Source organism: Nelumbo lutea, chromosome 1 (genome assembly GCF_056320005.1).
Source record: "Nelumbo lutea isolate HS-2025 chromosome 1, American lotus-T2T, whole genome shotgun sequence".
Lineage (NCBI taxonomy): Eukaryota > Viridiplantae > Streptophyta > Magnoliopsida > Proteales > Nelumbonaceae > Nelumbo > Nelumbo lutea.
The window spans coordinates 183,634,690-183,699,618 of record NC_142684.1 but is presented as its reverse complement, the minus strand read 5'-3'; the positions used below and the strand labels follow the sequence as shown (position 1 = coordinate 183,699,618).

The window sequence follows — 64,929 nt, the reverse complement described above, 5'->3', positions numbered from 1 at the left end:
TATATAAATAATATAATATTTATTGAAATATATATTTATAATTTAATATGTACATTTTTTTATTTTTTTCTTTATAATTTCTCTCTATCTCTATTCAACCGCTTCAGCAGTAGTAACAACATGGACTAAATTTGGGCTTTTTATGAGGGTCGGGCTTGGGCCCAAGTTGTAGGCCCGATGGTTGGGTCGGGCTCGGGCCTTAGAAAAATCTGTTAATACAGAGTGAAAGCCCAGTTCGAGCTTTCCACTCCACCAATTCATAGTCGAGATTGTCAAATTTTTTGACATCACCATAGACCAGCTCCACCCGAACTCCATTCATAATATTGTAGGTACCATCTCCCTTTTTCATGACTATAATCGACCCTTGACCTCAACATTTTTTCCTCAATCCTTTCCATAAAAAAGAATTTTGCCTGTGTTCTACCTAAGCACAGGCGTAGTTACTACATGTCTCCACGCCCCAAGTACAAGTTGGTATACGAGCTCCCCAACAAAGTCCCGACCTGGAAAAGGCGTTACTTCATAGTTCGTAATGCAGAAGGGTGGCCTTTTCCAACTCACTGGAGACCTGCCATCTAGGACCCTGGCGTTAGGCTGGATAAAAAAGTGTGGGAGGAAGTTTGGGCTTGGGTGAAGTTAGGCTTGAAGTTCGAGAACTTCGTGACCGAAGAGAAGCTCGCGCAGGCCGACCTAAGTCCTCCCGGTAGGTCGCTAACTATTGTACTCTTTCTCTTATTTTGTTTTACTTCGATGATATTGCATCTGACTCTATTCGTTGCTTTGTTGCAGTTATCATGGCTGACTTCTCTACCAACGAGCTCTTCAAAGGCATGCAGAAAAGCAAGAAGAAAAAGAGGGCCTCCAAGAAAGACCGTATTCAAGAGGAGGTTCCCACTTCGAGCGTTGGTGCCACCTCCTTCGAACCTCCAGCTGACACCGAACAACCCCCGGTAATTGACTTGGTCGAGGAGGACCAGGAAAGGGCTTCCCCATGCCAATTTCCCAAGGAAACTACATCCTCCAAAGCCCAATAAGCTCAGGAGGTCATCCCATCGAGCAGCGATGTCCTAGGTCGAAGCTTGGTCTCCTCAAGAGAAAAGATGCGGTCTTCCCTAAAGAGGTTACTCGGTGGGCTAAGCTATCGGCTTCTAAGCTCGGAGGAAGAGCGACGACACACTGCATGGTGGTATGTAACCAACCTTCAACCCTTCTATACTTAGATTTTTCCTAGTACTTATGTTTCATTTCTCTTCTTGTCAGGTGAACTCTTTGACTTACGCTTGGTCTACTAGTCCGACATGAACTTGAAGTGGGCTCTCAAAGCCAAGGAATCATCTTGCAAGGCTCACTCCAATCTAAACCTGGCTCACAGCGAGAACAACAAATTATTGAGGGATGCGCGATCTCAGAATTATTGACCATTCTGATGGCGGAGAAGGAAGAGGTGAAGGAGTGTGGGGCAACCCTTAAGAGAGAGGTCCAGAACCTCAAGGAGATGGTGAAGGAGCGGACTGACATCCTGCTTCGCTCGATGGAGGAGGCAAAGATTAAGGTCGTCGAGGAGTATAAGTTTTCGGCAGAACAATGTGAGCTGCTTTTCGAGACCGGGATGGTGGGCTACCACAAAGGTTTCAAACTCAGCAAATGGTTGACCCGACGTGAGTTTCCTCACCTTGACCTCAATGCCATTACCACATCAAAGATCATCAAGGAGATGGCCCTCGAGGCAGCTAAGGACCCTGACTCCGAGGAGGAGGAGAGCGACAACCTCTTTGGCAAGGAGACTGTGGAAGGGGATGAGGGAGGTCATGCCACCGACATCGCCAACGATCTCATGGAGACTGATTAGCCAACCGACGATGCTACTGGGGACGAAGAGCCCCGAGATGATTGATGCCTCTTGCCTCTTTTCTTGGACCCCCATACAAAGTGCATGTCTCGAGCCTCCGAGCTCGGTTGTAGTTGTTCCTCTCTCTTTTTTATTTCCATGTACTTAGAACTTTTTGTTAATGAAACATAATGATCCACAAAACCTTTTGTGTGTAAAAAAATTTTCAAATTTTTCTAAGTGTTAGTTATCCCAAAATTTTTCTAATTGTTGGTTATCCCGAAGTGTCAAGCTAACGAGATGGACTCCAAGAAGGAATGACCCATTATTGCTATACGCCAAGGTGGATGGACACTATAGGGTATGTACCCGACCTGTCCACTTATGTCGAGGAGGCATTTAGGGCTTATCTGCCCATGCCGAAGAGGCGATTGGGACTTGTTTGCCTATGCTGAGGAGGCGATTAGGACTTGCCTACCCATGCCAAAGAGGCGATTGGGAGTTGTCTACCTATGCCAAAGAGGTGACTAGGACTTATTATAGTGCCGAGATCTTCTGTCAGCTCGGCAGCATGGCCCTTAGGCTTCTAGGAGTGACTCAAAGTCCTCTCTCCAACTCATTATCTTTTTTTCCAGTTCAGTGTTCCCATGGTCTTATAGGTATTTTACCTTCGAGTCGTGGACTCATAAGTAGTACCTTCTTAGGTTGTCAATGTTCCATGCTCGAGGTACCCGCTTCCCTTCCAAAGTCTCGAGGTGTCAGCTCGGCACCATGGCCCTTAGGCTTCTGGGAGTAACTCAAAGTCCTCTCTCCAGCTCGTCATCTTTATGTCCAGTTCAGTGGTCCCATGATCTTATAGGTATTTTACCTTCGAGTCGTGGACTCATAAGTAGTACCTTCTTAGGTTGTCAATGTTCCATGCTTGAGGTATCCGCTTCCCTTCCAAAGTCTTGAGCTCGTATGTGCCTTCCCCGAATACCCGCCTTACTCGGTACAGACCTTCCCAGTTTGGTTCGAGCTTACCTGCACCGGGCTCGGATACCATAACTTTCCAGAGAACCAGGTTGCCGACACAGAACTATAGCTTCTTGACCCAGACGTTATAGTACCGAGCTACTCTCTACTGGTAGCTCGCGATCCGAATGTAGGCCAGGTCTGCACCTCCTCTACCAGGTCCAAGTTGGTATGGAGCTCGTCGTCGTTTATTTTCTCATCATAGACCTCAAATCGCAATGTGGGTACCTCGATCTTTGCCGGGATAACCGCCTCTATGCCATACGTGAGGTTGAAGGGGGTCTCACCCGTCGCGGTCTTGATAGTAGTTCGGTAGGCTCAAAGGACATTGGAAAATTTGTCCACCCACAATCCCTTTGCTCGAGCTAGGCGAGCTTTCAGTCCACGAAGTATCACCCTGTTAGTTACTTCTACTTGTCCGTTCGCTTGGGGGTGTGCCACCGAGGTGAAGTTTTGTTGAATCCCCATCTCCGCACACCAATTTTGAAACTTAACATCTTCAAACTGCTTCCATTGTTGGATATCAGCACCCAGGGTAGTTCGAAGCGGCATGCTACGCTTTTCTAGAAGAAACTCTGTATGTTACAGGCCGTGATGGTTATCAGGGGTTCGGCTTCCACCCACTTCGTAAATAATCTACTGCTACAACCAAGAACCCCTTTGCCCTGTTGCTGGCGGGAAAGGACCAAGGATGTTGATTCCCCACTATGCGAAGTGCCATGGGCTGGTGAGGTATTTTAAATTAGCATCAGGTTGATGGTGGATATTGGCATGCCTCTGACATTTGTCACACTTCTTGACGAGCTCAAGTGTATCTACCCTCATTGTGGGCCAATAATAGCCTTGCCTTAACACTTCCCGTGTGAGGGCTCTGCCCCCAAGTGTCCACCGCACAAGCCTTCATGGGTGTCATGAAGTACGTGCTCAGCTTTTGAGGGTCGCAGGCAGCGTAGGTAGGAGAGCATGAAGAATCTTCTATATAGTTGTCCGCCTATGAGGACGTACTTGGCTGATTGCCGCTCTACCCTCCAAGCCACATTGCATTCTACAGGTAGGGTCCCATGGAGTAGATAACCAGTGAGTTGGTCGATCTAGCTCAGTTTCGCTTGCAACACGGGAGCGACCTCTTCTGTCCCCTCGAGAATGCTGGGTCAAGGTAAGTCCTCTATGTACACCATTCGCATAGTATTGTCGCTCGTGCTCGCTAGACGTGATAAGGCATCAGCCTCAGCGTTCTCAGACCTCAGAATTTGCGCAATAAAGCAGGAGATGAAGCTATGCAGGATCTCTTTGATTTTGGCCAGGTAAGCTGCCATAGTTGGGTTGCAGGCTTTGTATTCGCCACTGACTTGGTTGACCACTAGTTGTGAATCACTGCATACGATGAGGTACTTTGCTTTCATTTCCCTTGCTAAGGTCAACTTGGCGATCAATGCTTCATACCTTGCCTCATTGTTTGATGCTTCGAATCCAAACCGAAGAGCATACTCTAGCTTCACCTCGCTTGAGCCGTACAATATCAGTCCTGCACTGCTTCCCCGCTGGTTGGATGAGCCGTCAATGTAGAGGATCCAGGGCTCTTCATCGTAGGTCGGTACCACTCTGACTAGGCCCGGTGCCACACTGGTTGACACTTCCATCGTGTGAGCAAGGTCGGTCAATTCGAGGGTCGCTAACGTGCACTCTGCTACGAAGTTTGCCAAGACCTGGGCTTTGACTGCTGGTCATGGCTCATACCGGATATTGTATTTGCTTAGCTCGATGGACCACTTCGTTAACCTTTTAGATACCTCGGGTTTAAACAGAATCTGCCTCAGGGGTTTGTTGGTGAAAACAACGATAGTGTGGGCCTAGAAGTATGGGCAAAGTTTCCAAGCTGCTATGACCAGCACATACGCTAGTTTCTCGATCTCCGGATACCTAGTCTCTACATCCTGCAAAACTTTACTAACGTAGTAGATGGGTCATTGGATCCGATCTACTTCTTTGCTCAGTACCAAACTAACAACTTCATCGCTTGCGGAGAGGTATAGTTTTTACACGTCCCCTTCTTCAAGCTGAGATAAAACTGGAGTGGTACTTAAGTACCTTTTTAGCTTGTTAAAAGCGAGCTGGCATTATTTGGTCCATTTGAAGTTCTTGCTCTTTTTTATAGCTTTAAAAAAAAGGTAGGCATCGGTTTGCCGATTTAGACATGAAGCGGCTTAGGGCAGCTATCCGGCCAGTCAGCCTCTAGACTTCTTTTATTTTTTAGGGTGGTTTCATATCTAGGATTGCCTTTATTTTTTCTAGGTTGGCCTCGATGCCACGTCGGTTGACTATATAGCCTAGGAATTTACCCGAAGTGACTCCGAAGACGCATTTATTCGGATTTAATTTCATATTATATCTTCTTAAAATTTGAAAAATATCATTTAAATCATTCAACAAAGAGTTTGAAAACTGGGTATTCATGACCATGTCATCAACATAACATTCTACTTTATTGTCGATCAACGGTTTAAAAACCCGAGCTCAGTTATGAAAGCGGTCTTGTCTTTGTCAGTAGAATCCATCCTAATCTGGTTGTAACCAGAATAGGAGTTCAGAAAACTCAGCAAATCGTGCCCTGAGGTCATGTCCACTAGGCAGTCGATCTTGGGCAGCGAAAAGCAGTCTTTCAGGCAGGCTCTATTCAGGTTGATGTAGTCAATGCACATGCGCCACTTGCCATTGGCCTTCTTCACCAGAACTGGGTTGGCCACCCAGCTCAGGTAATGGACTTCCCTGATGAAGTTTGTCGCGAGGAGCTTCCCGACCTCCTCATCGACTACCCTCCAACGTTCTAGGATGAGGTTGTGTTTCTTTTGTCTTACTGGCCTGACTAAAGGGTCGGCATTAAGCTTGTGAGTTATAACTTTTGGATCAATCTCGGGCATCTCTATTGCGGACCAAGCAAAAATATCTTAATTTTCAAGTAAAAAACTTACTAGCTGGGTTAGAAGTGGTTCATTGATCGAGGCACCGATCTGAAGAGTTTTGGTTGGTTTGATGACAGAGACTAGTGTGTGGACCGTTTCTTCTTTCAGGGTAGCTCGCTCGCTGGTATACTCCACTGGTTGCTCGAGTTTGATGTCCTCTACTAGCTTTGATTTTCCTTTCAAAGTGGCCACGTAGCACTTGCGGGATTCGAGCTAATCACCTCGCACGACTCACACCCTGTAGTCAGTTGGGAATTTCATCACTAAGTAGTAAGTGGACACTATCGCACGCAAAACGTGCATGATAGACCAACCTACTATCGCATTGTAGGGGGAGGGAGTCGTGACTACTAAGAACGTGTGCTCAAATCGTACAATGTTTGGCCACGTGCTTGCTTCCATGTGTAATGTGACTCAACCAAGAGGTCTGACCTCTTCGCCGCTGAACCCTATCAAGGGTGTATCTATCGATTTCTGGTTGCTCTGCTATAACTGTAATTTGTTGAAGGTCTCCTTGAAGAGTATGTCTGCTGAACTGCCTGAGTCTAGTAAGATGCGTTTCACCTTGAAGTCGTTGATCCTTACCTTCACCACTAAAGCATCATCGTGCGGGTACGGGATCCCGCGTGCGTCGTCCTCTGTGAAGTAGATCGGTTCTTCGAGCCGAGGTCACTTTGCCGGGTTTTTGCCTTTGTTCTTCAATTCCCGGACTGAGGTCCTTCCAACTGCTGATGTAAATCTGATAATGGTGGACCCGCTGGTGATCATATTGATCACTTCGCGAACTGGTCTTTCCTCTGGCAGCTATCGAGGTGGCTGCTCATTCTGCCTGCTAGTCTCAGGGGCATTCCTCCTCTGGTCCCCCTGTCGGTCTGCTTGTCCCCTCTCTTCTTGCAGGGTGTAATTCTTCAGGTACCCGCGATGAATAAGTTCCTCGATCTCATCGCGGAGATTTTTGCAATTTTTCGTGTTGTGTCCATGATCTCGGTGGAAATGGCAGTAGACATTTGGGTTTTTGTTGTTGGGTCTCCCCTTAGCCTGGTAGGCCATTTGACGAAGGAGGAATCCTTAATAGCTATTAAGATCTTTCCTCGCTTAGCATTCAAAGGTGTATAGTTTGTTCGCTCCACGGGTGGGGTCCTGGAGCTCCGATCTAACTTATGCTCGCATGAAAGGGATTGACTTCTTGACTTGCTTCTTCCCCTGCTTGGAGACTTGCTCTTCATTCTTTTTTGTCCATCGTTGTTCGTCCCTTCATTCTCTCTCTTCCTCTTTTCCGCCGGTGGATTGTCAATCTTTTGGTTGATCTCTTCCTCGGTACCGATGAACTGGTCTGCCAACTTAAAGAACTCGGTGATATCTTTTGGTTTGTTGGCTACCACGTGCCAACACCAAACTGCTCTTGTGAAATCTTTTGGTTGATCTCCTCCTCTTTTTCCACCACTTTATGATGGAAATAAAAGCTTCCTCTTCCTCTTTGATGTCATTTGGGTTCAGCCCTACCTGAGCCTCACACCAAACTGCTCTTGTGAAAGGGAAGTATATGTGAGGTTGTTTCCCTTTTGTGTCTACAAAAACACAAAAAGGACAATATGCTTCAGATGGGGGGAGACATTTTGTACATTTACTTTGGGTAAGAAGGCCATTCCACACCACTTTCCAAATGGATATTATACACCTATAGGGGATATTCAGTTTCCATAGATCTTTCCATGGGAAGTGTGCTTTGGAGAATGATGGTTTCTGATTTTCAAAAGCCTTGTATGCCAACTTCATTGTGTATATTCCGGAGGTGTTATGTTTCCACAAAATGTTATCATGGCTTGACTCTGTGTCAGGGGTGATTTGAAGGATATGAGAGCAGGTTTGTTCATCACAAGTTTGGGCCAGAATATGGTGGTTCCAACTCCGGTCTGGGTTCATTAATGATGAGACATGTTGATCATAGTGACACTCAAGGATTGTGTCTTTTGGATGTGGGATTCCCCATGTAATAGTTGGAACCCATGGGTCCGAGAAAACTGAGACGTTCCTGCCTGAACTGACTTGCCATATTATGTTTGTCTTCAATTCTTTTAAAAGTTTATGTGTGGAATGCCACCATAGTGATAAGTTACAGGTGATTTTGGCTTGAAATGGGCTTTGACTTGGGAAATACCTTTATTTGATGATTTGGCTCCACAATATGTTGGGAGAGGATATCATTCTCTACACCTGTTTCCCAAAGACTGCCTTGTTCATGTCTTGACTTTTTCTGAATCCTAGGCCTCCATTTTGTTTTGCTTGTTTTGCTATTCTCCATTGTATTGTGTGTTTGGATTTGTTTTCACCCGCATGCCACCAGAAATCCCTCATCAACTTGTTCAGTTTGGAGAGTGTTTCATGGGGGAGAATTGCTGCATAGAGTAGAATGGAATGACTTGGACAACTAATTGGATCAAAGTGGTGCGACTTGCTTGGGATAGAAATATGGAGTTCCAAGATGTGATTTTAGATATCACCCGGTCCACTAGAGGCTGATGTGTTAATATCCTATTATCTTATTCGCGTAGTCGGGTGCCCAAATATTTTGTGCCTTACAAAGCCTTTCTGACCTTGAGGATGTGAGAAATAAACTTTATGTGATGTGTTGCAATATTGCTACTCTAAACATGATGGAGGACTTCTCATAATTTGCTTTTTGTCTCGAAAGTTGCTCAGATATGGATAGGATTTGGCTTAGAACTTTAACCTATGACACATCCGCCTTGTAGAAAATGATGCAATCATCCGCAAATAGCAAATGGGTAACAGACACGCCGTTCATGCAAATCTTAACTCCTTCAATGAAGCCTTCACTTTTGGCACATGCTAGCAATTGTGTTAGTATCTCTGATAAATAAATATGAGGAGAGTGGATGCCCTTGTCTAACGCCACACTTCAGTTGAAAAAATTGTAGCCCATGGACATGAACTCCATTATGGAGTATGATGCAATTGGGGTAATAAAGCAAATTAATAAGTGGGACCCGAATTTGAGAACTGCAAATCGTGTAATCATATAGGACATTCTCAAAATCATGCCACAGGATCCTAGTCTTGTTTGTGAGATTCAGCATGTTCACAGATCTTTGTTTGTGAGATTGAGCATGTTCACGGATCTGCCAACACAACAACACACAAAGCTTAGTCAAACTCAATATTTATGTAACTGGCGTACTTGGCTCGTAAATGCTTCACCATCTGATGTAACATTTGATTTTCAACCTACTTGATGAGGTTCTAAGATATATGTCTTTCCTTCGATTACCGAAAAAAAAAAACGAAGCTTTAATCGCTTATAATTATTTTTTAAAGAAACTTGTGGGATGAAGATGGGACCCACGATATCCCGGTTAATGAGGAGAATTTACGAGCAGTATTTCTAATATTTGTATTTGTAAGATTCAGAACGATAAGGCCCACGTTTCTCAAAATAATAAAGGTAGAAAGCTTTTGATTTTGGACCGACCGCCTTTCTCTGCTCTTGCAGCTCTTTCTCTTCTTCTCCTGAATTCTGATTTGGAGGAAGTATCTCTACTTCTGTGACAATTCATTCATTCTCTTTCTCTCTCTCTCTGTCTTGGGTAGATACACTATTGTTTTATTTATTTAAAATAGAATAATAGAGATAAAAAGAAAATGCCCACCATTTCTGTATCTAAATTTATCAGTCCGTGTTCGCTCTCTTCTTCAGCTCCCACGGATGCCTTTAGGTTTACCACCCTTTTCCCTTCTTTACTACCTTTGACCAAGTTCCCTACGTGTACCCAATCCTTAATCCAACAAAGAAGAAAAACCCTAGTTTTCTCGAAATCATCTGAAACAGAGCTCTCCGCTGCAGAAGAAGAATGGCTTAAAAAGCTCCCAGACAAGAAGAAACCATTGTATTCTCATAGCCTTCCCTGCATAGAATCTTGGTTGAAGAAATTGGGGTTTTACCAGAGCAGAGAGGATCGAGCCATCTGGTTTATCGAGAAGTCTGATTGGCACGCTCAGCTATCGCTTGACGTCACCGATCTCTATATAAGGTCTTTCTATTTACCATAAGCTCTGTCATTGAGATTCTTAGGGTTCTCTTAACTGCTCTTCTTGTTTCAGTTTTGGGGCATTCTTGAATTGACTGCGTTATTTTTTATGGTTGAAGTTAGATGGATTGTTTTGGATTTATCTGGTTTGCTTTTAAATGGGATATGGTTCTTTTTTCAAAAAAAAAAAAAAAGGATATGGTTCATGCCCTTATTTCGGATTGTTTAACAATGGTAAGAAAGCAAGGGGGGGGGGGGGGGAGGGTAGGGTTGACGGCTAATTTAGGGATTTTGATTTTTTACTTAAATTCTTTGACTTTCTGGGGTTGAGCTTATATTATAGGTTTCTTAGTTAGATACTGAATGAAGTTTGAACCCACGTGCTATTACAATCAAGAGCATTTGCATTCTTTCCCGTGGAAGGTTGCTAGATCTATTGGCATTTTGTATTTGCCTGCTCTTTTCTTTTCTGAATCTGCATGCTGATTCTCTTTGGTTGCACATAAAATGGATGTGCAAATTGAACATTTTCTGTAAAGTGAATAGTAATGTGGGAATTTGACATTGTTTCTAATTTTGCCTTACTCGTTTGTCTAACAGACATCAGTATTCTCATTCCATGTCTTGCAATATGTCTCAGCTCTCAACCATTCAGGTTCATTTTCCAGGCTAGGCAAAATACCAAGAACATTAGGGAAGTGATTTGTTTTTCTATTGAATATAATTTTCAAGGGAATCATCTGTTTGTTTTCATTTCATATGCAAGTGCAACCAAGTGCAGCCTTTAACTCTTAATTATACAATGCGTGTGGATAGATTCTAGGACCATGACGTTTCTTACTCGACAGTTGAATATATAAAGAAAAGAGCCATTCAAACTTGAAGTTCATGCCCCATGAGGAGCCAAATTAAACTTCCAGGAATCTAAATCCCATCTCTATCATTTTTACTTTATTCTGCTTTCCTAGTATGAACTTGGGAGGAAACTATTCAGATCATGTTGAGATAAAGATCCCAATTATGTAACTTGTACTGTTTAACCAGAGTCTCATTTTAAAATGCTGCTTTCTTTAAGCATGCTAAAGTAGCATCTAGCTCAGATGGTTTTTATTTCATATTCCTGGGTTTTATACAGGGTATGGACATACAAACTCTTAGCTTCTGTTTTTTTGAAAGATGCATAGAAATTCACTAAAAGATAAAGAGAATACAAAAGGAAGGTAATAAGAAATCACCTGAGAACAGAGTGTGGATCTTCTGGTAACAAACAATGGCAACATTGCAACATCATGTTGTATCGCCACTTGTTCCTCATATGTGGTAAAGTCCTGACATGCACGAACTTGTTCTGGCATCTTAACAAAATGTTTGTTCCTTTGCAACACTGGGCATGTACTACTCCAATACTCCCCCCCCCCTTCTCTCTTTCTTTCTAAGTCACTAAGTTGCAAGTAAGCCACCATTCCCTCAGAAGCCAACATGTGTTGGGTTTGCACCAAAACTGTGAAGAAGACCATCCTTTTAGATTTTATGCTTAATAATGCAATCTCTGATGACTAGAACTGAAGGATTTTTTTGTCTACTTAATCAGAACATACATAGAAACAATATGAAAAATCCATCCTTCTTGATTTTTAAATAGTGAACCATTTACTGTGATTAAAATCATCTCTACAAGACAAAAACTAGAGATTTTGGGGGTTTTGATGGCTTACATGAAGCTTGTACTGTGAGTCTATGATAAGAATTGATCCAGATAATTCACAGATAAACTTTGAAGTTGCAATGGTGGTGGGCCTTGGAATACTACAGAAATTTGTATTAGAAAACAGAACCACCGACGAACAAAATGAAATGAAATATGGTGTTGTAACTGTTATTATGGTATTTTGAAAGGGAAACTTTTTCGGGAACTAATAGCTGCATATGCAAAGACAGCATATGAGGGACAGGTGGCAATACAATATGATGTTGCTAGCAATTTTGCTAGTGTTTTGTTACCTGTGGATCTGAACTATAAAGAACAATGTTGTTAAGCTCAGAAAATTCCTAGGATATCCAACAATGTCACAGGATGTAGCAAGGGCTTTTTACTTATCTATGTGCCATTGTCAAGAAGATGAAAACACGTAGACTACCCTCAATTTGGTCTGCTGTTCCATTTCAACTTGAGATTGATGGTACCTATAAGGTACCCTGGGGTATAGGTATGTCACCTCAAACTCAAAGGAGGTCAATCTGTAGCTTTGTTCCTAAGCCTTCTTATTAGGTCTGCAAATGAATTAGATTGAATCAGATACATCTAGATCCTTAATTAAGTCATCAATATTTTGGTTCGAATTGAATCTTATCCATTGAATTCAGATCAAACTTGGATTGAATTTGGATATTGCATACCATGTATAAATTGAAGTAAAAATTATCAGAATATATCTTTATTATGTAATGCTGATACTTGCCATGGTTTAACATCCAAATGACCATGCATGAAATTTAATTAATTCTTTTTCTGCCCCCACTCTCTCTGCCTCTCCATTTATTTTCCTCCCCCCACTCTCTCTATCTCGCCATTACCCCATTTTGATCCTGACCATTTGGGGTCTTGGGAGGGGTGGACTGGATATGGACCTAGCTTTCTATACTTTCTCACACAGTGGCAACTCTCAAGCTTGAATCCACATTCTCGCACTTGTCACCATGAGATTTTATTAATGACTTGTCAAAATTGGTTTAATTGCAAAATTGCTTTAGGTTCCAATAATGATTTAAGGTCTGTCCGTATAGAATGTGAACTAAAGATGTTTGAATTGAGATGCAGGTATCTGAAGAATGGACCTGGGAATCTTGAGAAAGATGTGGAGAGAAGATTCAGTTATGCACTAAGTAGAGAAGACATCGAGAATGCAATACTTGGAGGACCGTAAAGTTGATATCTACAATCTCTTAGTTTGGGTTAAAATTGACGACATTTTAGCAACTGCTTGCCATTGAGTGAATTATTTACTTATTTGTAAGTTGGATGTTGGTTATGCAGTTTCTCTTCACTGTTGGGGAAAGTGCAAGGTTTAATTGGGCCAATACATTGTTTGTCTTCTCTTGTCTATTGTAATGAAAGATTAATTTTTCACTTTCCAGTTATTTTATTGTAACCTGGGTGGTTTAAATTTGTAAATTTTTACATGTTCTTTGGCAAAATTGCTTCTCTGTTTACAATTAAATGGACCGCAATTGGAGGTAGAAGAAAATCTAATTGACTATAATAGTATTCTTATATGACAATGAATGTAATGGGTAACCATCCATAAAATAAGCCTATCAAAAAAAAAAAAAAAAAGAAACCATCCATAAATTAAAAGGAATAGATAACAGAGTTCTATTAGCTTTACTTTTGTCTAGTACTGAAAGTTATTATGGTTGAAAACAAAGCAAATGTGTAACCATGGGTGCCAAGTTTTAGAAATAAGTAATAATTAGGTTTTGTTGACAGATTCTAAACTTTAGTAGGAGAGTTTGGCATTTTCAACAAGGTTCAAAATATTGATAAGGCTGATATGCCCGCTGTATTGAGGCTTTTTTTTTTTCAATCTGGTTCTAAGGGGTCGGTTTAACGCCTGCCAACCCCGTGAACCATGGTCTGACCTGAAACACTCAAGGGTGTATTGGGAAGCCCCTGATACCTGTCCAAGTTGCACCCATATACTCTTAACAAGACTTACAAAATTTAATACATGACGGTAAGTCCTCTTAAGTCAATGCTGATTAATTTTGCATCTTCAAGATGGCTCTTAAATCCCACTATCAGGCCTGGTGGTAAGGCTGCAATTGAATTGAGCTCTAATCAAATAATTCAGGTTCCAGTTTGATTAAGCTTGATTCAATTTTGGACCTTGGGGTGAGCTCAATTAGTTATTCAAGCTCGATAAAATGTTTGGCTTGAAAGCTCACGAGCTTGGCTCGAATAACATGCATGCATGCATACATATATATATATATATATATATATATAATATAAAAATATGTTTTATATTATATGTAATGAAAAAATATTTTTCTGTAAATATACTTTGCTATTCTATATGTAATGTAAGAATATACTATATATTACAAAAAGTATATCATACATACATGTTCTCAAGCTTCTTTAAAGATACTCTTAAGGGAAGTCTTCTGAAGTCGATGCTAAATTATACATCTTATATTCCGTTAAAGAAACAATGAACTGTAATAATACGAGTACAACAATAAAGATACATAAAGGTAAACTACACAACCTTCCCTTTATTTGCTCTGGAACCTATCCCTAGTGACATTTTTTTCATCAGAAATGTAGCAACTCAATCTGCATACTGTAAATGAGACCAGTACTCCTTGACGAGCTGCCCAAACAATGATCCTTCTCTTTGAATTAACTTCATTGGCTTGTCATACTCCACTAGTAGTCCTGAGAGAGAGAGAGAGGATTATCTTTAGTATTTGTGCCATTTCTTGTCCTAACAAGAGCCAATGGGTTTGACATGTATAAAAAGGCAGAGCATTCCTAGTTATATGGGTTGAAACTGTAAGACTCACCATCGCTCATGGAAATCACCATTGTGCAATCCATCACTGTGGGTATTCTGTGGGCCACCGTTATAACAGTGCAGTCTGCAAATTCAGTCCTTATTGTTTTCTGGAGAATAGTGTCTGTTGCATTGTCTATTGATGCAGTGGCTTCATCAAGTACCAATATCCTGCTTCTGCTTAACAGTACACGGCCCAGACAAAACAATTGTCGCTGTCCCATGCTCCAGTTTGATCCATCTCCTACAACTGCAGTATGGATTGTAAATAACAGTTCTTGGTAAAAAGCAAAGCAGATCAGGTGGTTAAAACTTTACCTAATGAATCCAGACTGCCTTCTTTCTCTCTAACAGCTTCTCGAAGCTGACATTTTCCCAGAACCTTTCAGAAAATTGCATGAAAAATTACCAGTGAGCAACAACAGGTTAAAAAGCGATAACTAAAAGTGCACAGCAGCTTCTTAAGAAAATTGAAGTTAAATTAATTAAGCTACTGTGCACTTATGAGATGATCAAGACTTTGAATTAGGAGAAATCACTATTATTATGAACTGTTGTGACAATTCCCTAACGAATTGGTAATTACATTTATGTCAAGAAACCTAACAGGCTTGTGCAAGGGACAATTCGTGCAAATACACATTCCTGCATGGTGTAATACTGGATTTACTTTCTTACTTACTTGTCTTTTCATTTAGTTGCCTAGCAATCTCTTCCATGTAATTAAAAGGGATTGATGACATGCCTCAATATAAGGATTCTGAGGCTCCCATTTTTCCTGATCAAATAACTATCAAACAACTCTATTTAATATAATTTTTGTTCAACTTTTATTGTCTAGTGCATTTAATAAGGAACTCATCCAAGTCAAGTTTACCCTGAAACAAATCCATACTCTGTTTTATCCAAGTCAAATTTCCTGATAAAAAATAGAATTCACATGGATGATCTCTGGATCAAGTCCGAGTTTGCAGACAGTAGTTAAGGCAGGGAAGTTCAGAGCAAATTTTCCTGCAGCGTGATGGATCTCCCTTTTCCAGAAGGCATTTATTTCTATGAAAAAGGGGCGAGAAACAAAGTTTTGCCACAAAATGTTCAGACAGATAAATGGCCTGCCAATCATCAAAACTACTGCAAATGTTAACAGCAACAGCAGATTAGCAGATAAAATACCTCCCATATTTCATCATCAGTATGCTGTGATAGAGGATCCAAATTATATCTAACAGTTCCATTGAAAAGTGTAGGATCTTGAGGTATGACCCCAAAACATGATCTCAGATCATGTAGCCCAATTGTTGAGATGTCAATGTCATCAATGACAATTTTACCCCCTTCTGGTTCTACGAGACGAAATAGAGCACTGATCAAAGTTGTCTTTCCACTTCCAGTCCTACCAACAATTCCAATCTTGTCCCCACCTTCGAATGTGCAGTTGATCCCTCGAAGAACAAGTGGAGATTCAGGCCTATATCTTATCTGTTTTCATTAATTTCTTCAATGAATTAATCTTCGTCAATAACGAAATGACAATATGAGCTCTAAGTTCTCAAGAGACAAAATACCTTCAGATCATGGATCTCTACTTTACCCACAGCAGGCCAATTGGTTGAGGGCCGGCTTGCCTCTATAATTTCAGGTGCTTCACTAGGTATGTGCATGTACTGGTTTAGTCTCTCTACAGAAATCATGTGATTTGTTAGTATGCACTGGCTTTTAATGGAGTAAACGAAGGACATGTTCATTGAGAGCCCATAAGTCAGTGCCATTCCAATAAATCCTGCAGCAAGAAGTTGGTATTGAGATAGTTCAATAGACAAAATATGTGCAAGAATCTATGGTTGATAAGTGGTTTAAAGTGAGAGGTGCAAGGTGATTATATATGTTAATTTCCACAGAGATAGTACTTTCATTGAAAAAAAAATTGAATGGTTTATCCAAATACCAATGTCCATAGTTGCATATATACTAGGAAAAATTGCATATTCAAGTAAATGTTTAAGATATTTTCAGAAGAAGAAAGCAAATGCTCACCAGAGCCAAAAGTTCCTGGGGGAAGCAACACCATGGCAAGTGCAGAGGCAGTAAGAACAGTGCTACTCAGCATTTCTAAGCGTTGAATCAGCCACTCGGTGGTTGCAAAGTTGTGGAAGAACGGAGTAGAATTTGTGTCAATGAGGTCCAGATTCTTTGCAAAGAAGCGTTCTTCCTCATCAAAAGCTCTGATTGTCATGGCTCCTGCTATTGATTCTGCTAGATGATTTGCTACCAAAGATTTGGTTGTGCCATTTATCCGCATTAACTCTTTTGCAGAAGCATAGTAGTACCTCTATGGATTAAAAATAAACTTCTAAAGAGTTAGTTGTTGATGAAAAGGCTATAACAATTATATTTGTGGGAGTGAGTGAGTTTGCTAGTTGAGTCATTTAGTGAGCTTCCCTAAATGACCAAAAAGGCACCATATGTGTGTCTTGCAGGCTCTACTTATGGGACAAATTTCAGCCCCAAAGCACTTGCCACATGTACACAATAAGCCCTTATTTTGGGGAACTTTTGTATTAAAAATTAAAACTATGAATAGACGATATCTTGCCAGGGAAATTCAAAATAGGGTGGGGTATAGGACTGATGTGACATGAATATTGAACACATGGCTAATCCAGAGGATCCCCTACTTGGTGATAGGTTTGGATCTGCCAAATCATCTCTCCATGTGGCAGAAACAGGGGAGTTGCTGTTATATATATGTATTTGTGTATGTATGGGTGACCTTGGTGGGCCTTGGCGCAATGGTTGGGTTGCTCCCTTCTGACCTGGGTGACCAGGTTTCAAATGTTGGAAACAACCTCTTTGTATGAGCCAGAGGTAGGGCTGCGTACATCCGTCCCTCCCCAGACCCCACGGCGGGAGCCTTGTGCACTGCTATTGTCAGATAAACCATTGCTATAAAGTATTCCTCCTTTCACATCTTATTACCTGTAGGCGTATTGTCAGATAAACCATTGGTATAGAGACAAAAAGGACTTGCCAAGTAACAACAGCCAGTACTCCTAGATTGGCATATGAATTAATGGTAGATCCAATGGTAAACACTAAGCTGAATGGAACATCAAGATCGATGAGATTTAAATCAGAAGAGACCTATAGAAGAAGCATGAAGTTAAGTTAGACAAATCTCTAAAGCATAGATTTCAGTTTTTTTTTTTTTTTTTGATATAGATGCTTACCCGGCTCAGTATTATTCCCAGAGGTGTAGAGTCGTAGAAGGACATAGGTGCACGGAAAAGAGAGTTCTGTAGCTGAGAAAATAAGGACTTGGATGACTGGATACCTAAAGCAACTATAGCAAGAGATCTGATGAACAAAATGAAAACTGAGAAAAATCCAATTGTCAAGTATACTAGGATTAGTTTCAATCTGCTAAGATTAGGGTTTTGAACGTTTGCAGCCATCCAAGAATTCTGTGATATTAGTCCAGCCACAAAAATGAGGTGAGTGAGAATTGCAAGAGAAATGTAGAAGAATCCCTTGTTCTGACTCAGATACAAAATGTATGGCTTGAAACCCATATCTCCTGTTTCTCTCTCTTCTTGCTTAATCAACTGATCTTGTACTGATTCTTTTAACTGTTTTCCGGTATAAGTCTTCTTTATATCTCTAGAAGAGGTTTCATGTCCCTTGGAAGAAACTACCCCAGCCAACCTTTCAGGACCAGCAGTTTCCTTGTGCGCATTGACAAGGTCCAGAAATTCTTTACTAGTGGCCAATAGCTGGTGATAAGTAGCAGCACGCAGGATTTCCCCATCTGACATTAACTGTGAAAATGATAGGTTCATTTTAAAATACAGCATACAGTAGCATATCATCTAGAAAATTATAATTCGACAGAACATGACTTTTGATGGAGCAAACTTCCAGGAGAGGATTCATGTAGCTACAGCATTGTTTTGTGAATGAATCCCGAGTAGTTGAGATTAAGTCTGAAGAAAGGAAAATGATATTATTTCACAAAATGCATTCATAAATTGCTTTGACATCAGTTCATGTACAGATACAGCATCCTTCCACCACTATTACCACTTACATGTAAAGCAAAAAACAATTTATTAAACTAATCAGTCACATTAGGTCACTTCTCAGTTACAACTTACAACAGCTTGGCAATTTAGTGATTTCTGGCAATCAGTTGCATTTTTTTTTTTTTGTTTGGGGGGTGGGGAGAAGCCATGAAAAAGCAACACATGAATGATGGATTTTTGTGACAAGCAGCTCCAGGAACTACAAAATCACACCCAAAAAAAATTCTAAAAGAAATGAAACCCATCTGATAAAATAACTTCAGTGACTCTAAAGATCAGATTATACTACTTCAATGTTGCATGGACTTGGACAATTGATTGGAACCTGACTTATTTCCAACTTGGCAAAATGGGAAAACATGGACTTATAGACATATTTATAGAGAAGTATATACTATTAAAATAGTTCATATTATTTGAATTTCAACATTATTTACCTATAAAAAAAGGGGTCTAGAATGTTACCTTTGTTACTAAGTAATGTTTTATAGGAAAAAAAGGCACTCATTTTGTACATTATCTGTTCATTTATGTCAAATAAGCTAGTAGAAGAAAAGGAAATGTTACATAGAAGTGCCCTTCAGGTATATGTGAAGTGTTGGCATCCAATGCATGTTTGACAGAGACATGTTTTCCATTTACAAGAGTCTATGCAACACTGCACTACCAGTTATCAAAATCAATAAAGAAACATAAAGCATATTTTGGAGCCCCTGTCTCATAAAGTAGTTCCAGCAGATATGACCTGAACTCATTTTGATCAATACTCCCTAAAAATTCCTTCATACGTAATCATGGCAAGCCTACTGGTAGGGCTATGTCATATTGATTGGAAAGCACAAGTTGATTGCACTTTTACCAATTCAATTAATAGTAATATTTTTTTGTTCATATATAAAAATTCTTACCTTTGATAGACAAAAGAAAACAAAAGACGAGGCCAAAAACTGATTAGTCCTAAATTTGTTCTTAGGTTCACAATAAAGGGTAAGCATAATTTTTTTTTTTAGAATTTATAAAAGAAGAATACAGGAGTTGAATTGCCACTAACCAAAACAGAGTCAAATGCAGGAAGAAAATCAACTTGGTGGGTCACTAGTAAGACAGTTTTCCCCGACAGAGCTCCCATTACATATTCCTGAAACAATCCAAATCAGATATCAATACAAATGGTAGCCATAAATGTATAAATTTCATGGAAAAGAGAATATGAGATTACATTAAATAGGCTAGTAGCAGTATGTGCATCAACAGCACTGAATGGATCATCTAAAAGATAAATGTCTGCATTCTGATACAATGCACGAGCAAGTTGAATACGCTGCTTCTGACCGCCACTTAGATTAACTCCTCTTTCTCCTATTTCAGTAAGATCACCAAAGGGTAGCATCTCAAGGTCCTTTACCAATGAACACTTCTCAAGAACTTCTTGATATCTTTGCCAATCCATTTTGGACCCAAATAGGATATTTTCTTGTATACTTCCTGTCTGGATCCATGCAGTCTGAGAGACATATGCAATCTTTCCATAAACTTGAATCTGAGAATGAAACAAAAGGAGCCATATTTATTAATAGATGATTATTGACCATATCCTGTGGTTTCTTGGAAGAGCAGACAACTCTTTCCAACATGGGAAATGTAAATCGGTCTTAGAAATGCTACTAATGTTATTATGTAATTTAGTTCAACCATACGTAACTGAGGACGAAAAAGAACGACATTTATCAGCTATTATAAGTATGATTCCTTGTAAAGGCTATCAGTATATGATGAAAAAACTTTTTCTCCATTAAAAAAGGAGGAAACAATCCTTTTCACTGTGGATGACAAGGCCACGCTTCCCTGTTTTTTGAAAATATTTAAACTTTTTATGATAATATTGGGTGAAGTTACTTCAACATCCACCATGAAAAGAACTAGTTCCTTGTTTTTAAAAGGAGGGAAAATAAACTCATACAGCCTCTCTGTATGTGCAGGGGTAGGTCTCCATACATCTGTTCCTTCCCAGATCCCGTATTGGCGGGAGCCTTGTGCACTGGGCTGCCCTTTTCGCCCTTTATGGAGTCAATAGACCTTATGAAAGCACATTCTTGTCCTCAAAAGGAGTATCAATATGAGCCTCACAAGCATTTTTTTTTTCTTTTCAGAATACCAGATGGTATTTAGAACATTCCAAGAATTAAATGATATCTCTATAATATTTTGACATTTCAAAAACTATGTATTTCCTTCATTTAATTCAAAAACTAGGGAAAAAAGAGATGGAAAAATATCAAATAAGATTCTGGAAATTTTCCCACTGGTGAAATTGTTTGCGAGTCGTGATGCATATCAGAATACACTTAGAAGTGACATTTCAAGGTAAGATGTATGCAACAGAGTCCTTGTAACTGGAGACATTTCTTTCTCAACCATGTACAAGAGAACAAATTGGGGTGGCAAATAATAGCTTACCTTGCCCTCAGTACAAGGAACCTCTCCAAGAATTGCTGCTAAAAGGGTTGATTTGCCTGAGCCAACCTCTCCACATATAGCCACTTTTTCACCAGGTTTAACCTCTAAACTTGTGTTTCTTAGTGTGGGCTTCAATGGATTCTCTTCCCATGAAAGATTGGCTGACTTGATAAAAATTGAATGCTCAAGCACCTCCATGTTGCACTTGTTCCTGATGTTTCCACTTTGCAGATCAGGTGCCTCGAGAAACTTTACAATCCGTGCTAATGCAACTTTTGCTTGAATTATCACTGCAATAACATCAGGGATTGTTCTAACAGGGTCTTGAACAAGCTTTAAGGTTGCTAGAAATGTGAAAACATTACTAGCGTAGAGAGGAACTCCATGGAAGTAACACGTTCCAAAGGTAGCAGCTGAGACTAATACAGGGGATGACCAAAAGAGAACAACGTTGTATGCTTTTCTTAGTTGAACGGCTGACAACCATTTACATTCCTCCTTCCTCAAGCTTTCTACGAAATTCTTAAAATGGGTCTCCCATGCATAAAGTTTCAATACTTTCATGTTCACAAGAGACTCAGTACTGGCCTTCAACCTCTCGTCTTGTGCCACCATGAGCTTAGACTGGAACTTGTGTTGCAGTTTGGCCAGAGGAGTATTGCAGAGCACAGTTAATACTATCGTAACCATGGCTGCGATTGTTGCAAGTCCCACAGCATGAAAGAGAATCACTAATGCAATGCAAAGCTGAAGGACTGTTGTCCATGTCTGGTGGAACCAAAATGGGAATTCACCTATCCTATAAGCGTCTACAATGACATAATTTGTTATCTCTCCAGATGAATGAATCATCTTGGCTGCATTTGAGAGTCTCAGTTGCTTTCTATAAATAGCTGCCGATAGCAAAGATCTTACTTGAAGGCCTATTAATCTGGTGCGGAAGTACCACTGCCTCTGGGATACGGACTCCAAGCACTTTGCAAAGAACAATGATATTGCCAACACAAAACCTTCATATTTAAAGGATTCTTTCCCTTCGGCAACCTTAATGAATGAATTAAGAAGCAGAGGACCGGCAGACAAGGTAAGTATCTTAAGCAATGCAAAAGATCCAGAAATTAAAATCTCTCTCCAATGGCAACAAACTATCGTCCACAAAATAGAAGGTGGTACAGATGGTCTTTTTTGCTTTTGTACATTCAGTTGCTCCAGAAAGAGCAAATAGCAGGTTTCTGCTCGATCTAACTCACGCAACTGGGGTACGTCTTTATCTTCGAGTGTTTTTTCTTTACCTTTCTTCATCAAGGGGTTCAACCACCAAAATGACATCCTGCTAAAAAATCCAGCTCTGGAAAATGGAGTCACATTGCCACATGAATCGATTTTACTGTTGCATCCATCTTGACCAATCAAGGGTGCATGTAGAGAACTTCTGCCGTCCATTTGAACAGCTTCTCCATATTCACATCCTTTATAATTGTAGAGCAGCAATAGAATTGCTGCTGGAAAGGATAATACATCTATCACCGTCTTAATCGTTACTCTTCTCCCTACAAATAGAGACAGGACAGCCAGAAATCCTGCTAGCAGGAAGGCAAGTATGGACCAGAGCCTCAGAAAGGCTTTTGGAAGTTGCTTTCCCCGAAGGCTCACAGTTAAACACATCAGCAACCATGTGAAGCCCTGAAATAGCATCACTAGCCACGGATGCAGAGGTAAAGTAGTATGTCCGTTTCTCAGTGTCTCTTCTAGGATCCAGACCCCATAACTCAGGTAAACCAACCCCAGACCACCATTGAAAATGGTAGAAGATATCTGTAAAAGGTGAAAGCATTGGAAGCGGGTGGAAGGTTGAATTCTTCTTGGCAATGTCTTGCAAAAGAAGTCGAATAGGAGCAAGAACAGAAGAAGTAGATCAACAAAAATGACAAACATGTCGTTGATACATGACGAAGGATAGATGATAGAAACCAAACTGGAGCTGCATTGATTTCCGCCACTATATGAACAATCAGATTCCCCACAGAAAACAGTCCATAAGTACTCCATCTTGCTTGGTCCCACTGCTTTTCAAATCCTGCCCATCACGAAAGTACAAAAAACTAAAAAAGACGAAAGACTACCTCTGATGCAAAAAAAAAAAAAAAACAAATTAAAAAGGAAAATTGTCAGAATGTGATTATGCATGGAAGCTAGAGATGGTAAAACAAGATTTCTTTGTTCACTTTGGAAAGACTGGTTAATAGTGGGGAAGAATTTGGAAGAAAACTAGTTTAGATTCACTACCAGAAACGTAAAACCCATATATAAAACCGACGACAAAGTGACATGGCGAAGAACTGGAGTAAGAACTTTATACTTCAAAAGAATACGTTTCGTAACCTATCCCCCCGCAACCCAATAAATAAATAAATAAATAAAATATAAGTGTTTGGAGTTTGGAAAATTTTCATTCCTGAATGGAGTTATGGAGTTTATCAAAATTGTCCAAGGAACATACCTCAAAAGGAAGAGAAATATGTTGGGAGCTAAATGAGCTTTGGGTTATGGCACACCTCAATAGATCAGAAGAATAATAATTAACTTTAACTTAATTTGTTTTCCTTCTCCTGTTCCAGAAATAGTAACTTCTTACAGCTTCTGGTTTGTTATTCCTGGGGAAGAACACGATTAACATATACAAAGTACATAATATCAGAAACCCAAGATACCCATGCATGTTATTATTACTAATTAATCTAGTTAGTAGTGAGTTTTACAGTGCATAGAAATACAAAAGTAAAATAAATAAAATCTGGTAATACCGCAACCTTATCCATGTATCGTGATCGTATAAACCTGGTTTTTAAGTTAGTAGTTCAATATACTATCTCTTCTTTTTTATTTGGAAACAGTAGTTAGTAATATAATTGGAGTTCATGGAATGAAAGCGATAAAATAAACCTTAACGAGCTGGGGATAAACAAGCTTGCGAAGTTCAAGAACAACAGAAAAAAAAAAAAAAGAAACCCACTTTTACGAGATTAGCTCTGCTAGCTAGGTTTGTTTTTAACGAGCTAAGTATCAACTTCAGAGATTAAATGATACTCAAAGTCTCAAACACAGATACAGCTTCAAATAGTAGAGAGATTAAAACCTCAAGTTCCAGAACAAACAAAAGAAAAAAAAAAAAAAGAAAGTGCTTACGGGAAAAGGAAAAGATTAATATTCAAGAACTGCATAAACAGAAAAAAGACACCATTGAAACTGCTAGTACAAAAGACAAGATCAACCGAGAAACCAACAAAATTTTCACATATTCAGATAAGCAATAGAAAAAAAAAGCAACTTGTGAAACATGTTTGTAAATCCTTTGATACTTAACTAAACGATTCTTATAATCTGTAGAAGCTATCCACATTATTGCAGAATTCGATTCCAAAGGATCATAAACAAATCTAAGCAGACACTTCACGGGTCCTGGAAAGGACAGGTATCCTCTCCCCTTGTTTAAAGAGAAAACAAAATTATACTGTCGGAAGCACTGATTCTCGCTGGGTGAAACTGCGGCGAGACTCGTCGTTTGTGAAGCAGAAACGAAGTTCTTTCGTTTATGCTAATATCGTCGTGTGATCGTAACCCGATACCGTGGTCTTTCACAGAGATGTGCAGTCGTGTTTGATCGCCTCTTGTAGTCCGTTAATCCAATCGCCGATAGTGGGTCGACTGGCGAGTGGCTTCTGGTGCTCTGATACTTGTAGTCGTAGTTATCTTACAGCTACTCTTCAGGGCGGGAAGTGGACGGACTGATCACTATACTAAAAAAAATATACTCAAAAAAGGAAAAAAAACACATGAAATTTAACGTACTAGTCGAACCCAAATTTCCTACCCACTCACTACCCGCCGTTCCGTGAATTGCAACCACACATCCTCTCAATTCACAGCGGGTTGGAGTGGTTTGGAAAAGTGAATAGGAAATCCTGTCTACGTGACATGCTGGCTGCTAAAAGTATTTGTCGTTTTCTTTTGGTTCGGTGACGGAATCTGCTCCTCACAGGCACATCCACCGTACATTGAGACATCTCTAGTAAAATAATCACTGCTAAGTACGGGATATATCGTGGTGAATAATCACTAATAAGTAGGGATAAGTATATATGGGCAACTCTTAGGGTCTAATATTAATACAAATAATATTTTTAAAAAAAATTCAAAAATAGATTAACTTTTTAAAAATAATATTAATAAAGGGCAAAAATACTGTTCATCATCTTCTTCTTGCCATTTTGTTCACCAACGCCACCGCCCGCCACCACCCACCACCGTTGTCTGTTGTCGCCCGTCGCTGCCTCCACCCATCTTTGCCTCTGCCTCCGATAACGTTGTCAAAGGTGGAGGTGGCGACAGCATTGGTGGTCATTTCTCTACCCAACGCTGCCACCTATGGCAATGTTGTTGGAGGTGGGTGGAGACAGAGGTGGCGGCAGCGGCGTTGGGCAGAGGAATGACCACCAGTGCCACCGTCGCCACCTCTGCCTCTGGCCACCTCCGACAACGTTGCCAAAGGCGGAGGCAGTGGTGGGTGGCGATGAATGACGACATTGGTGAACAAATGACAAGAAGAAGATGATGAGCATTATTTTTGCCCTTTAAAAATATTATTTTAAAAAAGGTGACACATTTTTGAAATTTTTTTAAAAATATTACTTTTATTGATATTAAAAAGGTGACACATTACCAATGCATGATAGGATGTGAATATAAGGCGCCATGTGTAAGGAACAGATCCGGTGTCTGCACGATAATTCAGTGGGTAAAAGACTTCCCCTTTCTAATTGAGTCATCTAAAAGTCTGTTTTTGCCCCTATTAGTTCTTCAAATTTTCAAAATAAAGACAGAAGAAACTAGAAGCCCTATTCAGAAGAAAGGAAAACTTGCTATGCACCAAATCTCAAACTAATTATGTTCAAGAACAATAGCAGAAACCAAAAATCCAGTATTCATAGAGTTCATTGAAAATTGAACAACATTTTCGCCGCTAATTAAAAACCGTATGATTCACAATCGATTATAGAAGGGGGGAAATTGAAATTTAAATAAAGGAAACAGTGCCCTTGTGACCTTGTCCTCATGCCCATGAACCAGTGCCCCTCATCACACTTTTCATTTTCAACTAAGCACCAAATGATGTGGGCCTCTGTCTTTCTAATGTGTTACCGCCATGAATCAATGCCTTCGTCCTCAACCTCATGAATTCTTGGAAATCCATCCCTGTGAATGAATACATACAAAGAAGGAAGAAAGAAACTATTATAGTTTACAAACAGAACTGACCAGAGACCGAGAACTCGCAAACATTGAAAAAATATTAAAAACATAACACAGGAAAAATAGCAGACTCCCCATTTGGAGAGAATGCAAGATTTTTGTTTTTGTAAAGCAGATCTTTAAGTAGTGAGAGGAGCTCCAAACCACTCCTGGTTGACAATGTGCTACCTCCATTACCGTTAATTTTGACAAAGAAGAATTAGTTCATGTATCCAAAATGAACTAACTCATGTATCCAAACCTGTAGAAAAGTATTGAGCAGATGTGTTATTTTTGTTGTTGCGGAAAATTAGTTCATGTATCCAAAATAGTGTAAAATTGGGTTTTTCAAAAAAATTAATAACTCGTGACCTTCCCTCTTGATGGATTGTCAACGGAGGGGACATTTTTGTCCAATGACATCACCTAACAGGGGTGGTCTAAGTCCAATCCAAAAAGGGAGGGAGAGATTTAAGTATGCAGGAGAAAAATGAATGGAGGTTTAAGTCTTTTACCTTAATTCATTATCCAAACTTTTAAAACGTGCCAATAGGTTCAAAGTATCGATGCACCTTATGTATAGACAGAGGTGTTACGGTACTTAAAACAATGCATCATTGTATTTTTTTAGGTTTTTTTTTTTCAAAATTTGATTTTTAGTCTTGTTTTTAACCATATTTTTATTAAAAAGAAGGGGTTCTCGAAACACATGCAAATAGATGTATCGAAACCCCAATTGGATGATACGATACGCCCCGTATTAGGCATATTGTATCAAAATTTTGAATTTTGGGCGCCAATCTAGTACCTACCATTAACCAACTATTATCTAGCCGTTAAATGGAATTTGAAAATACAAAAATGTCCTTCAAGTATCATCTAATTTTCTTTATCAAATGTTGACAAAATATGAACATTTCCAAATCCATGCCTCTTCTATTCAAGAAAGTTGGGGTCACCAAAATGCTCACTTAGACGTGACCCCAACTTTCTTGAATAGAAGAGAAAATAATTTGGGGCTGTTCATTTTTTGTTAAGTTTGGATGGTTAATAAAGAAACTTAGATGACACTCAGAGGGCATTTGTGTCTTTTTAAATTCCACTTAATGGTTGATTAACGAATGGATTGGCACATTTTGAAAGTTCCGAGATCAAAGTTGTTCTAAGCCCAAAGTGCAAGGTACTAATAGGGTAATTTCCCTTAAATTAACACATTTATCTATTTTCTTTTTTGGTATTTTCTTATTTTATTTTGATTTAAAAATATAAAAAATAATCATTGTTAATTTTGATTAGATAAACAATGTTATATTGTTAACAAAGTCATATATTATTATCAAGATATTATATTATTAAATAGAAAGATGAACATTGATTTTCAAAGGTGTCTTATCTCAATGCATGTTATTATACATTTAAGAAAGATATTAAAAGAGGGAGGGAGGGAATAGCAATATAACATAATACAATAAGGATCTATTTGGTTCCTTTGAATTGATGCTTGGAATCAGAATCGAAATGGCTAATTGTTTCCATTTGTTTGACAAGAATGGTAATAATAATAATATTATGAAAGTAATAATAAGATAATAATAGTAAAATAAGATTATATTAATAATTAAATATTAATAAAATAAGAATACTATAATAATTATTTTATTAATAATTTATTATTTTGATATGTTGCACATAGAACTCATGTTCTAATGTTGTATTATATTTTGTTTATTCTTTCTATACGTTGAAAATACATAAAAAAAAACTTATATAAAATAGATGACCCATTAAAAATGATATAAAAATAAAAATTAATGAAAATTTAAGATCCACTTAGATTCCATTTGAAAAAACTTGGGTTGGACTTGGACTGACTAGGCTCAAATTGGATATCCTAAGTCTCCTTACAATTATTGTGGCCCAATTTTAAATTACCATATGAGATGAGAAGACCTGTATATGTAACATGTACAATACTATGTAGTTACAATGCAAGGGACTAGGGGTGACTAAGGGTGCAACTTGGGCAAGGCCAACCTAAACTTGAACTAGCCCAACCAACATTTTTGCATGGGTTGGGCCTCGAATTTCAGTCCTTAGGTTAGGCTTGGGCCAAAAACCTTAGGCTTTTCTATTTTTTTGCATGGTTTTGAAAACCGGACAGGACCAAACGGTTGGAGTGATTGACCTAGGAATTGGTTAAGCAACTGGTTTTATTTCACCCAAAAACCATTGATTTGGTCAGCTACCTACTGACATGAGCGGTTGAACCATTGACCCAAACAATGTTTTTTGGCCGTTATTTATTTATTTATTTTTAAATCAAAATGGGTCGTTCATTCAAAGTGGATGATTGAACCTTTTGACTTGGGAACCGGTGGCCAAAACAGTTTCATGTCCAATCTAGTTATTAAAACCTTGATTTTTGGTGCTGGACTTGGCAATAGCCTCTATGTAGCTCTAGCTTGGATTAAACTCAACTTGACCTTATACTTATTTGAGCCTAACTCAACTATACACAAGAAACTTTTTAGTGACCTTACCTAGCTTAAAACTAACATGCATGCACGATACATACACAAAATTCCTATTTAAAGCTTTAAATTAGTGATGGTAAAATAGGTTCATGCAACTTTTTAGTGCATTGAACCTAATAGGCCCACTTAAGCCTAATTAACCGATCCAAGCTCGAGCTTGGATCCAACCCGAGCATGTCAATTTTTATTTCAAGCTAGGGTTGGGTTAGAAATATCATGCTTGACCACATGCCTGATTTGGGATGAGGCCTTAAGTCCAATTTCTAGGTTTATGCCCCAAACCCTAGGCTTTTCTATTTTTTGTGTTGGGCTCAAAGCTAGCCTCTAGGTAGTTCTAGCTTCGACTTAAACTTAGCTTGACCTTAGCCTAACCCAAGCCTGACCCAACTATACACATGCAACTTTTTAGTAATAGTTCGAATTAAACTCAACATGCATATAAGCCTAACCCAAGATATACAAAACTCTCATTTAAAGCTTTAAATTAGTGATAATAAACAGCTTCATGCAACTTTTTGGTGCATTGAACCTAATAGATTCACTTGTGCCCAATTGACCAACCTAAGCTCTACTTAGGCTTGGACCCAACCTTGAGTATATCAATTTTCACTATAGGCTAGGCTTGGGTTGGAAAATTAATTTTTTTTTAATTGAAAAACACAAAGAGCCAATCTTTCGCAAAAGTAGTCAAAAGGACAGCCCAGTCGGACCAAGGTTTGCACCCACCCAGAGGAGAGAAAAATGACTTTAGTTCCTGATCTGACCCAACCGGGTTCTTAGTGGGTCAAACTAGGTTTAACGTAAAGAAAGGACCTTTGGTCTTACTTGACTCATGTGATACTTTAAAAGATCACGTGAGTCGGGTCCCTTTGGGCACGACTGGAGACCATACTGGTGGTCTGTCATCGTCTTCACAGGAACTAAATATAGATGCTTCACAAAATAGCTGAAATCGTAGAAATGAGTTGAAGCCAAACTTGTAGTGGGCTCTAGTCTCTAAATCCGAAGTATGGAACCAAGATAAGTTGGGAACAAATCGTCCAAACCCTAGGTATTCCAGAGGTTGGAGAGAGGAGTATGGGGAATACGAAGAGGTGGACATTGGTTGGATTCACTACAAATCCTTTGATGATGACTACGAACCAGATTCAGAAACAGAAAGCGACAATTTTGTGGAAGATACAAAGAAGAAAGAGGAAGTGGAGGATTTGCTTAGTGCGGTTGCTGAACTGATCGTTGTGGAACAAAATGAGAACTTCTACTTCAAAATTTTCTAATAATGGTGGAATTCTGAGAGAAGTAGAGTACACTTTGGTGGGTAAAGGGGAAAACTGTGTAATGGAAAGAGGAACACCAAGTCAGAATTTGAACAGTGGGTAGGGAACCTGTAAGATGATAATAGTTAATCTTCAAACTTCGGATAAGGGTATCACAGGAGGGGATAAACGATAGAGCGATGGGAGTGGTTGTGAGTGTGAATCAGGCTCAGGAAGCTCTTGGCCAAAATCTGTTTTGGGAGGGAGCTGTAAACCCAAATTCTTACTGAACCTACCTCAAACTTAGTTCCAGGTATGTTAGTGCTTTTGGGTTTTGGTACTAATTCTAGCTCTGGTCTTGTTTTTTGTACTCCATGTGTCATATATGCTTCCTTTTCAATTTCCCATGATAAATTTGAGACACAAAAAAGAGTAGGTAGGGGAGAAAGTGTGGAGTATTTTAGTGGAAGAGCTTAATGTTTTGACAAGGGAAGCTGTAGAGAAGGAGAAGAAAAATAAGAGTGAGGACGGAGGGAATAAAGAAATTGGAGAAGCGGTGGAATATAGAAAGAGTGAGGGAACCAAAGAGAAGGAATTAGATAAAATTGAAAAAGAAGAAACAAAAGAAGATTTGTTGGCTGAATTTGTGGGAAAATTGGGCTGAATATGTCACATAGTTGTTTTACATGGTCCAATCTCGAAGCTGAACCAACTTGTTCAAAATTAGATAGATTTTCTTTTTACTGTTGATTGTGAAGAACATTGGGGAGATTTGAAGCCAAGGACATTGCCTAGAGTCACCATTGATCATTGGCCAATTTTGATTAATAAGGTGGAGCCTAGGAATAGGGGACATTGCCTAGAGTCACCATTCTCATTCAAATTTGAGAATATGTGGTTGTCCCATCTAGGCTTTAAGGAGAAAGTGAAGGAATGGTGGGTAGCAAGTAATACCGGGGTTAATTGGGTGGGTATGAAATTTTAATGGAAGCTAAAAGAGTAAAAAAATAAAATCAAAGAATGGAATATTCTTTAATTTGGGAGGCTAGAGGAAAGAAAACAACAGTTGATTAGTCAAATTGAGGAGATAGATGCAAAAGAAGAACAATGATTATTTGGGGAAAGGGACAAAGAATTGAGGAAAAACTTGGAGGATGTCCTCTTCAAAGAAGAAATTAATTGGAGGCAAAAGTCCAGACACAAGTGGGTATAGGAACACAAAATTCTTTCATGCTATATCCAATGGCAGGAGAACGAAGAACTGGATTTCCAAGCTAGTGATTAATAATGCAACATTGACCCAACAGAGTGAGATTGAAGGGGCCTTTGTGCACCATTTTCAATCAATCTATAGAAGGCCTATGTCTAGTAGATTATAGATTGAGGGTTTGAAATGGCCTTGACTCCCGAAAGAATCAAGGGTGTGGTTGGAGAAAAGTTTTGAATTTGAAGAAATAAGGATAGCCATATTTTTCATGAATAGATCTAAAGCACCTAGTCCCGATGGCTCCACGATGGCTTATTATCAAGACTGTTGGGTGGTAATTAAGGAGGATATCCAAAGAGTGTTTTCTGAATTCTTTGAAAGAGGGGTGATCAATCCAGGTTTAAACTCTACCTTCCTGGCTCTAATTCCAAAAAAAAAATGAGATGCTTTTCACCCTAAAGAGTTCAAACCCATTAGTTTGGTACACAACCTTTACAAAATCATTGCTAAGGTGTTTTCTAGGAGGATTAGAGATGTGCTACCCTTAATAATTTCCCCAAATTATGGTGACTTTGTGAAGAATAGACAAATTGTGGATCAAATCCTAATTGTAAATGAGAATGTGGAAGATTTTAAACGAAGTGGGAAGAAAGGGTTAGTGTGTAAATTGGATCTTGAAAAGGCATATGACTTGGTGGATTGGTCATTCCTATTGGAAGTCTTAAAGCCTTTTGGATTTGGTAGAATTGGTGCCAGTGGGTGAAAGGATGTATTAGGACTTGCCAATATTCCATTTTAGTGAATGGTAGGGTGGTAAATCATTTCTCAGCTACCACGGGTATTAGGCAAGGGGACCCCCTTTCTCTTTTCCTTTTTACCCTAATTGCTGAAGTCATAGGAAAGCTCATTGAGATGGCAGACTCTAGAAACTTGGTGAAAGGCTGGAGGGTAGGGAGGAATAGGGTTCCAGTAATACATCTACAGTTTGCTGATGATACAATTCTTTTCTATGGATGGGATGAAGTAAGTTGGGTGAATAATCTAAAGCAAGTGATTAATGTGTTTGAAAATGTGACTAATCTTAAAGTGAATTTAGATAAGAGTTATGTGATTGACATCAATTTGAGTGAAAGTAAGGTGGAGGATAAAGCCCGAATTTTGGGTTGTGAGATTGCTTAATGGCTTTTGACCTATTTGGGGCTACCACTAGGGTATAACCCAAGCAAAAGAGCTTTTGGAACCTAGTGATTGAGAGATTCACTAAGAGGTTAGCATTTTGGAAGAAAAATTACCTATCCATGGGAGGCAGGATAACTATGGTTAAGTCAACATTGGCCAATTTGCCTGTGTACTATCTGTCGGTGTTTAAAATGGTTGAAGGAATATGTGGGATATTGAAAGAGTTAATGAGAGATTTCCTATGGGAACTAGGAGAGAAGAAAATGGATCATAGAGTCAGGTGGGATATAGTTGTCAAAACCAAAAGTGAAAGTGGACTTGCTTTAGGTATCTTGTAGAAAAAGAATGAATCTTTGCTGGAGAAATAACTGTGGAGACTGACCTTGGAGAGAGACAAATTATGGGCTCAAGTTGTCTTAGGTATTCATGGGCAAGTGGCAGATGGCTAGGACTCAGGAGTTTCGAGAGCTTCTCCTTGGAAATCCATTCATGTCATACTTCCTTCTTTCCTTCCCCTAATCAGGTATGATCTGTGCTCTGGTAACCTCATGAAATTTTGATTATGTTTGGGTGGAAAGTACTCCGTTGAAAGAGATTTTCCCTTCCTTGTATTCTTTATCATGTTTTAAAAATGAGCTAGTTTCCACTTTTTTGACCACGTCTAATTCAACTATTGATTGGAATGAGTTTTAGAAGGGTCCTTAGAGACTCTAAATTGAACCTCATTTCTGACCTGCTAAAAATCATAGATGATGTGGTGGTTGACCCCCTCAAGAGGGATAGTAGGATTTGGGTCCTTTCTCCTTTAGGTGTCTTCTCATGTTCCTCTTTCTTCAAAGAGCTGGCTAATTCCTCTTATTTTTGGACTCCCTTTTCCAATTTTGGAAGTTTGGGGTAGACCAATTCCTTCCAGAATTAGTGCCTTTGTTGGGAAGCTTTCCTTGAAAAGTATAACACTTGCAACCTACTCCAAAGAAAAAGGCCTAATTGGTGTTTATCCCCACATTGGTGCATCCTTTTTAAGAAGAATGGTGAGACTTGTTATCACTTACTAGTTTCTTACCCATTTCTTTCAGAGATATGGTGTTATTTTTTCTATCTTTTTGGTTGCAGGTGGACCCCCCCCCCCCCCCCCCCCCCGCAATGTACAAAGCCTATTCCATTCTACTACTGTTAGGGGCTGAAGAAGAGAGGGAAATTTTTGTGGAAGTGTGTAAGAGCAATTGTATGTTTGACAATTTGGGAGGAAAGGAACCAATGGACATTTCATGGGAAAGAAAGAAATAAGGGTGTAATCGTTGAACTAATTTCTATAAGGGTGGTTCATTGGGTTAAGACTTTGCAAATTTTTGAAAACTATTCAAACGGAGATATCATCAGAAAGCGGAGAGAAGTAACTTGGTCAACTCCAAGGAATAATTCATTTAACCCAATTTGGTCCTCTTCAAATTCAGGATTTACTAAACTAAACTTTGATGGTAGTAGCAAAGGAAATCCACGCCTATCAGGTATAGGGGGAGCTTTTAAGGATGATGAAGGTCATATTATTGCTCTATACTCTAGTTCTATTGGCTGGGGGGACTCTCTTAGAGCTGAATTATTGGTTGTTTTGGAAGGATTAAAAAGAGCTCAAGAATTAAACATCAGAAAATTGATAGTGGAAGGTGATTCTAAGTTGGTTATAAATTGGCTAATGAAGGATGATTCTAGTTTATAGAAGTTTCTAAATGAAAAGAAGAAAGTTAGACATCTCACACAAAATATGGAAGTCAAGTTTCGATGGACTAAGAGGTGCACCAATTCCTTGGCAGACTCATTGGCCAAACAAGGAGTGGGAAGAGTTAATTTTTTCTAGGCAATATTGTAATCTGAATTGTATTCTTGGGAGGGTTAAGAGTTTTAACCCCTCCTTTTGTATATTTCTTGATTAATATCTATTAATAAAAGTTTGTTATCTATAAAAAAAAAAGGGATTGACATGATTCTCAATTTGCACTCAGGCCTCGTGGGTTTGGGCCTACGTTGACCTTAAACTCAACCAGCCCACCCACCTACACCCCTATAAGGGACAAGACCCCTATGTGCTTATAGTGCATGGTACCATGCATTTCATTAAATGGGTGAGGCTAAACCATTTCCTATACGAGTTAACAAAATTTAATATTTAAAACTCATTTAAATTCTATTTAAAAATAAAAATATAAAGAAGTACACTACAGCCCACTGTGGAATTCTGAAATTACAACCCCCCACAGTTTACTAGTAGCCCCCTATAAACTGCATCCTACCCGTGGATTTGGCATTAATCCATGGTCAGGATTCATCCCACCTATACGATAGGGCTAAGAATTTTGAGGTGGGTTGAACAATCATTCTCCCTGAAAAATATTTTGTTAAAGTTAAAATTATTTAAGTCAAAAACCCATGTGAAAGTTAAAATTGTTTCGTTAAACCTCGATTTAATACATATGCATGGGTTAAGCCCAGATGAACAGAGTGCCCAAGTAGAGAAGGAGCATCGTCACCATCACTTGCAACAATTGCCTCTACAACTTTGGATTGGCGGTAAAACTATGAAAAGTAGTAGTTCTTCAACATTTTTTTTATTGTAAAAGCGTTATTCACCATTTTTTTTTTACATTTTTAATCGGGTTTAATAGTAATGGGTGGATGCAACAAGTTACTACCACTGCAAGTTAGAGCTTCAAATTTAATACCTCTTTTGCCATCGCCTCCACCAAGTTGCAGCGACAGATCTATATCACCTACAAATTTAATACCTCCGTAGGTAGCTACACCGTCACCCTCTCACATTTTTTCTCTTTTTCTTCTATTGAATAGCTTTGTCACCATCACCTCCACCGATCTCATTGCTACAACTTGGTGATTGTTTGCAGAGGGTGGGGGCAATTGATTGCTATCCCACTGTTGCAGGTTAGGAGTTGCAATGAGGTTCCGACAAGCATAGGGAGGGCCCCCAACACAAACTTGGGTCGGGATTGGATGTGTAAAATTTTGCTTTTTTGTGATGGCCCCTCCTTCAATAGGAGAAACAATAGGATGTTTGAGAAACCTGAAGTAAACAGTGAGATTTTTCCAATGAGGAGGCACTCTTTTTTTGAATTTTGAGAGGGGGAAAGTTGGTCAATAGGATTTTGGTTCCCATTGTCTAAGAATCTCATGTTCTTTTTTCAGATTTATGTCGGGACCAAGGAAAGTTTATTTTCCTGGGTGGGTAAATAACTTTCTCACTTAGGGGGGAAGTTGCTAGCACTTGAATGAGACAAGAATGACGCTTTTAATAATGGATTTTTATGGTTAAAATGGCCATTCCTTATTTACCTGGAAAATAAAAGAACATGGGTATGCATTTATCCGAGTAAGTGTTTCCTTGGAAAAACTTACCCAGGTAATTGCATTTATCCAAGTAAGTAACTTACCGAAAATTGAACGGGGCCTAAATACCCATTACTACTACTCCAGTCCTACCTAATCATTAACAAAACAACAGCTTTGCATTCTTACATGAATCATTCTCATTGAGGTGATCATGCTCCAAAATCTATATAATCATAATTTGTCAAGTGGATCAGGGACCCTTGATCCTCTTTCCAAATTTGTTCAATCTCTTCAATGCATTGGTGATCAAAAGCAACTTTGCTGTTGTTGCGTAGATGTTACGGGTCTAGCTCTATTGTCTCTCCCCCCAAGCACAGATGTGTCCAAGCCTTAACTTCTCTCTCTCTCTCTCTCTCTTGCACTCACTGAGCTAGTAAGCTTACTTGGTGCTATGAATACTAAAGTGGCATTTATCTCTGTCTGAGGAGCTCTCATCCTATGGAGCGTGAGTTACGCCACAAAAGTAGTGTTTGTGCTTGTGTTAGTACACATTTCAGATCAGTGTTTTGTTTCAGGTAGAGAAGAAGAAAGAATGAAGAAAAGGAAGAGAGAAAGAGAGAATGATGGTAATATTAAGTTTTAAAAAAAAAATTAAATGTCACGTGTACAGATTTTGACAAAATATTAACAGACACTAACGATAGGGGTAGAGCTAGTCAATTGTCAGAGATAGTAGGGGTGGCTTAAGATAATAGTTAGACAGTAAGGGTACAGTTTGTCAATTAGATAAACAATAGGGGTAGTTTAAGAAATTTGCCCATAATTTTATTATTTTAGGACCAAAAGTAAATAACATATAACTTTCATATTTATAGGAAGCTGAAATAGATGGAGAGACGAGAGGAAGTGCATGTATAAAATTTCTTTAAAATCCCAATAAAACTTGTATTAATAAAACAAAAAGTTTATTTGGGTATGATACATGAGTAAAACTATAATTGGACGGACTATACAAAACCCAAAAAAATAATGCTTGAGTTGGGCTTGCATTGACTTAGTTCGATTGGAAATTTGTCATAGGCTCCTTCCTCTTCAATTTCACATAACAAACTTGTGCATCACATAGCTCCTGATTGGTTAAACTTAGGTCTTGTTTGCTTTTTCGGTAAGTTACTTACTCGGGTAAATGCAGTTACCTAGGTAAGTTTTTTTGGGAAACACTTAACCGGGTAAATGGGCATTTGTGTCCCATTCAAGTGTTGGCAACTTTCCCCCTATGTGGGAAAGTCATTTACCCACCTAGGAGATGGGTATCACTTACCCGAGTAATGATACACAGGAAAATAAACTTTCCCTGGTCCCCACATAAATCTGAAAAAATAACATGGGATTCTTGGTTAATGGGAACCAAAATCCCATTGACCAACTTTTCCCCCTCTCAAAATCCAAAAAAAGAAAGCCCCCTTAAAGTTAATAAGGTTACGGGAATTGAATGACTAGTTTAGGCTGTGTTTGGCGTGAATCTTTTTCTTTCAAACCAAACATAACCTTAGGGATGATAATTTTTCCTATTTTTTTTATCCCAACCTGATAGGGTCCTCCCTAAATGGTGATGATTTCTCCCCTACGAGGATGACGATGGGAAAACTTTCGACCCCATTGGTGGGGGTGTTCGGCTCTCTGCCCCTTAGGTTTCTAATCCCCACTCTAAGAATATCTTAGTAATATATATTTTGTATTAATATTTTTTAAATGGTAAAAACAGATATATTCACATCTATTTTGATAGAATTGTATATTATAATATTTCATTTGAAAAAAAAATAAAATGGAATAGAACTAAAATAATAAAATAATATTAATATCAGAAAAAAAAAAATGATGGAAGCATGGATCCCCATGATGATGGGAAAACCGTTGTCCCCGTTAACAGGAACGGAGATGGGAATTGCGTTGTTCCTACATCACTTGTAAAGTGGGTCGTGCTTGGTCGGCACAGCACGACCCATGGGCAGCACTCTTAAAAGGTGGGTCATGCCGTGTTGGCCCATGGGCTGTTACGGGCTGTGATGCCCTCCTCGGTGGAAATTTTGGGGGTCAGCCTAGCATGGCCCCTGGCCTAGGCCCAAGCGGGCCCGTGCCGTGGGCTTGGGCCGGGCCACAGGGCGGGCCTTGGGCCTGGGCCGAATCAGGCTGCACTGTTTTTCTATATTTTTTTTCAAAATTTTGATTTCTTTTCTAAGTAAAATTGTAAAACTAAGATAATTTAACTTTCCTTTGAACTTTGGGAATTGGGAATTATTTAAAAAATTAAGAAATGAGAAATCCAAATTATCTAACACATAAATAAAAAAAATACTTAACCAAATTGAAATAAGAATGATGGAATAACAAATTGGAAGAAAAATAGGAATTTTATTTCATTTAAATTTGAATCGTACAAATTACAAATACAATGATTGAATCATTGGATACTTGGAAATATGAAAATGGAATAAATTAATAAAATATAAAAATACAATATGGTTACAAATTGAAAATACAAAATTACATTGTTAAAAATTAAAAAAAATATCAAATAAATTAAATAAAATTAGAAAAATTTACAATATTTTGAAAAATAAAAAGTTCTATACAAGTAGTCAAATTCATGAATCATCATTCATGACTTTCATCATCTACTTTGGGTGAAATATCCGGTGTAGTATCATGCCCTCCTTTGTCTTGTAATCTATCTTCTACATTTAGTCAATCCTTGAAACAGATGCACATCTCTATGCTTTCATCATTCATGCAGCTTCTTTTGTCATCGAGCACCCTTGTACCTGCACTAAAATAAGACTCTGATAGAACTGTAGACACCGGAGGGGTTCGTATATCACGTGCCATGGCAGCAAGAACTAGATAATTTTTTGAATGTTCACTCCACCAGGCTAAAATATCAAAATTATTTAATTCTTTACTTAAATTAGAAAAAATTGCTTGTAAATAAAAATTAAGTTCAGCAAATGAACTTACTGTAGAACTAGTAGATTTATGCCTTCTACTTATTAAATAAAAAAGTTTTTCTCTTCTACTATTGGGCTCAAGGTTAGAAGTAGAAGAAGATGATGAACAAGTTGTAGGAATATTTCCTATAACTTTCAGATTCATACAAACTATATATTTCAAATAATAAATTATTAATTTCATCTTTTTTTATTTCCTATATCAAAATTCATATTTTCTCAATATGATTCAAATAAAATATGTAAACCATCTTTCCTAATCCTACGGTCTAATATTGTAGCTAAACAATAAAGGGGAAAATATTCTCCCAATATTTTTTAATTTTTTTTCCATTATTTCAACAATACATTGAAATTGTGGATTATTTTTATATTTTGCAAAACAATCACTAATTACCATTAATTGATAAGGTAAATTATAACTAGTTGGATAATAAATTCTAGATAATTCATTAGTTGCATCATAAAAATATTTTAAAAAATCTCTTATACTTCCATTTCCCAGTCTTGCTCAAATATCATATCATTAGGCATTTTTTAATTATAAAAATAAAAAAGAATTTGTTTATGAGATATACAATTTTCTAACATAGCATAGGTAGAATTCCACCTATGCTTTACATCTAGTATAAAATATTTATATTTTAAACCATAATTTTGACATAAATATTTAAATTATTGTTTCCTTGCCCCTAAACATTTTATATATATAATACAATTTCTAATTTTTTAAATATGAGTAGAAATAATATTCAAGGCATCTTGAATACATAAATTTAAGATGTGACAGGCACATCTAATATGAAATAATTTACCATTTAAGCATGGTCTTAATTGAGATTTTAATATACTTATTGCAAAATCATTATTGCTGGTATTATCAAAACTAATAGAAAATAATTCCATAAGCATGCAAATTATTTAAAATACTTACAATAATTCGAAGTAATTGCAACTATAGAATTAAGATTTGCTAACAAAGAAATTAAATTTTGTATATATGAATAAAAATTTTTTAAAGCATTAGTTCTTATTGTATTCCTAAAAACTTTTTTATATTGTGGGTTTACAGAACTATGCAACCATTTTTCTAGCTTTGGATCTTCAGCTAATATAGATGGTTGTTCTACATGTACAATATACTTAGCAAGTTCTTGTCTCATTTTTTCTTGTGAATATTTAAAGTACCAAAACTGCTCCCCCTCCCAGTCTGTGTTCGGGTTGTTTCTTTCCCTTCGTCTTCTTCTTTCTCATGTGTCAGTAGATGTCTACTCAAATGACCTATATCACCCTTGCTACAATAACTAAAGTCCTTCCGACATTTTTGACAAATGGCCATTTTCCCCTTCCCCTCAATATCCTCTACTTTGAAAACTTTCCAAACCGGGCTACTCAACTTAGAGGCCCTCCTTTTTCCCCTAGTATCAGTACCGGGGGTGAAAGTTTCACTTTCATCGACATCAATTGCATCAATGCTAACACTATCATGATGCAATTGAATATCATCAATGGTGAACATGTTGGGGAATCGGTTTTCAGAAGAGCCAGACATCTTTTTTAATTCTAAATCTCAAAGAATCATTCAATCTAAAAGCTTAAGCTATTAAGTGAGGTCCTTGAATAGGTTTTATTCTCTAACATGCCCCCTCACATGAGGGCCCATTGGGCTTGATGCATGGACAACATAGGCCCACCCATACCTTGTGCTGAAACTTAATTTATTATAATGGGGGTGACGAGAATCGAACATTAGACCACTTGATCGAAGTGGCTCTGATACCATCTCAAAGAACCATTCAACATAAAAGCTTAAGCTATTAAGTGAGGTCCTTGAATATGTTTTATTCTCTAACACTAAAAAGATAAAAATTAATCTAATTCGACTTATTTGGATTGCCAGTTCAAAATCCCAACTTGATTTCAACAGTTAAAGTCTTTCAACGTCCAAACCTCCCAAATTGAGGTACTTGAGTTGGTTAAGCAAGCCTTCTTATTGAAAGTTGAAATTTCAATAAAGTTGAGACTTGAGAATTGGAGAATGTAGAATTAGACAATTAGATAATCAGAATTACTCAGATTGTAGGGAATTGAGAATGTATGAGAGAGAGAGAGAAGAGATTAAGGGAATTGTTGAACTAGTGTGATGAGAATGGTGGAGGATAGGGCTATTTATAGGAATTGAACATAATTCAATTGCCCAAAATACCCAAAAAACTAGTTGTTATTTAGTTATTGGGAGGGGTATTTTGGTCATTGTAAAGTTATTTATAACTTTACCTGAAAAGCCCTTCTAAACTAGTTGTTATATAGCCATTGGGAGGCATTTATGTCATTTTTCAACTTCCATAAGAAAAATACACAAATACCCCCTAATATGGTTGTTTATAGTTGTTGGGGGGTATTTCTTTAAAACCCCCCCCCAAAAGCTGAAACTATTCCAAGCAGGCCGAGCACGGGCCCGTGGGCAGCAGAACACGAATTGTCGTGTCGTGCCATGCCGGCATGTGGGTCGCAGGCAGCACAACACAAATTTCCGTGCTGTGCCGTGCTAGCCTGTGGACCTCAAACCCCCAACCCAATGTGGCACGGACCTTCATGCTGGGCCTGGCATGGCCCATGGGCCTTCATGCCATGTCATGCCGACCCAATTTACACCTCTAGCGCCAACAAAGGACCGATTAAAACTTATAAAAAATAAGGAAGAAAAAATATGCAATCTATGTGGGATGGAGTTGGAAGCCACTCACCATCTACTTTTTACATGTAATTATGCATCAGCTGTTTAGTTTGCTTTGGACATTATTTTCAATTAGTATCAATTAATTGGATCCCAAGATGACACACAATATGTTTCTGGATGGCAACAAGCTTTGGTTTGGAAAGGAGATTAAATCTCTTGCTATTGCCATTTGTTTGAGAAATAAAAGAATTCACAATAACTGTTGGGATGATGGTTGAGTTGGTCAAGGATGCTATGTGGTTATTCTTGTAGTCGATCCCCTCGCAAGCTATGTTGATATCACATGTAATGGAAGAGCATGACTAAGAAGGAGTGTTTTACACGGACAAGGAAATAGATTCCGTTGGGGATGAGAAAGCCTATCAAAATCCTTGGTGGACACCCTCATTTCAACAACCCCGGAAGCCTTGTCCGTATGGGACACAAACATCCAACTATAAATAGGTATTTTTCGCTCGAGGTAAGGGGTTTTTGGAAATGTACTCTTTGAATACTTATCTACACTATCTATTTAGCTCAAACCAACACTATTTCAACCCGTTCGGCCGGGCCACATCTTTTTTTTATTCTACTGACTTGAGCTTTGGAGTACCTACCCAGGGAACAACTCATCGGGCCTCTAACTTTTCTTTTAGTTGTAGATCCTGTTGCACGACTTCATCCTTCTACCTCGGTCTCATTCAGTTGGCAGGACTATCTAATTATGTCCACGGTTTGAAATACCTCAAATCGTGCAACATCAATAACATCATTCAAGACCCAAACTAGGTTATACTTGAGATTTCAAATCAATTAATCACAACAAAAGTGTTCACCTATAAATCGATTTTCAAAATTTTCATGTTTAGAATGCACATGGCAAGGTGATGACTCCCTTTAAGGCGGAATGAAGTGCTGATTTGCGAAGTATAAAAGAATCAAACAAGGGGATCTCTCACCTACATGTTCTCTGTAATACTAAAAGAATTGTGGAAATTATGATAGATTCACTCAGTCCTTGCTATTGGGAGAAGAAATTATACATGCATGGACCAGTGTTGAGCTTATATCAAATGTTTGTAAATTGTTATATACATTACATGTAAATGATAAAGCTCACAGTATGGATTATGGAATGCTCTTCACTTCTTCATTCATGTAATGTGAATTACAGAATTAAATATATAATTATTATGGAATCCTCTTCACTTCCTAAGTACAATGGTTTCAGGACAAATGTTATATGATTTGATCACGTGGCAAAAAAAGTGTTTAAAAAGAAAAACATAATTATGTTCATGGGCCACATGCAGAGTAAAACATTGGACTAAGTAATGGTATCAGCATCAATTTGTTTTTGCAAATAATGGTGGTGGGCCAAAATCACTGAATCGGATTGTGGGTGGTAGTGACAACGAGAAAACAATATAAGATAAAAAGGTAAAAGTTTTTTTTCCGAAAGAAAAGAGTCCATATTTCTTACTCACTTTTTTTTTTTTTTTTTTTCTGCCCACTCTCTACCTACCGTGGATTGCAGGCACACATCATTCAATTCATAAAATTTGCATGAAACAATTAATAACTGCCTTTGTCTTTCGAATACAATTTTAGTGCTCACTGATTGATGAACATGCTGGGCCATAATTCCTGCATCCACTATAATAGTAATATTCCACAAAGGAGCATATATACCAGGAGAAAGTGCACATGGAATTTTGCTTGTTTAGCTTCTCTGAGTTTCTTCCAGGCCATCTTTTATTTCCCTACTTCTTGACTTCTTGCAACAGAAAAAGAATCTTTCTTTCCTTGTTATCCTTTACCCAAGACGAGTTCAAATCAACTCCCACGATGTCCGACATCACATCCCCACCTTGTATTGGAGATATCTCCCAATGGTGATATTATCATTTCTTGTATTATTATCGGAAGATGTTCTCAATATACCGTTGTAGAGGATAATCTTGTGGGAGCGACTGATTTGATCTCACCCAAGACCCTTCTTTCTCCCTCTTCAGTGCTCACCTTTTATACGTATTGTTTGCCAAGAGGAGGGATTGGGGAATGACTGGACCTGAAGGCGACTCCATAGCTCACCACCTTAATTTAGCTCTTCAACCCAGACCTGGCGGTTCAGTGACCACTGAGGGAGACACACACCCACTCCCACCACTTAATTTGCAACGTGCATCCACCTTTTCTTTTGTTTTGATTCGGATGAGTAAAGACAGTGTAATGGATTGTGATGCACAACTATTAATAAAATTGACAGGAGTGGCTATATTCCTATGTGATGGATCATGGATGGGGCCCTTGACCATTGTAGACGATTCATAGAATACGGAAAGAGTGTGTTGTGGAGTGTGGCCCAATTATTTGTTTAATGCCTACCATACATTGAACCCACAAGTAAACCCTTGGGTCGGATAAAGATTTCTGTACTCTCTACCTAAATATTCTGTTTTGATTCACTCCTCACAATTATATTAATGGTTGAGATATTTAGTGCCAACCATGGGCTTTCTCAAAGAGTACATCTCACACCGACCTTACCTCTGTTGGTACACTGTTGCTTCTCCTTTTCGGCTTTCTTGGCTTGCTGAGCTATTTGCAGGATTTGTAGGGCTCATGCATTTGCTGAACATTATTATAAATAAATTTCACCTTTACAGGCTAAAAAAGTATAAAATATATGTTCACACACACTATCTAGATAAATATTTATATAGTGGGCTTTTTATTATAGCCAGGAAGTTTAAATGGGTGTTTGGTATAGTAGATTTAATGCGTTGCTGTTGTATTTTAGGTTGGTCAATACAAATTTGTGATAAATATACATTGCCTCTTATATACAAATGTCATTGAGAAACATCAAATCTAACTTTTTTAGGTAGAAATAATAGTTTGTATTCATCAACTCAAAAGGTGGACTAATCAATTTGTATTAGTTAGCCCAAAACACAACTGCACACTGTACCAAACACCCCCTACATTACTTTTGAAAACAAGATTTTTAGAGCCATCAGTGATGAGAACACCACTGAACAAACATCCCCTATTATTTCCTTCAAACCAAACATAGTCTAAGAGAACACCACTGAACAAAATTAACTCTAAAACAAAAAGTGAAATGTTAAGAGATAAGAAGTTCATTAAGAATTACCTAATGGGGCAGTGTTCAAATTATCAGCGTGGTACGTCTAATATAAGGTGTATTATATCGGTATCTGGACATGTGGCACAAGCGGAACGGCGTGATATCGTTGAGGACCTATGGCTATATGGTCATGATCACGCTATATAATAAGTGATATATAACCATGGTTAAAAGCTTTTCAATGTTGACATGGATCTATATGATCTATTAAATTCATCAATATAAGAATAATTTATGTCAAAAATGAATTTTTGCTTATTTTATAGGCAAAAACCAAAAATTAAAAATAAATCATTTATATATTCTAAATAATTTTCATGGTAAGAGAGAAGTATAAGAGGGGTTAAATGATTTATCAAATCTGTTAATCTAACAACAATTTGGTGTGTTTAGTAATGAACTTTTAATTAGTAGATTGAATGAATGCTCAAACATTTTTTTATGTATTATTAGTAAAGTTGTTGTAGGATATCTAAATGTCTAGACTCGCAATATTTATCTTTTATATAAACTATTAAAATATGTGGTTCTTATGTGTTTGTAATTATACTGTATTCGTAGTTATTCCAACCTTATTAGTATCCAAACTTCCCAATATGATGATGGTTCTTCCAAAAATTAATCAATTTGGATAGCTTGACGCTGGAATAAGATACTTTTTGCAGGAAAAAAGGCTTGGCTGTTTGAAAAAAAAAAAAGAAAAGAAAAGAAAAACAGCCTAAGCTTCATGTGCATGCCATTTTGGTAGAGGTGTGGGTAATATCATGCAGGAAGCTTCCAAACGGCCAATTCTTTATGCTAGAATCTTGGATAGCTTAAGACTATTTGATTTGACCAAAAAAATAAGAGAGAAAAATAAAGTAGAGGGAAATTTTCAAAGGAATTTCACAATTCAATATTCCTCTCGTATTTTCTGTCAAACTAAGAATAGACTAAAAGAACAAATTCCTTACTATGAGGTATCCAGTTACAAGTGTTAAGTGGTGGGCCTCTAAACTAGATTTTGGAGTTGACATGCTTTCAAATAATTAATTCTGATTTTACTAACTAATTAGGCCAATTAACAAACTGCAATAAAAATCATTTGGAAAGTATTCATAATTTAGTTTCTTTTGAAAATTAAATACAGGAAAATTAATAATGTTAACACGGTAGATTATTCTTTTAATAATATATATATTAAAACAAAGCAGTCAAGAAAATGTTTCCTATTTTTATTATTTTTATTCCATGTCATTTTCAAGACAACCAATGAGATGCACTTTCCCAATAACCTAAATAATCTCTTCTTCTAAAATTTCTCCTAAACTACCTCTCCCACTATCCCCCACTTTCTCCAAAATTATCTCTAATTTCTATTTATCTTCTAAATTATCTCTAATTTCTATTTATCTCCAAAATTATTTCTAATTTATCTGATAAATTCTCTCCTAAATTATCTCTAATTCCTATTTATCCCCTCCCCGATTTTTTATCTATATCTATCTAAAGAAAGTTTGGATTAAAAAAAATTAAGAATTATTTAAATATTCTAACAAAATTAAATAATAACTTTAAAATATTTATTAAAAACACAAAAAAAATAATTTTGTAATTTTACAAAATACATCACAAAATTATGTACTAACAATTTAAATTATGTTTTTCCGGATTATCAATTTAAATGCAATAGTTTCAAATAACTAAAATTCAAATAACAAAAAAAATTAAAATATTTTGTATATTATTTAAATATTTAAATAACTAAACATTTATCATTACTAGATTTTAAATAGTTAAAAAATCGAAATTATATAATAAATTTAAAAAAATATATATTCATAGTAAAAAAATAATTATAACATAATAGTATAAATTATGAATAATATTTTACATAAATATTAAATATTTAAATTCAATAAATAATTAATATTTTAAATTTTAAATATTTTTCATATTATTTAAGTATTTAAATAACTCAATATTTTAAAGAACAAAATATTTAACATAACTATATTTTAAATAGTTAAAATAAAGAAATTATGTAATAAATTTAAAAAAATCTGAAAAGTAAAAAAAATAATTATAACATATTATTAAAATTAATAATAATTTAATATTTTAAATAACTATTTTCAATCATATCAAGTAATAGTTTGAGAAAATAACTTTCAAAAAATAATATTTATTTTTAAACTCTTAATCTGTATTTATTATATAATTATATATACTAAAATTAATATTTATTGTATTTCAATAATTATTTATTGCTTTTTTGTGATAAATGTATTTTCAATGATTATGTTTAAATTTATTTTGTTTTGTTATTGTACAGAAAACTTTCAATAATTATTTGAGATTAAACTATTATTATTTATCATAGATGAGACTATTAATTTAACTGAAATTATGAGTGTTCATGTGTTGGTTTAGTTCGGTCGTAGGCTATTTGGCCAACCAAATTGACCTGGTCAAGTTGGGGAGTTGGTTAGTTGAAACCGACTGACCTCTTGTGAAAATCAACATATTCAAGTTGTATCGGTTTGGGTTGATTTTTTGGTTTGGTTAGTCGGTTCAAAAGATTTAAACTTAAAATTTTAATTTAATTTTAAAAATTATAGTACAATTAATAAAAATAAATTTAAAAATTAGACTTATGATATAAAACATTTTAGACTAAGAAATATGGGAAATTTTTCACTTTTCATATTAAAAATTATATTTAAAATAATATATATTATGGTTAGGTCGTTTGAATTTGGTCAATTTACAAGTAGCCAAAGTGAAAGTGATCCAACTTGGTCGAATTGGGAAATTTTTGAACCAAAGTCAACTTAAAATACTAGAAAACTGACTAACTCGGATCAGATTGATCAAGTTGGTCGATTTCATCAGTTTGATGAATAAACCTAATTGAAATTAATTATTGTTATTTTTGTATTAGTAAAAGTAGTGTATAAAATATGAATTATTATTAATTATTTAAAAAGTTGAAAAATATAAAACAATTGTATACCCTTATGTGTATCTATTAGGGTCATTTACTAGAACACTCCTTATAGTTTTACATATTTACTTAAACCTACCTTATAGTTTTCACTTTACTAAAATATCCCATATATTTTACAACTTATTTACTTAATCAACATTTCATTAAGGAGTGTTTGTTTTGCCATTAGGCCCATGCTTTTTTATTTCAAAAATACTCTTAACACTTTTTTGTAGAGAAAACAAAATTGACCAAATATAGCCAATAGAGTGGTTGCTCGTGTCTTATTAAGGGCAAAAATGGTATTTTTATTTTCTTTTGATTAAATTTATTTAAATGAAAATTATGATCAACACTATCATTTTCCACTGTTATCTAATGGAAGATTGATTAAATCCATTGCAAATTATAAGTGGTGTTTTAGTAAAATGCTAACTATAGGGTAGATTTTAGTAAATCCATGAAACTATATGGAGTATTTTAGTAAATGACCCTTTCTATTATTTAGCTTTTGCTTAATAGATCCTATGCATCGCACGGGTCCCCGCTAATATGTATATATATATATATATATAAGCTTTAAAACTTTTGAAAAATAAGAGCTTTAAAATTTTAAGGCTCTTGCTTCAAAATTAAGTGCTTATTTTAATAAGCACTCATGAGCATTTGCATTTGCTGAAAAAGCATTTATTTCAAACAGGGGCAGTATAGCCTTTTTCAAAATGATGTGCTGGGCCAATATAGTCTAAGAAAGGAAATAAGCACTTACAAAAAAATCCAAAGTTTGGGCTTCTTGAATCCCCATAATAAAGAGTGGTTGGGTGCTCGGGGCTTGAGAGGAGCCATGGCCCCCTATGCTTAAAAATCCTCATAATACCCATTTAAATCCCTCTTAGATTTTGTCACCTCTACCTATGTTTACTATCTTTTGTTCCCCCTTAATAAAAAATCATAATTCTGAATATGCTATTTAAGTTGTCTGTATTTTTGTGGTTTATTTCTCTAAAACGGGTAAGGGTGATCAATGAGACAATGACGATGGGGTATATCTATACCATATCCATAGACCAAAATAATATATATATGAGCTAGACTACAAATAATCACCTCTAAGAACGGGAGAGTAGTGTTGACTGTTGACAACACAACCAGAAACAGGCATACACAACCTGGAGAAGGTGTGCCAGTCTTGCTCAAGCCATCATTCTTGGGTTTAGTATCCAAATTGCAAAAAAGCTTTTGCATACGGATGATGAATCCCTAGCATCACAGGCACCAAAATTGATCCTCGAGAACTGACACAAGCAGGTTTAGCCTTGGGGGCTGGGGACTGGGGACCTTTACCTGTCGCGCGTGTAGCAACCTTTCTACATCCAAAACAAGATACCGAGCACCAAAGAGAATTGAATGTACCAGATTTTATCGATTAAGGTGCTCAACATAAGCTATACTTTATTTCATTATTTACTATATCGAAAACTGAATAATTACGCTGGGAGTCTCATCAAATCAAATAAATAACTAACCAAGGAGAATGAATACTGATACGGTGATGGGTGGTTGTAGGTAGCTGCAAGAATAGATAAAAATATGAAGCTGATAATTCTTCTTTAAGGTATGGTGATGGGAGCCCAAAGCCGGGCTCGAAACCGCATCTCTTGTGGGACTATTCAGATCAAGCCACCACTCAATTGACAGCCAATCTCAACCTAATTGGTAAAATGGTCTATTGGTCGATCATCACTGGAATAATGGACCCTTCTAATCTCCTATGTCGCTGCCATTGCTACTAACACTTCTAAGGGTCCTTCGGTTTGCGGTCAGGATTGGAATTGGAATGGAAATAGGAATCTCCATGATTTGGATTTAGAATCAGAATCGAATATTTTGAATGCCTGTTTGGTTCAGATGGGAATTGAAATCAGACAAAATTTTCAGTTTGGCCCCAGTTAGAAGAAGAAGCGAAAAGTTGGCAAATTCCAACCTCTGTTCATCTAAGCATGGATTTGGAAGAAGAGGGGAAGAAAGAAGAAATAGTGATCTACTAATATTGATTGTTGGCGATTTTAGTAGCAATGGCAGCAACAAATGGGAGGAGGAAGAGGGAGAGAAAGAACAAGAGAGGATATTGGGAAAGAACAACCAGCCACCATAGATGGTGGTCGGCGGTGGCTACCTTTGATGGAGGAAGGTCTGAGGCACTGAGGACTTGGGGTCAAATAGGGTTTTGAAACGAATGGTCTTTTTTTTTTGGCTAAAAAGAATTAGGAGGTCCCAATGGGAATCACATTCCCATTGTGTAGCCCCATGAATTAGAAAAGGATCCAATAATCAACTATGGATGGTTCATTATATGGATTAATGGATAAGTAGTAAATATGACAATGGCCCTTTCTAAACAAGCCTTAAAGCCATTAAAAACCTTCATTGTTTTGTTACTCTTTGTGAACAATTTCCAAATCAAGGCTTTGAGTGAACCAAAGCTCAAGACCTTTCACAACGCATGAAAACTTTCTAATCACCTTTGTTGGGTCTTCATTGAAGATAATTGAGAGAAAAAAAATGCTCAAGTCTTTGAAAAGGTTTTCAACTCAAAAGAGGTGATTGTAAACAAAGCTATGGACTCACTTCTTGGTTGTTTTTACTACAACTTATATGTATGGGTGCTATCTTTTGTAATCTATTTTCAGTTCAATCAACGAAAGCATACTTTTCCTTTTAAAAAAATTCTAAAATACAAAATTTCTTGCCTCACGCATGAATTTAGGCATCAAATGAAGGGCTAATATCAATCATGTTTGACCAACTGAGACAGAAGGCAAGCATACTTCTAATCAATTATCAAAGTTACTTGAAAAAACTCATCAAACCCAATTAAACACTAAGGCTGCATTTGGCATTCCTTATTATAAGGACTTATCTCCTTTTTTGCGATTAAAAACACGGTATTCATAAGGGCATTTTAACTATAAAAATGAGATAAGTCCTTAAAATAAGAAATGCCAAATGCAGCCTAAGTTGGATCAAGAGTCAGTTTTGCATCGACTCTCCCAAATGGATGAAAAGTGTTCATGTCAGATACACTCCATGAATACTACAATAAAAATTAAATAATTCCTAAACCACTCAACCTATGACTTTGAAGTTTTAATACAACTAAAGTATAGGGATGGCAATTTTCCCCATCTCCCTGATCCCCGTGGGGATCTGCCCCGAATGGGGCAAGGATGGGGATGATTTTCCCCCGCGGGAATGGGGATGGGAAAATTTTCATCCCCGTTAACAGGGATGGGGTGGGGACGAGAAGAGCACTCCCCGCCCCGCGAGGACCCCAATCCCCGCTTTGTGGGATCCCCACTAATATATATGTATATATGTTTGCATATGTTATATATGTAAATATGTAAATATACATCTATATATTAATATTTTTAAAAATATGTTTGAATATTTTCTAATATGATTGTAAATGTTAATTATTTTATTTTTATGTTTTTAAATAAAATAAAAAACATAAACTTAATGGTTAGCATTATAAAGAATCACAGGGAATGGAGATCCCCATGGGGATAGGGATCCTCGTGGGGATGGGGATGGGGATGGGGATAACCTTATCCCCGCCCCACCCCATTTCCATTCCTACTAAAGTATGGCTAAAAATATCAAACTCCTAAGCCAGACCCCATGAGAACATAGAGAACTTCTTAAAAATGCAGAAATACATAAAAATTTTAGAAAATTTCATATTTGGCTCTTAGGCTCCTATGTCACCTTTCCATATATGTAAAAAAATAAATAAATAATTGGATCAGTTAAGGAAGCTTCTTGAATGACCTAGCTAATTAACCATTTTTCCTCTGTTAAACTGTTGGAAGGGTTAGGATCAATGATATGGATGGTTGAACCATGCTACATGGCCAGGCAAAATTTCAAAAATTTCCTAATCCTTTTGTGAATCGAATTCCCTATGTTTTGAAAATTTGCATTTTTCAAGATTAGCATTGCATTGAACCGAACCAGATTTGAAACCAAATGAAGAGGGAGATTTATTATTGATACAGATACCAAAAACGTATATCCCAAGGTGGAAGTTGATGCCCAAATCAGTCTTAAACCAGCCTCCAATGAAAATGGCACAACCAGACTAGATTTGAAACCAAACGAAGAGGGAGATTTATTATTGATACAGATACCAAAAATGTATATCCCAAAGTGGAAGTTGATGCACAAATCAGTCCTAAAACCAACCTCCAATGAAAATGACACAGTGTATAGGTGAAGCTGATTCAGCAACACAGTTTTCAACAAAACTACAACCCAACTACTTTAATCGAACTGGGGAATTTGAGACTGAAATTCCTATGAATTTTTTTTGCAAAAATCAAAAGAAAACTTATCCCTATCAATCCTTGAAAGCCTAGGTCATGATAGGGTTTCTTGGAAGACAAAATAGAAGAAAAGACAACATGAGAGAGTGGTATTCTAGTCTGGTTCACCCTCTTCTTCTTTCATCTCCTTATGGATAACTCTCCTAATCAAATTAAGAGATTATCCAAATTTAATTTGGATTTAGACTTTATTAAGATATAAGCATTATCCTCTTAAGAGGATGGGTCCTCTATACCCATTTCCAAACCTAGATTTGATCCAGAGTACAGACAACTTAAGTTGTTATGTGACAACTTACTTAATATTATTAAATATGGGATTTATCAAAAAAATCTTATTGCCTTAAGTCCATTTCCTTCAAAGGCTCATGACCCAAGATGTTGCATGGCCAATGTTGGCTTGATTTGTATGAAGTAGGACCCCACAATGATCTCACATAAGTCCACATGGGTTCAACCCAACCTCTATGAAAAGGCTTAACCAAATTTACTAATAAACGCATTGAACCCCTGAGCACATCACTATGGGCTCAATATGGGCCCAACATTTACACTAAATGATCATTGAATTCATCCATCCTATGAAGATCCAAAGATAATAGACTTAAGTAAGATAAAGCCCATCAAGTCATCAACCCTATAATGGTCTCTTACACTTAACCTCTTGGCCCACAATGATCACAACACTACCCGAGAGGGAATGACTTCTCCCTTGGCTACAAGGTACAATGTCACACTCTCTACTTGGATGGATCTCGAGAATTAAAACATTTTGTAAAACCAAATCTCAAACACAGTCGAAATCCACTACTGATAGTTTAGGTTTCTATCAAAGAAAGTGTAATCCCTATCATTCACTTTGTCCGATAAAGGGGTTGATCCTATCACTATGATCACCCACTCAGATGAATTCTCAGACTGCCGCAACATACCCAGGTTTTGACCATTGATGAATTCTCACTGATTAGCATATCAAAGACAACCCAATTCAACACCTAGTGTAGTACCATAATCAAGTCTAGGGGTTATATGTAACTTTTTAATTTTTCCCCATCAATTTCCAAGGTCTAGGGAATAACTAAAAAATGATCTCGGTTCGGTGTTTCATCCAAACACACACTACATGTGCTTCGGGTCTAACCTTAATAGCTAAGACAAACTACCCCGACTTCTTTGGTAGCACATTAGTACCAGTCATGGCAAGATAAACTCCCCAAGTCTATCCAACGGCAGAGAACATTCTAAGCTAACACGATTCTCATAAGTGTCCAATTTAAGGGGTAATTACATAGAAATATACTAATATCGCCATGAAACAATAATACACTTTTATTCATTGATAATAAATGTATCTGTACATTAATCTGGTTGGAGCTAAGTGCAAACATTGTTTAACAAAAACATCAATTCTATACCTTGAATCATAGTCTTCCTCAAGTTATACATGTTGTGCAAAATTTTTAATTTAAAAATAACCTCAAAAAGGCCTCAATTAGGCAAGCTCGCAAAATAACCTCACATATTTCTGCCACATAAAGAAATCTTGTGGTCATTCCAAAACATCCATTAGATAGAGAGATCCTTTCTTTGAATTGGCAATATGTTTATTCCCCAAGTTAACATCATCCTAGAGGGGTTTTAAGATAAAATTTTCCCTGTGAATGGTTGAGAAAGCTTAGACATGTCAATTCTTGTTTTTATTTTATTCTATTTTATTGTTAAAGAAAACACTAGAAACTCTTTCACAAGGCATGAGAATGGATAAATGATTCCACAAATGGGCACAAAACATTATTCAGTTCAGAAATAACCTCAATCCAAGTACAAAAAAATTGTTTATAAGGCTTAGTTTGGAAGGGGTATAAATACAAATATTAGATGCAAAACCTCGTATTTTGTATTACTTTGTATGTATTTATATTATACATATTTGTATTTGTACTCCCAAATTGAGCCTAAACAAAACAATATCAAAGATTAAGAGGATAGGAAGATACTTCTAACAGTTTCATCCTCAGCACAACATCCAATCTTGCATCTTGGGTGTTTACACAACCAATTTTCCCATCTCAAGAAACTAGCACCACACCTCTAGAGCTGAACAAGAAAAAGGTTGTTGGCAATAAAAAACAACTTTTACATGCTTTTTCTAACTAGTAAATGTGCATGTGTGTTGCACATGAAAATTTCATATGACAATAACAATTATTATTATCATCATTATTGTTATTATTGCTATTAGTCGTCATCATCATCACCGTTTATTACACATTTTGATTAATCTAATGAATATATAATATGAGAAATTTGAGATTTGCTCAAATTTTTTCTAGAAAGTTCGTATAGATTTTGTATTTTATACGTTTTAAAATTTTTATTACTTTATTATAACATCATGGGTTGGTCCATTTAACTTGTGTTTAAACCAGCTACCCACCACCACCCCAACAGAATAGTGGTTTCATTCTTAGTGGATTTTAAATTTTGTATTCCATTTTCTTCATTAATAAGTTTTGTTTATTATAACGACTATATGATATTAGATTCATATCCAAAATTTTATAGTTTCTATTTATTTTAAAAATATTACTATTTCATTATGACATCATTAACCCATTTAACCTATGCGGTTAAACCATTGGCCCATCTCTTGTGGGTATAAAATTATTGCTCCTAAAAATTGGATTACACCACATTAATGAAACCAAAATGTACCAACTTCACCAGCCTGTCCCACGTGGGGTATGGTGTGAAGTGCGAATTCCAATATGATGATATGAAAACAACCTTACTCCACTAACTTTATTACTTTACGTAGGAATCCATCATTAAATTAATATGCCTTTTTTTTCTTGAGAAAATTGAAGCTTTTGGTAACGCAAAGGCATCTTAATAGTCTTGTAATGCATTTAGTAGGGACTTTATGTAAGTCATTTTTCTTTGTTGTGTTTTACTTCAATTGCATTTAGTAGGGACTTTATGTAAGTTATTAGTCTTTGTTGTGTTTCACTTCAATTGCATTAATAGGTAGCAACCTTTTAATGCATAGAGCAGTATTCAAGGTTTAAAATTTTGATACGATATGTCTGATGCGGGGTGTATTGTATCGTATCTTTGAATGGCCAATATGGGAAATGCGAGGAAATTGGGTCTCGCATTTCTTTTCCCCTATATCGGTACGGTGTCGATATAAAACAATAGCTATCGATCGCTTCGATGCAATATCAGTCGATACGCTACTAATATAGGGTCATATTGACCGATACGACCCAAAATGATACGGGCGGATGTTAAAAAGTTTGAATGGCTCCCAAACCACTTCAAATCTCTGATATACTTGCCTAGATTACTAAATCTACAAAAAAAAAAAAAAAAAAAAAAAAAAAAAAAACGCATAAAACATGAAGATTTGGGAAGATTTTTGAAGTTTTAGAAAATATGTGAATTTTTCAAATTTTTTTCATTTAATCTCTCTGATTTGTTGTTTCTTTCTTGTTTGAATGCTTGAAAGTGTTCTAAACTTAGATGATCTACATTTCCCATGTTAAAAATCACAATTTTTTTATTATATGTGAAGATCTATGGATTTTTATGAATAAATCTAGAAAAATAAAAAATAATAAAATAATAAAAAATGTTTGTTTCTCTTATTTGAATGTAAGGACTTAATATGTTAGAAACCTATGGATGATTTACCATATCCATGTAAGGTTTGAAATTTTCTATGTAATATTTATTATTTTTATTACTTTTGGAATTTTTGGAATTAAAAATAAATATTAATTATTTATTTTTTATTATGATTTGTCCATAATGACTTAATGTATTGTGGATCTATGGCTGATCTATCATATCCATAGATCATTTGGCATTTTGGCATTTATTCTTTAAATATGTTATTTTTTTGTAATTTTTAGAATTAAATATAAATATTATTTATTTATTTTTTACGATTTGTCCATAAACACTGTATATATTCTTAATATATGGATAATCTATCATATCCATAGATCATTTGACATTTATTATTCAAATATATATTTTTTTATTTTTTTGTAGTTTTCAGAATTAATAATAAATAATAATTAATTACATTTTGTTATGATATTACTCTAAGGACTGAATATATTCTTAATATATGGCTGATCTATCATATCCATAGATAATTTGACATTTATTATTCAAATATGATTTTTGATTTTTTTTGTAATTTTCAGAATTAATAATAAATAATATTTAATTACATTTTGTTATGATATAGCCCTAAGGACTGAATATATTCTTAATACATGTATGATCTATCATATCCATATATCATTCAGCATTTATTATTCAAATATGATTTTTTCTGAATTTTTATTGTAATTTTCAGAATTAATAATAAATAATATTTAATTACATTTTGTTACCATATAGTCCTAACAACTAAATATATTCTTAATATATGGCTGATCTATCATATCCATAGATCATTTAGCATTTATTATTCAAATATGATTTTTTTTTGTAATTTTCAGAATTAATAATAGATAATGTTTTATTACATTTTGTTGTGATATAGCCCTAAGGACTGAATATATTCTTAATATATGGTTGATCTATCATATCCATAAATCATTTGACATTTATTATTCAAATATGATTTTTTTATTTCTTTTATAATTTTTAAAATTAATAATAAATAATATTTAATTACATTTTGTTATGATATAGCCCTAAGGACTGAATATTTTCTTAATATGGCTGACCTATTATATCCATAGTTCATTTGACATTTAATTACACTTTGTGTTGAATTATGTTGTATGTGTTGAATTGAATATTGATGTGATTATAATTTTAGTAAAAATTGTTTAGATGTTCACATATGTTGAGTATGATGCAATTCCTCAGAAATTCTGTCAAAATATATTAATTTAATGTGTATATCTTATTAAAGCCTTATATTTAGTATTATTGATGTATTTTTTTATGTTATATTGAAGTTTTTATAGTGTTCCTATGTGTATCTTAATTTTTCTCCGATACGCATGTGCATCCAAAGCGTAACTCAATACATATCTTAAAATTGCCTTCCCAATATGTTAAGCGTATCCAATACTTTGAACTTGGCGGTATTTGTCTTTTAACATAATGTATTAAATAAAGTTTGAAAAACTATTTTTACCCTTTTCTAGATATATATATATATATATATATATATATATATATATATATATATATATATATATATTAAGAGAGAGAGAGAGAGAGAGAGAGAGAGAGAGAGAGAGAGAGAGAGAGAGAGAGAGAAAGTGAATAAATAGTAAATGAGACTAAGGCCCCATTTAGCATCTCTGCAGAGAATCTCATTCTCAAAATCCTTTCTGAAAAGGATGGATTCTAAGAATTTTCATCCTTAGAATCACTATAGTCCTGTTTGGCACAGTCATTTGATTCTTATTTCTTAGAAATAGAATCATGTTTTGCAGTAACCACTTTCTTTGAATCAATTCTTTGATAGACAAAATGATGCAACAAGTCGTCCTAGCTACAACATCACCATCCATGAGCAACAATCCGTGAACAATGCAAGGACTTCAACTAAAAAAGTCTTTAATTGCTACAATTTTCATCCTAGCTACAACATCACCATTCATGAGCAACAATCAATTTTTTGGGATCAAGAGTGAACGAAACAGAGAGAAAGAAACGATTATGAGAAGTGATGATGGTGCTAGAGATGACTGGTGGAGAAAGAATGACTGAAAGGATTCTCAGACTAAGAAGAAAAGAAAAAAGCAATGGAGAGAATCGTTACAACTTGCAATAACATGTTGTATGAGAAAGGTGACGTAGAGAAAACAAAACTGGTTGAAATATTACTTGAGATAGAGTATGAGGAAGATGATGTTTACGGTGCTGGAGAGGAATAGAGAGAGCCATTGCAACTTGCAAGAAGATGCAAGGCAAAATGTGAAGAGAATGAGGGTTTTAGGTCAAAGATATTTGCAATTACCATTATACTCTCATTATCACATGTGACTTCTGCCACACGTGTTCATTTTTTAAAGAAGGGCATCGCAAGAATGAATTTGACCGAGAATTCTCATTCAGAGAATCAGATTTTTTTCACTCTAATAAATGAAGCTGAGAAATGTTTTTTAATCCCATTTTGAATGAAAAACGGGAGCTGAACAAAACCAAATGCAATTCTCATTCTCAGAATCGCAAGAATTGCCAAAAACGATTATGAGAAGTGATGCCAAACAGGGCCTAATTAAGGTTTCCCAAGAATAACAGGATGTCATCCTAAGGGAATAAAATGCTTTCAATTTAATGAGGTGTTATATCATAAACCTCTATCCCAGGTCTGTCATAGTGGAAGTCCCATATGTCCCAATGGTAATCATCATGACACTTTTGGCAGGCACAACCAAAGCATCTGAAAAATGTTGTATCTTCGTCACAAGCTGGCATGAAATAGACTTTACAATCCACCATACAACATCCTGAATGCAACCCACCAAGTAACTCCTATAGTATAGACTCTTCAATAGGGGTGTCAATTGGCCAATCCAATCCGGTCAAATGTGAGTTCATTTCAAATGGATTATTTAAATTTGTTTTAATTTAGATTAATTCTAATTTAAACCTCGTCCATTGACACTTATATTTTTATCTTCTATCAATGGATTAGATATTGGTTCAATCCAACCCAATCCAATATAAATTCATTATGAATGGACCAGATTCAATCCAATCCAATGAATACTTTAGACCATTAAGTCTGAACTGGTCCAATTCAATGTGTCTTGTTGGTCCATCCAATCCATTCAAATTGATTTTGGCTTGGATGGATCCAATTCAAATCCAATCCATTGACACCCCTATTCGGATGTGCCTTCAAGAAACAACAACTCTTAACTTCCAAATCTGGAGCGAAGTTGTAAAATCTGTAAAATCCATAGAGAATGTGATGCTAATTTAAAAAAAAAATGTTCATTTATTGAAAAAGCTTAGTTGTAAAATCTGTAACTTGTATTGTGAGTTGTGATTATGGTTCGTTGAGGATAATGTGGCAAGGTGGCTGTGGCTCTCCACATGTTCATATATACTGTACTTGTGGTTGGCAATCTTCATGGTAATAGAGAAGGGAAATGTTTGGTGACCAGAATGAACACCTTGGACAATGTCTGCAAACTGGGGATGATCATTTCTGCCCAAGCTCACATCAAGCCCCCACATAATGCAAGCTGGGAAGAGGTTCAATACTAAAATCTTAGGCCCAAACAGCCCAGTAATGCCGACAAGGCCAGATGCCCAGCCCAGCCTATTATCATCCTTACTGCAAAGCTGACTCTTCGGAGAGAATATTTTGGATCATTCTGGATCGATCTAATTCAATGTTTAAACTGTTTAATCTGTTCAAATTGGTTTTAATTTAGATTGGTTCCAACTAAAACCCGGTCCATTGACACCTGTATTCCTATCTTCTATCAATGGACCAGATATTGATCGGCTCAATCTGGCCCAATTCAATATAATTCCATTATGGATGGTCCAGGTCCAATCAATCCAATAAATACCTTAGACCATTTAAGTCTGAACTAGTCCAATTTACTATGTCTTACTGATCGGTCCAATCCATGGAAATTGATTTTGATTTGAACAGGGTCCGACCCAAAACTCGTCCATTGACACCCCTAGATCCGAGCTTGTATTGGGATACTGCCCAGGGCTAAGGGTAGGTGATTTTTTATATATTGGTAATATTTGATTGATTTAGACTGCTGTTTGCTAGCAACTGTCATTCCATGTATTTATTCTTTCTGTTTCTCACAGAATTTTGCTTTGATCTTTTTACCTATAAAATAGAAGAACTGTATTCGTAACTCTTGTTTTAGTTCAAACTTGAAACTGATTTTCTTTAACAAAGATAACATAGGAAATTATATTCCTAAAAGCTTTCTTCTCAAGCCAAATTATCCCACTTGTGTAAGTAAGTAGTTGAATTCCTACATTATGAAATAAATATCTTACTCAACAAAATAAAAATGATGTTTTAGAGACATAAAGAGAACACTGAACAAAATTACTCATCTTTGGAGAGAATTTCTGTAATTTATTATCTTAATATATAGTCTCAAGTCTCAACAATGGATAGATAGATAGATAAATAAATGTAGCCTCAAGAAAAGGAAGTGGTACAATAAACCACATACTTAGGCTAACACACAAAGGTCATTCTAGTGGATTTCACTTGACTTGTTGCTACATTTTGACGAGTCAACATTGAATGTTATATTTAATAGGCTCAGTTTGGAAAGAATACAAATACAAATATGTACAGTCAATACATATAAAATACAAGTTTTATTTCTTTCCTAATTTGGGAATTGCTTGGTGTACTGATGAAACCTTGGACTGGCAAGCATATCAGAACTCAGGTTTGAGAGTGGCCACTTTGTACAAAATCATACCAAAGGTTGGGTCAATATCTGGTCCATCCTTTTGTTCACGATTTTTGTCTTTTTTTTTTCTAAACTTACACCTCACTTCATTCAAGCATGCCTTTTACCTCAGGCTCTAGAAACTTATAAGGATGTAAATGAATCAAATTCAAATTAAATAATAAGGCAATTTCTAAATTTGAATCTGATTAGAAAATTCGATATCAAATTTTGATTCGATATGCAAGAGATATTGAAAATCAATGTTTAAATTCAAATTCAATTAAATATTTAAATATTTTATTCGAATTTGGCCGATGGTCCCAGCTATATGGGTCTTGGATGAGGGATAGATTAGAGATGGACCTAACCTTTTTTTTTTTTATTCACAAAGTGGCCAGGCTTGAAAATACGAGGACTCAAAAATTTTATGATAATTTCAACCCATCCATTTGACTGCAACTATTTGACTTCAGTGGGAATTATGAAATTTTGAATATCTTGTTTCGTCCAAATTTGATTATTCTTGTTGATATCCCTAAAAAGAAACATCAAATACACACATCCAAAGATCTTGTTCCCATTTAATATTCAAGTGCATTTGCATCAAATCTGTACTTGGCTACTTGCTAACAAGCTTTATTACATGGGTATATGAATTTTACAATCTCACAAAAGTATGAGGTATTGAATTCAGCAAAAATATTTAGGGATCTGATTAAGGGTGATTTGGTGTGACCTAGCAAGAAGGGGATACGTAGACATGACTTGACTAAAGGATGACAGCTTAGCTTGGCGAGCCTAGTTCACAGTGTTTGAGCTCGGCCGTTCGGTCACCTCGGCATAGGGTCACTTTGGCATTCAATCCAGTTTGGAACTAAAGAATTGAAGTATCAGCTCAGGGCTAACAACCCAAACTGCCACATAACGACTCCAGAAGTTTCTCCAGTAGACTCCAAACCTCACGGGATCACGCCGCGTAATGGTAGGCCTTATCTTCTCCCCGCCCGGATCGGGCAGAAACGATAGACTTGATTGACTAATACATTACTCCCCAATTAAAGCGGAAAAGAATCCCCTCAAGCCGAAGATCCCGGAACTATTCCGTGAAATCTGTGGGAGTTCAGCTATATAAGAGTAACAACCCCTCCAAGGCCCAGGTACGCGTGATCACTTACTCTCTAGCTCTCAAGCTCTCAGATTCTCAAAGCATTTAGCTCACACCACAGTACACTAACTTAAGCATCGGAGCGACCTCACTGGGTTAGCCACCCCGGGTTCTCTGATCCACTATCTTGTAGATTCATCTAGCTCGCTGCTCGATTGGAAGCCAGATCACCCTCCAGCTGGGAGTAGTCAGATCGCGTAGCATCAATTGGCACCGTTTGTAGGAAACGACCGAAAAGTCATCTCCTTTTTTACAGTTACCAACCTCATTTCTACGACAATGGCATCTTCCAGTCACGCCGGGAAAAGCAGTGAGATGAACATCTCTGGGGGACAATCCCAACTCCCTACGGTGTGCACCGGCCAGTTCACCATCCCGCTTACTGCGTTTAGAGTTCCAACGCTGACCGCACCACCAAGCATTACGCAGGTGAACACCCCACTTTCTCCAGTGGTAGGTGCAACCTTTTCTGAGCCTTCTGTGACTCCCCTAGAATCGGACAGTCCCAGTTCAACGACCTGGTGCAGTGTGTCCAGGCTATCCAAGTCCAGATGCAATAGGTCCAACAATTTCAACAGTACCAGCAACAGTTCCCTCCACTGCCGCAGAACCAGCAGCCAATTCCACCTCGGCACCTAGGGGCCCATTAGAATCAAAACTAGCCTCGGATCAACCAGAATATCAGTCGATCTCCCCACTGGGGCGAAGAGACCTCCCAAATCCCAATTCCTCCCAAGAGTCTGGTCTCACCCCGTGGGAGAAGAGACAATCAGCTCACTCCACCTGCCTCGCAAGGGAACCTTGGAAACAGGTCCGGGGATACTCAGCCTCACAGGACCAATCCTCCTCAGCATTCACAGTAGGAAAATGACAGTTTGCTAGCGGGTAACCAGCTCGGGGTTCGAGGTGCAAACTCGATACAGGACCTCTCCGTTAGTGATAGCCAACCCTAGAACCCCACAAGAAATCAGGAGCTACCTCACGACAGAGCGGTACCAGAGCACACCGAAATCAGCAGCACCAATGCCGATCCAGTAAAGAAGCAATAGCATAGATGTCACAAGGCACGCCATACCACGGCTTAGAACAGCCAGCTAGTGAGGCCGAACCAGCAGGAAGGGCAAGCCAAAGGTAAGGAAGAGGCGAGTGGTAGCTACAAAGGCCACTCCCCCCCTACTTTCCAAGTCATCTCCTCTATCTCCCAAGATCTTGGCGACCTTGATGCCTAAAGACTTCAAGATGCCTCCCTTAGACAAGTACAACGGGTTCTTTGATCCTAATGATCATATGGACTCTTTCCATTCTTAGATGCACCTAGATGGGGCCGATGAGTTTTGTATGTGTGTGGCCTTCTCCACTACCTTTAAAGGGGTAGTTCAGACTTGGTATCGGAACCTTGCACCAGGATCGATCAAAAGCTGGTCGTAGTTCACAGATTTATTTACCCCGCACTTCATCACCAGCAAGAAGTGCCCAAGGTCGCAGGAAAGCCTTCTCAACATAGTTTAGAGAGAAGGAGAGTCGATCAGAAGCTACATTAAGCGATTCAATGACAGCTGCCTACAGATACCAGACCTAGACCCGGCGGTAACACTCACGACAACGAAGAAAGGAATAACCCATAGGGAGTTTAAATTGCATGTGGTGTCCAAGAAACCAAAGGACATCACTGAATTCCTTAAGCTAGCTGATTAGTTCATCGGTACCGAAGAGGAAATCAACTAGAAAGTTGACAACCTAACAGAAAAAAGGAAAAGAGACAATGAAGTCACAGGTAATGGCAGACACAAAATAAGAAAAAGCAGTCCCTGAGCAAGGGAAGAAACAAATCCGAAAGTTGATCTCCCTCGGGAACTCGCAAATCAGGTTGGCACTGTAGGATCCCACCTGTTGAAAGAACGAACTACATGCCATTAAACGCTAAGCGAGGAGAAATCCTAATGGCCATTAAGGACTCCTCCTTCATCAAATGGCCTCCCAAGTTGTGGGGAGATCCTGCAACAAGGAACCGGAATGTCTAATGTCATTTCCACAGAGACCATGGGCATAGCACGAAAAACTGTAGGAACCTCCGCAACAAGATCGAGGAGCTCATCCGCCGTGAATACTTGAAAAATTTTATATAGCGAGAAGAGAGAGGCCAAGCAAATCGCCAAGCAGGCCGACAGGGGGACATCGGCAGCCGGACAGACCTTAGTCCGTGAACTAGAAAATGAAGAGGAAAACCCAACAAAGCGACATCGGCTTGAAGAACCAATATACTTCACGGAGGATGATGCATGTGGGATCCAGTATCCTCATGACAATGCTCTAATGATAAAATTGAGGCTCAACGACTTCGAAGTCAAGCGCATCCTGGTGGACTCAGGTAGCTCGGCGGATATACTGTTCAAGGAGACTTTCGTCAAGTTGCATCTACTGCAAAGCGATCTAAAGCCAGCAGACACTCCCCTAATAGGCTTCAGCGGCAAGGATGTCAGACCTCTTGGATGAGTCACGTTTCTGGTGGTCGCAACTCCCTCTCCCTATAATGCCATAGTAGGTCGGTCCATTACGCACATCCTACGTGCAATAATATCCACTTACTATCCGACGATGAAGTTCCCGACGGACTATAGAGTAGGAGTTGTGTGAGGTGACCAGCTCGAATCTCACAAGTGCTACGTAGCCGCTCTCAAGGGGAAAGCAAGCTAGCGGTTGATGTCAAACTCAAGCGACCAGCGGAATATGCCGACGAGCAAGCTGCCTCAATAGAGGAGATGGTCCACATCCCAGTCTCAACCGACGACCCGGCCAAGACTCTTCAAATTGGTGCTTCAATCAATGAGCTGCTCCGATCCCAGCTAGTTAGTTTCTTACTAAAAAACTTAGATATTTTTGCTTGGTTCGCGACAGAAATGCTCGGAATAGACCCCAAAATTCTAACTCATAAATTGAATACCGACCCCTTAGTCAGGCCAGTTATGACATTTATTGTAAATGAATAAAGTACATATTTGATTCATGTTATAGTAGTGTGTTTCTATGTAATACCCTTAAACTGGACACTTATGAGACGCGTGTTAGTTTAAAATGTTCACAGCCGTTGGATAAGTCTGGGGAGATTTATCCTACTAAGACTGACACTAATGTACCGACAAGTGTTGGGGAGGCATGTCTCACCTGACAGGGTGAGACCCGAGATACAACTAGTGTAGGTTTACTTGAAACCCTAAACCGGACCAGATTTCCAATATTGCCTTGGGCCTTGGTGATTAGTGGGCAAAACTAGAAAGTTACACCTGACCCCTACACTCAATTATGATACTGCACTAGGTGTCAGATTGGGCTGTCTTTGATATG

The 64,929-nt window shown here is 37.2% G+C and overlaps 2 protein-coding genes across 6 annotated transcripts; one reads left to right on the top strand and one right to left on the bottom strand.

Annotated features, from left to right (window-relative positions):
- Positions 1-9,238: 9,238 nt before the first annotated feature.
- On the top strand, positions 9,239-13,046 carry LOC148879708 (tRNA dimethylallyltransferase). The gene is made up of 2 exons (XM_088961349.1): positions 9,239-9,854; positions 12,670-13,046. The coding sequence occupies exons 1-2, from the start codon at positions 9,466-9,468 to the stop codon at positions 12,773-12,775; spliced, it is 495 nt and encodes a 164-aa protein (XP_088817475.1). The 5' UTR covers positions 9,239-9,465; the 3' UTR covers positions 12,776-13,046.
- An 884-nt stretch (positions 13,047-13,930) lies between these two features.
- Positions 13,931-24,883, bottom strand: LOC148879707 (ABC transporter C family member 10-like). Of its 5 annotated transcripts, none has more exons than XM_088961344.1 (13): positions 24,311-24,883; positions 23,447-23,600; positions 20,947-23,023; positions 19,709-20,029; positions 19,541-19,627; positions 17,638-18,225; positions 17,387-17,551; positions 16,445-16,739; positions 15,976-16,190; positions 15,584-15,889; positions 14,729-14,792; positions 14,421-14,660; positions 13,931-14,292 (listed from the first exon to the last, which is right to left on the bottom strand). In XM_088961344.1, the coding sequence occupies exons 3-13, from the start codon at positions 22,993-22,995 to the stop codon at positions 14,186-14,188; spliced, it is 4,437 nt and encodes a 1,478-aa protein (XP_088817470.1). In that variant the 5' UTR covers positions 22,996-23,023; positions 23,447-23,600; positions 24,311-24,883; the 3' UTR covers positions 13,931-14,185. The 5 variants fall into 5 exon arrangements, with proteins under 5 accessions (XP_088817470.1, XP_088817474.1, XP_088817472.1 ...); XM_088961348.1 differs by having other exon boundaries at positions 15,976-16,088; XM_088961346.1 differs by lacking the exon at positions 23,447-23,600 and having other exon boundaries at positions 20,947-23,071; positions 24,311-24,760.
- Positions 24,884-64,929: the final 40,046 nt, after the last annotated feature.

Coding starts and splice junctions, on each gene's coding strand:
- LOC148879708 (XM_088961349.1), top strand. CDS start 9,466: ATGCCCACCATTTCTGTATCTAAATTTATCAGTCCGTGTTCGCTCTCT. Junction 9,855..12,669: donor GTCACCGATCTCTATATAAG/GTCTTTCTATTT, acceptor ATTGAGATGCAG/GTATCTGAAGAATGGACCTG.
- LOC148879707 (XM_088961344.1), bottom strand. CDS start 22,995: ATGGAGTACTTATGGACTGTTTTCTGTGGGGAATCTGATTGTTCATAT. Junction 19,628..19,708: donor CTGCTACTAGCCTATTTAAT/GTAATCTCATAT, acceptor GGATTGTTTCAG/GAATATGTAATGGGAGCTCT. Junction 18,226..19,540: donor CTGCATTTGACTCTGTTTTG/GTTAGTGGCAAT, acceptor TCATTTTCACAG/TTAATGTCAGATGGGGAAAT.